The sequence below is a fragment of the Castor canadensis genome, chromosome 5 (genome assembly GCF_047511655.1).
Source record: "Castor canadensis chromosome 5, mCasCan1.hap1v2, whole genome shotgun sequence".
Taxonomy (NCBI): domain Eukaryota; kingdom Metazoa; phylum Chordata; class Mammalia; order Rodentia; family Castoridae; genus Castor; species Castor canadensis.
Window position 1 is genome coordinate 3,052,154 of NC_133390.1, and position 69,855 is coordinate 3,122,008.

The window sequence follows — 69,855 nt, forward strand, 5'->3', positions numbered from 1 at the left end:
CAGAGCTCAGGAGGATCATGGTTCAAAGCCAGCCCAGGCAAATAGTTTGCAAGTCCCTGTCTTAAAAAATACCCAACACAGAAACAGGGCTGGCAGAGTAGTTCAAGTGGTAGAGAGTCTGCCTAGCAGGCATGAGGCCTTGAGTTCAAACCCTAGTACCGCAAAAAAAGAGAGGCAGACAGACAAACACAGGGATCAACAAGAGCTGGACTCGTGTTCTTGTCCTGGGTTTCCATGTGCCACAGTGTTATAGCTCTGCTCTGAGCGAGCAGGCGGATCTCTGACTCCCTTTCTCCTGGTCTTTGTCGGGGTTTATGTCAGCTCCATTCTGTCATACAACAATGATGTCTCCCCTTGTTTCGTTTGATTCCTACCTGCAAAGGGGCTCTAGGGCCTCTCCTTTACTGTTACCCATGAAGTCTTGAGTTTTTGGTGTGAACTTTCCTCTCCAGAGCTCGATTTGTTCCCCACAAAGGGCTCCTAGGCGACATGTTCTCCGCTGAGGCAGACAGAAGATGTGTAAATGAAGAGTTGGAAAAATGGTTCCACTGATGGCTAAATGTCCAAACAAATGCGAAGGAAACAAAGAAGGTGTATTTAGAGTTAAACCATAGGGTGTTTTTCTCCGAATGCAGGAAGAGTTGAAAGAGCAGTAATGGCAGAACAGTCACCCGAGGCCCTGGTGACTGTCTAAGTGGCTTGCTTTCTTGCCTCCTTCAGGTGGGGAAACCCTTGTCCATACTGGCAGCTGGACAGAGCTGCCTAGCAATTGAGCACCCTGCCGGCAAGAGTGTGAGGTCAAGATGGGCCTTTAGGCACAGCGGTTAGGGCTGTGACTGTCCAGGACTCTGAGGCCTCTGGCCACAGACCAGTCAGTACCTTGCCACCTGTTCCTGGGGCATCACAGTGCCTGTTCTTCACTGAATCCGGCTTCCTTATGCAGTCTATTCTCCATGTTTCTGGCACGGACTGAAAGTTATTTTCTGTGATGGACTTCAAACACTCAAAGACAGAACATATTCACCAGCCACATGCCATCATGGGCATCAGTGGCCATCAACATTTTCTGTTCTTTCCAACTCTGTCACTGTGCCTCCCACCACCTTTCCCCTCCCCCAGAGGTGTTTCAGATTACAGTTTGTTTTATAAGACATGGTAGCTTAAGTTCTGCTAGAGGCAAGAACCTAACCCTTATGGTTTGGCCCAGCCTGGGCCTCCTCAAACCAGACTCCAGCAGCACCACAGGTCCATGGTTTCCTGAAAACCCAGTCTGATGCTATGCCTCTGGCTGCACACACCTGAGGCCTTGGGAACCAGCCTCCAGGGCTCCCATCCCCAACTCCATGAGCTCCTGGTGACCTTTCAGCATTGGGGTAGCCTGACACCCAGAAGTCTTCATCTCTTCCCCACTATCTGCCCCTTGTTTGCCACTATTGTCCTGGCACACCCCTTCCCAATGGCTTCTCAAATGCCCCTTGCCCAGCTGTAAGGTATGCTGCTCTATTCATCTTTGGACCCATCGCCATAGTGCCTAGCAGATACGAGGCATTTAAAACAAGATAACAATTACTCTGCTCTAGCTGTTGCTAACTTTTATGTCTTGGTGCTTCTGATTCCATCTAGAAGGGCAGGCTGGGGAGTGGGAGAGTCAGTGAGAAGGCTAAGACTCTGATGGTGCCGAGCACCTGGGCCCTACCAGCCACAGCTTCACACAGGCCTCACTCACTGCCGCTTTTTATAAGCCAAGGGTGATCTTTACCCCTTTAAAGGGCTATGAAAAGAGAAGCCAGTGTAACAGAGACCATTTGTGGCCCGCAAAACCTTCATTTCCTAGCCTTACCGTTGTGTCTGCTGCCTCTGCTTCAGGGGAACAGTCTCACACACTTTGCCTCTCATGACTCTTTGCTGCAGGGTGCTGCTGAACTCAGCTCACAAATCTGTCCTTGCTTCCTGTGTGGGAGGCATGGCCTTGACAGAGGGAAGATGGAATCCAAGGCTGGCAGGCCAACAGAACAGAAACTACTCAGACACAAAGCAGGTGCTTGAAGCAGAATGAGAAAGGCTGTTTCTTGGCTTGTCAGTGGTCAGCGAGCTGCCTGGAGACAGGAGGGCAGGAATTTGTCATCTGCAGAGGCTGTGGAAGATTTGCACACAACCCCTCCAGTCTACAGGCATTTGCAGAAGGGCAAGAGGGCAATGTCTAGAAGATGCAGGGTTCGGGTGACAGGAAAAATATAGAATGTACAGAGGCACAATAATCACATTACTTAACCCTGTGTTAGACTGGTTTGAAAATCCAGCAGAGTGAAAGCAATGCTAATGTTCGCACTGTCCCTCAGATCTGCTCTGGGAATTCATCTTCAGGAAGTAATGACTCCATCAGCACAGATGCTTCTGGCAGTGCTCTTTAAGAGCCTGGGGAATGGACTCTGTGGGTAACCATTGTATTGCCACCAGATGGAGTGCACAGGCGGCCTGAGCTGGGAGGGTTGCAAGTCACAGACCGTGCCTGGTACTGGCTGTCATTGTTTTGCAGCAGAGCTCCCCAGGAGGAAGGGTCCAGGCCTCATGCTTCACCTTCAGAATGTGCGCTCACATGGGTCAACCTCACAGCTTCATGGCCCCAGTGCACTGCTGTACATTGCAGGGATGTAATGGACCTTGGCTCGAGAAGTGAGAAAACACAAAAACAAAAACCCAAGCAGAACCGAAAACTGCCTGTACGTTAAATGATTACACCCTTCTCACATCACCACCAACAGGGAGATATGAAAAGCGCTAATCCCAGCTGAGTAAGCATGGCAGATTTTAGGAAATCTTACTATTTCCCATTTTCTTTCTTCTTGGTAATGTGGCTTTATTACTTTTATAATAAAAATGTGACTAGAAGATCTTGCTGAATTGCTAACATCATCTGAAGCAGATGATCACAATACTAGCTTTCGGTATTGTTTTCCCTTTTGGTCTTCTTGGACTAATTTTAAGCAATATAGGGCTATAGAAATATGAGCCCTACATTATACACTGTATTACAAATACACTATTTGCTGTGCCTGACTGGAAGCCAAGGACAGAATTCAAATGAAATAAAACCCTCAAGGGTGGGCCCAAAACAAGCCCACAAAAAGACGAAGCATGAGAAAGCATGACATCTGTGCACAGCACATGGTCATCCACTTCAGGCTCCACAAATGGCCTAGTGAGCAAAGGCAAGGGCGACTCTCAGCTGTCACCTCCATGAGTCAGCTTCTTGTCCCCCACATCCCTGGCGCTGAGGCACCATGGTGCACAGCAGAGCTTACAGTACCATGGAAGGCCTCCTGATCAACCCAGAACCCTGTACTGCTACACTAACTTATGTCTGCCATGGCTGCCTGGCAGCACAGCTGTCCTGGAAGGCATAAAACATTCACCTCACTGGACATGGTGGTGTATACCTAAAATCCCAATTCTTGGGAGGCTGAGGCAGGAAGATTGTTTGAGGCCAGCTTGGCTACACTGTGAAACCATGTCTAAAAAAAACAAAAAAGAACACACATACACACCCCTCTTTCACAACGCTCTAATTCACCATTGAAAACTCCCCAAGTTCACATCAAACACCTGACAAGAGGTGAATGAAAACGCTTTGCTCTTTTCCTGATAATAAAAAGCTACACTGTAATTTCTTTGCAATGCAGTAGTTAAAATAAGTAAAACTTCTATTTCTAATTTATCAAAAACAAGATCCATAGATTTAGAAGTCAATTCATCAACAGCCCATCATTAATCAGCTTAGCACTAAACTGACTGGGCTCAGCACAGAATTACACCACTTGAAAGCTCTCAGCATTCTCTAACCTTCTGATTTATCTGGCTGGCCACTGCCTCACAGTTACAGAAAAAGTCCTTGCACACAGTAGGTCTCCTAAGTATGTGCTATATCCAGATGAATAATCAGCAGGGTGTTGCTAGATGACCACTGCTGGAACGTGTGAGAGGGATTCCAGTGACACACAGCAGGCTTGGTGACTTGAGTGATTTTATTTGGTGGGCAAGAACACAGATGATGACACAGGGTTAACCTGAGCAGAATGCTCAGTGCCGAGGAGACTCTCGTCCAGAAGAGGGCTGAGGCAACCTGAACTTGGAGAGGTTGAGGTTCAGGTCCAAGAAGGTGTAGGTGTTGTAGTCATGGTGCTGGAGGTTCTTGTAGGTGGCACTGTCAGTCGGTGCCAGGGCCTGGTCAGGCTCTACCTGGGTGGGCTCTGCAGAGGAAGCACAGCACAGGTGAGACATGTCCTCATGCCCAGGTACCTATGCCAGTGGTCTCTACAAAGCCTGGGTGATGATGGGCTATCTAATGAGGAAATAAAAGCCCACAAGGCCATCATATCTTCAAAAGCATTAAAAATAAAAAAAGAACCCAGCCAAAAATTTATTCCAAAACATATACAGCCTTAGATTAAGAAATAGAAGGGCATGGCACATGGAGGCAAAGCTATTGCTGTACACTGTTAAACATCAGCCTCTCCCCAACCGTCACCACTGAAAACTTCCCTGAGTTTCCATCAAATGCTACTAGAGACTGTAATAAAATGGTAAAATCTTAACATTTTACTTCATATACTTCTAGGCCCTAGACCTCTCATAACTTTGAAAATACCTAGAACATTATCTAAGGACTTTCAAGTCATATAAAGATACATGGAAAAAAATTATCTTTTAGAAATCTGTCTATAATAGAAAGACCAATGTACAGAAGAAAATTTCCTAAAGCTGAAACTGGGCTGGGTACAGTAGCTCATGCCTGTAATCTCAACTACCTGGAAGATATAGGTGAGAGGACTGTGGTGAGGCCAGCCTGGGCAAATGCACAAAAATAACTGAAGCAAAAAGGGCTGGAGGCATGTACCAAGTGGTAAGTGCCAAGCTCTGGTACCCAGCACCACCAGGAGGAAGGAAGGAGGAAGGGAGGGGGGGACGGAAGAAGGCAGGAAGGCAGGAGAAATTAGACAAGCATCTAAATTTCCAAATGCAAGAAAACTCGATAAAATCTGAGTGCTACATAAAAACTAACAACATAGTTAGGGGACTAGAAATGAGTTGTATAGCTTTCAATTTAACTTTTTTGAAAAGAATTGTCGGCATCTTCAAATTCATAGACAAAAAAATACTAATTTTTTTTTTCCAAATAAAAGAAACATGTATCTAAACATTGGGTAATCTTAAACTGAAAGTGTGGAGTTGAGGCAATAGGAATCTTGCTCTATTGCAACATACCACACAACGTGGGTACGGAAATAAAGCCAGCGTGGGTGACAGGCTGAAGTCTGGGCTCTGTATTTCTGGAAATCAGGTCCTTAGGGCTGTCTCAACATCTGTTTATGCTGCACAAAAACGACTTAAACCCATTTCACTATTCCCATCTCACTGCTTAGTTATATTCAACAATAAGAGGTGTCTCAAGAGTGGACACCCTTCCAACCTCCACAGCTGCAGCTCTTCAAAGAAGGGTGTGTTGTTACAGTGACGCAGGGTAGGCAATGACTGCAGGGAGGCGTGGGGAATAAACTCTTATCAAAAATCAGTCCTCCAGCCAGGCAAGGAGCTGTTCCTTAGGGCAGAGACAGCTTAGTGAAAACCAGCTGCACTGCACAGGCAGCCCCACCATGGGAGCAGACGCCTTGAGTGTTCTTCAGCCTTGGGGAGCAAAGGAAATATTTGACAAAAAAAAAAAAAGTTGTTTTTTTCCTTTTTTTTGCAGTGCTGGAATTAAACTCAGGGCCTGGCTCAGGTTAAGCAAAAACCTTTACCACTAAGCTGTATCCTCAGCCCCGCAAGTTTCCTTTTTTTCAAAAAGGACTGCAGTCTGGAAATTCCAAATCCAGAGGGTTTTTGGCACCTCCCACCACTGGAGAGCAGAAGGACTGAAAACAGCAGCATCAGAAAGGCAGGTCCTGAGGTGAGCCTGGCAAGCACTGGCACTTTGCACATTAATGAAAGAGGGAGCAAACGGAAAGGGGAGAACACACACAAATCCTGTCGGCATCCTGCATCCAGTCACACAATGCATCAGGTGATGCAAACTAGGCAAGGCAGGCCTCTACATAAAGAATGAAAACCACAGACGCAGGAAAAAGGCTATGTTAGTTGTGATGCATTTTAAAGAAGTCTTAAGGAGCTGCAAGAATTCCTGTTACTGTTTCAATGTAACCCACCTAGAGGACGTCACATTGTATAAAGTTTGATGCTCAAGAAGATGTAACATGACAGAAATAGTGTTTTCTTTTTAAATCCCTTCATAAAAATTCATCATAGAAAAAAATGTGTTGTGTCTACTGAGAGTGAAAAGAACACTTAATACAGCCCACAGCTGCCTTTGAATCTCTGAATTTTCCCTTATGCATAAGGATACCAAGAGCAATTATCTAGCTGAGTTCACCTGGAGACTATCAGTCCAAGTGTAACTACAGCTCACGATCTATACAAGCTACGTAGGAGACTCCCCATTTTCACTCAGGGAGATGCTTGGCAAGTTGGTGAAATGAACTTGGAAGGTTAATGGAGGCAATGCTAAACTGCTAGTTTCCAAAAAGTATACTGGTTAAGAAAGTAGTCACGAGTGCCAAAGGCAGACTTTTTCAATTCAAAATAAATTCAGAATGTTTGGGAATTTTGTATATAAAGATGTGTATTAGCCACAATTAAGACAGACTTCTCTGCTTAGCTGGACAGTGTCACAGCCACATTTCTATTTCAGAATCTGCTTAACTGTAATGCTTCTTTCTAAACATATAGAAATTCAGTGTTCTTCAAAGAATAGCCACTCCTAAAGAATGAGAAGAGTCTGAACCCAGACAAGGTGTACCCTGTGTGTCGCCTTGGGCTTCAGCATGCTGGGCCGCGTCTTCCATATGCAGTGCTGCGCTGTCTTCCACGTGCAGTGCTGCGCCGTCTTCCATATGCAGTGCTGCGCCATCTTCCATGTGCAGTGCTGCGCTGACAGTCTCCTCAAGTCCCCCCTTCAGCGTCAGTCCTGCTGTCATTTCATCAAAGACACCCTTCTTCTCAACAGGAACCACCTTCAAGTTTCTCACTGGGACTGGATCTCCCAAGATCTCCTCCTTGGCCTTTGAGTGTCCTTCTGTTACCTGCTTCCCCACATTTTCTACTCTGATCAGGGGAGAAGCTGCCTCCCATCCTGGCTCTGGCACTTTGGGATCCCCAGGATCAGAGGCTGGCAGTTGCCCCCTGGCCCTGGTCGGTTCTGTCCATGGTATAGACACCTGGCCTCCACTGAACCCTGCAGACAATCCAGTTTTTGTGTGCTCAGGTGAGATTTCTTTGACTTCAAAGAGCTTTTGGCTTTCTTTCTCTATCTCACTCAACCTGAGTATTTTCTGCAATTGTTCTTCCTTTAGATTTTGCTTCAGAACCTCTTCATCAGCTTGTGATCTGGGTGTCAGGTGTTTGGGTTTGGCCTCTGTGCTATCCTCTAGTGGTTTGGTCAGAGTCCCTTTCTTCTTTGGCTGATGGGGCTTCTCTGGGTATGTGACATTGGTGTCTGGCTTCTGTGCCCTGTTTTTCTCTTTTGCAGATATTGCGCTTTGGGGGTGTCTTTTCTTAGAGGGGTGGGCAGTCTCTCCCTTGCCTCTACTTGTCATTCGGGGACCAACTTGTGTGACACTCCCCTCCTCGTCGGACTCAGAATCAGAGGAACTGGACGTGGATGAGGATGAGGATGAATCTGAGTCAGAAGCCTGTTCTGGGAATGGAGGTGGAATTTTTTGAGGAAATTCTACCAAAGTCTTTCTTGACAAAGATTTGGGGACCCCTTCATCTGTGAGCTGTTTGCTGCCACCAGGGTGAGGGCTGGCCACCGCCCCGCCTTTATCCCCCACCGATGGGCGAGACCCAGGGGGAGGAAAGTGTTTTGCCAGTGCGGCTGCCGTGTGGGTGGGTAGAAGCTTGCCCCTCTCCTTTGGTTGCACTACATCTAGGAAATGGCATAAAAAGGAATATTATTCTTAGTATTTAATAAGATAAATTAAACTCATTAAAGTCATAAACATGTCACTGCACATCAACACATTATTCACAGTGTTTTCAGTGTGCTCAAACTAAGGCGGCTCCACGGAAGCCGCTCTCCAGTGAGCTCCATGTGCCAGGCAGCAGTAAAGAACGGAGATAGTTTCCTTTGCTGTGGGAAGTTTTAAAGAGTAACAAATCTGTCTCCATTTTTCACACCAATGGCTTCTCTGATGACAACTATTTTTAAACTAAATCATCCAAATTTAAGATAAACTATAGTAAAGATGTTTTCAGATGAATATTGAAGTTTTTACAAATATGTAATTTCTTCTATCACTAAAACGGCCTAAGTATTTGGTGCTTTTCACATATTAAAAAAGTTCAGAACTCAAGTTTTCTGAACAAAACAGCAAAAGTATAGATGAAATTCTGGTTTGGGGTACACACATATGAGTGGGAGGGGCTAAAATAGTTCAAGTAAAGTTGCACTAAAAAAGAAGAAAAGTCCTTCAAAGTTATACAAGTTACTTGGGGGAATTCTTCAGCCAAGAAAACAAAAGTTTTACAATATCAAAAAGGTCAAAAATAATATACATATCACTAGAAACAGTTTTCAAACTGTAAAAACATAGAGTAAGTTCTAATATAAAGATTTTATAATTCATATGGTCATTTATGAAAAAAATGAAAGCAAATAATGTCAATCAGATCTAATTTCATTCAATTTCCTCAAATGGTAATACATCTTATTATAACAAATCAGGAGAAAAATATAACAAGTTTTTGTAAGTTAAATTACCTTTCAAACCTAAAGCAAAACTCTGAAAATACTACAGAAGTGCAGCCTCTACATCCTTGAAAGCAGGCATCCATTTTGTACAAAAATATCTCTATCCTACTGTCTCAGGGTTTGAAGTGTTATCTGGACTCAGAAATCCATGATTAACGGATAGAACGTGATCAAAGAAAAGTGAGAAGTAACAATAAATAAGAAATGGACCAGAGAGAGGGTGATAGGTGTACAGCCAGAGGAGTAGGTAACTGTTCAAACTACCTCCAGCAATCAGGAACTGCACTCAGGTCACCAGCGCAGGTGCTGATATAGGTGCCTCCCAGCAAGCACCCCCAGCTCCAGGTCATGTTGAACAGAAAAACCCAGGAAGGCAGCAATGCACAGTTCGTCTCTCTCTCTCTCTCCCTCTCTCAACTGCAGCTGCCCGCTCAGAAACTCCTAAGAGCCATGTTTAATATCTGCTGGCCTTTACATCCTGCTGGCCCACTCATCTGTATCACTGACCCACCTTTATTTTCCAAGTATGGAGAATTAATCTAAAAATAAAGCTTAGATGGCTGCTTTAATAAGAGAAACAAGGATTAAATCTTCTAAAATTTGTTTGTTTGCAATGCTGGAGTCCAAACCCAGTGCCACATGTATGCTATGGGAGCACTTTGTCACGGAGCTACATCTCCAGCCCCTTTAGACTTTTATAATCATAATAAGTTATTAAAATCACAGCTCGGTGGTAGAACATGTGCAAGGTCTTAGGTTTAATCACCAACACACACAAAACCAAAAAAAAAAAAAAAAAAGAGGGAGGAAAACCTACACTACAGATTGATTTATTACCTCCTGAAAATGGAAAGAACATCTCAGACAATGTCAAAAGTTGGAAATCTTGTTTGAAAAGGAAACTTTATCACGTGAGTATGCAGGTTTTAAAGTTTCCTTTGCCCATGCTAGTTATGGGAAGAATTCAAGGGAGAGGTAACAGATGACAGGAATATGTTTTCCTTTTGATGGAAAGCCAGTTTTTCCCCCTCTGAGGCCCAGGCCCAGCCTCCTCTTTGTGGCTCATGGGGAAGCCTGAAGTGCTGACCTGCAGCTGTCACCAATTGCCAGTACCACATCTAAGCCCAGCATTCACACCGAGTCTGCACTTAACAGTACAGGAATGATGTCACCTATAAGATAACACTATCATACAAAGGAAAGATAGCCCTCCTCTTAAAAGAAGCACTTCACTGGAGCTGATGGAGTAGCTCAAGTGATAAGAGCACCTGCCTAGCAAGTGTGAAGCCCTGAGTTCAAACCCCAGTACTGCCAAAAAAAAAAAAAGTGTACAACAGAAGCACTTCACCGAACCACTTGTCACTTAGTGTCTAGAGACAGACATGACATCCCCTGGCAGCGTTTTAACCTGATACTGGCTCTTCTTGGACCGACACTGCAGTAGAACACAAGCTGCCTAAATCAGACTCATGCAGGCCTGTCTCCCAGCACTCCCCTGTGGGACATTCATGGGTTTTCTACTCTCTGAGACCACAGCAGCCTATGTAAAATAAAGTTCTACACACCCTAGTAAACAGTGCAGAAAATTCTCCTTAGTGTCTCCGTCTCTCCTCTCAAAACAGAACTCAAATTTCTCAAATCTCTTTTCCGCTTGGCTGAAAAGTTAGGGCATGACCTCTGGTTTTCAGCAAAAACCAAGATGACTGTGGGTTTGAGATGGAGTAGCAACCTTAAATATAGCCTCTCAATAAGTCACAAAACTAATTCAGAGACAGTGCATTTAAACATGACAAGGAAGAATAAAGTCACTCAGATTTCATAGAGTAATTATACAGCATATGACTACAAAAGGTTTTTTTTAATGAGTACATGAGAATTGAGACTTTTTTAGAGGCAAGGCAGAACAGTGATTAAAATGTGGACTGTGGGCCAAAATGCCTGGGTTCCAACCCAGACTCCCTCACCACTGCCTGTGTGATACCTTGCTTCCTCGCCTGACATGTGGGATCAGCATCCTCTCGAAGGTTTGCCTGCTGGCGCATAAGATAATACGTGGAAAGCAATCAGAACAGCACTCTGCACTGCGGCTGCAATTAAAACAGATCTCTATTTTTAGAAATTCCTCCCTTTCAAACCCGAAATAGGACTTGAAGTGGATAATTAACTTTGGCTTGTCAGCATACTCTTTAAGAAGCTATGCAAAGGGCTGAGGGTGGTTTAAGTGGTAGAGTGTCTGCCTAGTAAGTGTGAAGCCCTGAGTTCCAACTCCAGTACAGCCACAAAGAAGAAAAAAGAAAAAAAGAAGAGGAAGAAGCAAAAATTACTCAATCAGGCAAAATTTAGCCTCGTGACTGGATTCAACAAACAACAAAGCTAGAGCCAGGTGGTTCTCCAAGAGCACCCACATGACAATGTGGTGGCAGCTTTCCTTGGGAAGGAAGTGGGAAACCTCTGAAGTGGGCAGAACATGGTTCTGGTTCCTGTGGTCAGAGATGTGACTCGGGCCTCTGATCTGCGTGCAGGAAGCTTCATCTAGAGCTTCCAAAGCCACTGCTGGTGGAGAGGGGTCAAGCTGGCAACAGGATGTGGCTGCACGAAAACATTTATAACCTTACACTTTCCAATCACTGACACTTCATGGGGAAACAAGGCCTACATGCATCCATTCAGAACCATTACCCTTCTTTGTACAGCAATTGTCAATTATGGCTGAAGACAGTTTACTTCCGAAAACTATCTCCCACTCAAAACCATTCTGCCATTTATGAAGTCCATACATATAACAAATCCCATGAGCCTCACAGAACCAAGGAAGGCAGCTCACTGGCTCTGCCATCGCTAAGGGCCCCAGGCTCAGATGCCTGCAAAGCCACCACAGCCAGAGGCAGAAGCGACATGGGAGGCCCAGGGCAACGCCCAACCCAGTTTTCTCTTCCCATGGTTGCACCCTGGGTTAACTGTCACAGGATAAAGCATGCCATTTCCATGCACAGAAAATCATGTTTCAGAAAATAGAGTTGTTGGGCTCTGCCATGATATTCTAAAATCCATTTAGTCCAAATCCATGAATCTATAAAGCAGGATTACAGATTCAAACTAAAATCCACCAAAGAAAAGGATATTGTTAGTAATGAAATTCAACAACCATTCATCATTGAACACTTAAAAGGATGCCAAAAACACGCAGGCTGCACAGCCCTGGGTGTGATTACCAGCATGCAACAAACAAAAAGCCACGCTGACATTCTTGTTGCCAGTGCTTCTTTGGTGTGATACTGGTACTGAGACAATGTTTTAAAGTGGATTCCTGGCTGGAGGTGTGGCTCAAGTAGTACAGCCTGAGTTCAAAACCCTGGTACCACTTAAAAAAAAAAAAAAAGAGTTCTTATGTTTAAGACACTTATTTTTAAAACGCATTAAGAAGAATTCCGTATTTACAAATGAGGCAGGTATATGACAGAATTAAATCATGTTCCTGTGAAATTCAGGCCTCAGACAACAGCAGAATACCACCACAATGGTGAGTTCTAAAGCCTAGAGGACAGTGTGAAAGGCTGGGAGGCTGCAAACAGTTTTAATATCTACTAATGTTTCTGCACAAGCCATGGAAAAAACAAGCAAAAGAATCTAAATAATTTCAAATATTCAACAGAGGAAATGGTACTTTAATGAAAATAAAAACAAACTCAATTATCAGCCTAAAATCCCATTTGGGAATCAAAGACCTGCAATGAGATAGTAAGTGCTTTATGATCTATCAAGGGTAAACCCGGGTTTCATCAATTAAGACTAAATTCAGTGGACCTCGTCCATAACCAACTATCAACAATGAGCCAGGAGGAGAACATGAGGTTATTCCCACAGGAGAAACATTTACGCTATCGTGTTGCAGCTCCTGCTTTCCTGTAAGGAGGGTGTGTTACCCTGGCACTCAGGGAGGAGGGAAAAATGAGAGCTAAATGTCAAAATGGTTATGTAAAGACCTGGACCCAGATCAGACATCATGCATCCGTAGAGCATCACAGCAAAGAACTGGACCTGCTCCTAACTCCCTCTCCACAGGCTTGACACAATGCCTGCAGTTCTGGGCTATGATGAGCAAAGCCAGGAATCCACAGCCAGTTTTTGAAGAGACAGAATCAGGAAGGAGCTGGGCCTGGTGGCTCATTCTTGTAATCCTAGCTACTTGAGAGGTAGAGGTCGGGAAGATCATGGGTTGAGGCCAGCTTGGGCAAAAAGTCAGTGAGATCTCCGTATCAATCAGTAAGTCAGGTATGGTGGTACACACCTATCTCACTGTCTGAGACCAGAGACCCTATCTAAAGCAAAAAAGGGGTTGGGGGCTAGCTCAAGCAAGTGCAAGGCCTTGAGTACAAACTCCAATATCACCAAAAAAAGTACAAAAGAAAAGGAAGTAAGGCAGGTCCCATGACCTCACAGAAAGGCAGGATCCCTGGCAGGCCATGGACATGTCACAGAACCAGTGCTCACCAACTTACTCCATGATGAGTTCAATATATACATATATATATATATTTATTTATTTATATTGATTGATTGCTGTACTGGGGCTTGAATTCAGGGCCTACACCTTGAGCCACTCCACCAGCCCTTTTTTATGTTAGGTATTTTCAAGATAAGGTCTCGTGTAATTAATTGCCCAGGGCTGGCTTCGAACCATGATCCTCCTGATCTCTGCCTCCTGAGTAGCTAGGATTACAGGTGTAAGCCACCAGGGCCCGGCTAGAGTTCGACATTTAGAAAGTACCATGGAGTCAGACTACAACAGTACTGATGTGCTTAAGTCTAATATCCGGCACCGATCTATGTCTGATTACAATGTGACCATGCAAAACTGAAGAACCATACGTTACCTAGCTAGTGAATTCATTTTCATACTTGGAAAGCTGACTGACTGATTTACCTTGTAGCCTCTGTCCCTCACAACTACCATTAAAACCTTACTTTTTGATGGGCTTTGCTTCTTGGGATTTGATGGCAGCCCCTTCTCATTCTTCCCCAACTCTGCCGAAAGAGGAACTGTAGAAGCAAGTCCTCGGAACACTCGTGCTTCCAGGAGTATAGCCTGGCAAGAGTTAACAGACATGAATATTTAGAGTTATACCATTTATTACGGCTACCACCGCATGTCTTACTACTCTGTATGAATGTTCACATGGTATACTGCCAGTGATTACAATTCTCAAAATACACACTATGAAACTTTTGTGAAATACAAAAAAAAAAAAAAAAAAAAAAAAAGCTGCAAGAAAAAAATCCAAGTTCAAGGACAAGCACCATTAACATCTGGGCTAATGGAAGGACATTTTCCTATTCCTATGTACTCTTTTTTAGTCTTCAATTTTGTTAACCTACAAAATACTGTTTATTTTTGCAGACGACCTTCCTTACTTACAAAACCATGTAGCAGAAATGCTACCTGCCATTAAAATTGATGTAGGTAACCAACTGCTTCAGAAGAGTTTACAGTGTAAGTGAAAACACACTCATTCACTCAGCAGGTAACCACTAAGGCCTACATGTAGCTTGGCCAGTGCCATACTCAGGAGGCAGGGACTCTGACCAAGAATGGGAAAGCAAGCCTGGGGCTGTGGCTCAGTGGTAGAGCACCTGCCTACAAAGTGTGAGGCCCTGAGTGCAAATCCCAGTTCAAATGCCATCAAAAAGAAAGAAAGTGGTAAGAATGTGAGAGCACTGGTTTATGTTTATGACTGTAAGCACGTGTAATACTGCATGCATGCTAAAAGTCGCTGGGGACAGACAAGGAGTAAGTAGCCAGCATCTGCAGTGTGTTTTCTGGCTGGCCTGTACTTGGGCTCATCTCGCAGTGCATGTTTGCTGCTTTCGGGGTTGGGGTGCAGCTCTGCGGAGGCACGCTTGCCTAGCACATATCCACGGCCTTGGCTGTGATCAAAAAGTAAAAAACGGAACAAAAACTCTGCCTTTGCAACAGCAGCCATGCCCAATTTCTAAAACAGCAAGGTGTCCTTCGCTTTTTGCAAGATGAGACAGCAGGCCCTTCCCTCAGGTCAGGCGACCTAAGTTGGCGTCGGTGGCTGATTAAGTCATCGGGTCAACCCTAAAAGTTCCTTCGTTTAACCTCTGTGTGCAACCCGTGAACATGGCCTCTGGTGCTAGCGTCTGGTTCTCGGTGAACTAAGGACTAAAGGCGATGGCCTTAAAGACGCCGTGCGGTTGGCAGAGTCCCGGACGGCACTTCGCACCCCGGGGCGCGGCGCGTCACCTAGGGGAACGAACACCCCGGGACGCTGGGCCGGTGACCCGGGGCCGGCGCAGGTGCGGCCTAGGCCCGGGCGGCGGGCGGGTGCGGGGACCGCCCTCCGGCCTGGCCTCCGTCCCCGCGGCCCCCGCACGGCGGGAGGAGGCGCCCTCACCCCGGCCCTCCGCGGGCTCCGCGCCCGCAGGCCCCTCCTTTACCTGCAGCGCCCCAGCTCGTCCACGCTGCAGCAAGAGCGAAGCCGCCATGGCGCAGACGCCACAGGCAGAGGTCGCAGGCGGGAACGTGAGCCCTGCGGCCTTGCGCCGCCCGAGGACCCGCCCCCGAGGTCGTGCTGGCCAATCACAAGCCAGAAGGGGCGGGGCGAGAGCCGAGGACCTGCGCGCACTTCCTCACTCGCCTCCCGGCTTCCCGCGGCTCCCCGAGGCCACGCCCCAGAGGCGGCACCACCAATCCCAGGCAAGGTCTCCGGGGGGCCCGCCCCCAGCAGGTGCAGATCTCGGGGGTGTGGGTCCTGCCGCGTTGCAAGGCGGCCAGCGGAGAGCCCGGGTGTGACTGGCGTTTGCACCCCTCTTCTCAGTGTCAGCGGACGGCGGCTTTGCACTTCCACCTGCCCACTTCCTCTTTGACCCTTGTCGTCTCAGCGGCACGGCCTCACAAGTCATGCCCTTGGCATTTTCACCTTACTGGATAGTTGTGTTTTATGGGTTTTTAAAGCTCCTCTGCACCGTACCTGAGTCCACACCAACCCCCTGCCTCCCTTCCCAGCTACAGCTACGTGTCGTCAGCGTGGTCTCCGCTACTCACTGCCCATCCTGCATGCCTGGGCTTTATCTGTGGCCTATGAGAACGTTAATACGAGAGTTAAGTTCAAAGTGGAAGCTGTATTTTACCTGAATGTTTATCAGGACAAACATTTTCCCTCTAAATTAGGCATTGTGGGAGATTTTCATTGCTGTGACAAAATGCCCAAGAAAACAATTTAGGAAGGAAGATTCATGTTGGCTCATGGTTTCAGAAGTTGCAGTCTATGGTTAGCGGGCTCCATTATTTTGGGTCTGAAGTGAGCTACGGCATCATGGTGGGGCGGGGGGAGCACGTGGAAGACGATGTTGCTCACCTCTTGACAGCCAGGAAGGGACAGGGGACAAACTACACCTTTCAAAGGCACACCTCCAGTGACCTATTTCCTCCTAGTAGGCCTGTCTCCTGGTAGTCAATTCAACTATGAGTTCATCAACAGATCAATTGATGCAGTTAAGAGTCTTTGTGATCCAATCACTTCTCAATAGTGCCACCAGCTGGGGACCAAGCTTTTGGCACATGAGCCTTTTGGGGGAGCACTTCATGTCCAAAGTATAACAGGCAGTTGTGGAGTAGGCATTGTCATCAGTTTCCTTCTTATCATATTGATTACTGCTGCCCTGTCCCCTCTTCCCCACCCATGCCCAGTGCCACACAAGTATTTCACAGGAAATGAATGTGCCTCACCTCCAACTTCCACAGGCAGAGACCCTTCTAACAATTTAAGTTGATTGAAAAGGGCTGGGCCCGTGCCTATAATTTCAGAAGTGCTGCCAAAAAGAAAGAAAAGGAAGAAAGGAAGGAAGAAAGGAGGAGGGGAAGAAGGGAAGGGGAGGGAGGGAAGAAGGAACGAAGGAAAGAAGGAAGGAAAAAAGGAAGGGCAAAAAAACCTGGACATGATAGTGTATGTCTGTAATCCCAGCTACACAGGAGGTGTAAATAGGAGGATGGAGGCCAGGCCAGCCTAGCAAAAAATGTGAGACCTTCACTGAGAAAGAACTAAAGCAAAAAGTGCCAGCAGCAGGGCTCAAGTGGTAGAGTGCCTGTCTAGCAAGTGCAAGGCCCTGAGTTCAAACCCAAGTACCACCAAAAAAAAAAAAAAAATCAAAAAGGAATCACTGCCTAAGCTGGAGATTCTCTCAGGTCTCAAGATAAACTGGCAGAAATAGTGCCCCAGAACCTTGTCAAGCAGAATCTAGAATGGAGAAAGTGCAACAGAACCCATCCGAGAAACCAAAGGGAACAAACTGAGATCTCAGGAGGCAGAGATCAGGAGGACCACGGTTTGAAGCCAGCCTGGGGAAACAGTTCATGAAACCCTATCTTGGAAAAACCCATCACAAAAAAAGGGCTGGTGGAGTGGCTCAAGGTGTAGGCCCTGAGTTCAAACCCAGTATCACAAACAAAACAAAACAAAACAACTAACAGAATTATCCCTTCCTCAAGACTAGACCAACTCTCTTGTCTCCAGGGTAAAGTATTTGTGAGGCATGCTGACTTTACAGGTAAAGAACAGTACTGAAGGATGAGTCATATCTGTCACTTGGGGAACATGATCCCGAATTAGAAGATCCCCACTGCCATCTTTCATGGGACCTGGAACTTCTATGTTCCACACTACCACCCTGGGCACAGCCAGCCAAAGTTAGACATCTTGTTGGAGTTGCCAGACTCCATGGGTGAGCAAAAAGAAAAGGTCTTCCCCAGTGGGGTGGTGTGATAGTGGGTATGTGCTTTGTCCAGGCAATGTGGGAGGCGATGGACCCTTTAAGAGGTGGGGCCGAGCGGGAAGTAATTAGGCTATTGGGGTGCTACCCTTGGAAGGAATTCTGCAGTTCTCATCGGAGCTTGCTTATTTTCTTGAAAGGGTTGCTTTTATGCTTTTTTCTTTTTTAAAAATCTGAGACAGGGTTTAGCTATCTCTAGCCCAGGCTGGCCTTTGAACTCAAAATTCTCCTGCCTCTGCCTCCCAGGTGCTGGGATTACAGGCATGAGCCACATTGTCCAGCTTGAAAGGGTTTCTGTAAAGAGAGTAGGCCTGGCTCCTCCTGCTATCTGGCTTCTTGTCTTACCAGATGGCACTCCTCTTCTACCATGACACCATCCACCATGAGGTAAAACAAGAAAGGGGCCCTTGCAAGAACCTGCACCAAGCTGTTTGGGTTTGGGGACTAAAATCTGAGCTAAACAAACTCACTTTCTTTATAAGTTACCTAGCCACAAGTGTTTTGTTATAGCTACAGAAAATGGTAGGGATTGCGTATAGTTGAGAGGGAAACCTGGGAGTAGTCAACAGAGCAAGCAGTGAGAGGCTGTTTGGATAGTGTTTGAAGAGGGAACAGCATTGTGACAGAGAAGGTAACTATGACAACAGTGTGTAAGACCAAAGACTAGCAGGAGTAGGACACACCAGAAAGCCAGTGCAGCACTGTGGGGAGGCCAGAGTGGGGCCTAAACAGCATTTGTCCAAAGACCAAAGAAGGGACAGCGCCAAGTGGTGCAAGGGGCAAATTTAAAGTGCTGCTGCCAAAAAAAAAAAGAGGCCAGAGAATGGGCGCGTAGATTCTTGAGTACTTGTGGAAAGGAGATGATGTCATGTGTTCCAGCCAGCAAAAAGCTTTAGACCAGAGTGTGCTGGCAGCAGAGGCAGCTCCTGCGATCGTTAGCTCTCCACCCAAGGCTCCTGCAGACCCCAACCTGTCTCCTTGGAACCCGAGTAAGCAGTGACCCGGCATTTAAACAACAACAACAAAAATCGTGTTCTTTCCTTCATAAATCACATAGTTCTGTGTAAACACCAGAAGTCATTCTAGTGTGAGTTAAATGTCTTTGTGGATAACTGGATAAGTGGGATATCACTTGGGGCCACACCCTAAACATTTAATTGTAAGGGTTTGGGCCAACGAGGAACGTGAAAACCTCAGGTGTCCTGTGTCTGAGCACGCCCTACCTCTTCTGCACTCTGCTCGCAAACATGCATTTGATTTAAGCCCAATGTATTATGTAAAATAAAATTTAACTGTACATCTTAAATTAAGGGGTGTGTGTGTGTGTGTGTGTGTGTGTGGTACCAGGGCTTAGGCTCAGAACCTACACCTTGAGCCACCAACCAGCCCTTTTTTTGTGGTGGGTATTTCAAGATAGGCTTTGAATTGTGATCCTCCTGATCTCTGCCTCCTGAGTAGCTAGGATTACAGGCGTGAGCCACCAGCGCCAGCATAAATTAAGATCTTTTAAAAGCTTCTGATGATACCGTGGCTTTAAGATATCACCTAGGATGACCATATGTAGTATGCCTAACTAGATTCATAAGATATATTTTTAAATAAAGGAGAATAAAAATGGGTGATTCATCAAACTGGGGAAGTAAATTTAAATGATTTTTTTTTGGCCAAGATAAAATAAAGAAAGTTAACATCAATGTTCCTAAAACTGTGATTTAAAATACATATAATAATGTCTGCTTCTGGCATTATTTGATCATCAAATATATGGGAAACCTTTGGGCTCCAAAACATGTAATAACTCTGGGTAAAATATTATTGGACATAGGTCATACTACCTTGCAAGAAAGTAGACCATATCGCAGGAACCCCAAAACAGAGAAGAAGCAAGAAGTCACGGCCGCCCTGGGAGTGTCGTGTATCTCTGTAAGACAAAGCCTTGGTGTCACAGACCCCAGCAAAGCAGATGAGAGTCCTTGCATCTGGAAACACTTGGAAGTGAGCTGGGAACTGCAGGTAGCTGCAACCCTATGTGCTTTAGTGACAGGTGACTCTGGGCAAAGGCACCTGCTAGCAAACAAGTGTGTATAGCTCAGCCTGTGTGTAGAAAATGTCTGAAGACCTGTTGTCACTTAATTTTGAGGTTACACACACACACACACACACACACACACACACACAGTGGTCCCAAACTATGAAAAAAAAGATCAGACTAGAACTAAAGAGTCACACTCAGAAATGCCCTGCAGACATGAATGGAAAAATCCACCTTCAATTCAGGCCTTGGAATTTCCACAGATAAGAACCCAGGAAATACATGAATTTTAAGTGCAACGTTTCCTAGCACACAGGAGAGAGGCAACCATGACCAAGAGCCAGAAGAAGTCTCAGAAACATAAATGGGCCTATCAAAATAGCCAGTAAAGAATGTAAAGTAAGTTTGTTTAAAGTGATTAAATATGTGGAAATAAAAAGCACAAATATTGAGGGACTATTAAAAAATCAGAGAGATCTGGGAAAAAGCCAAGGAGATACTACTCTAGAAATGAAAAATGTGCCATTGAAATGCACAAATCCTAGGACGATTAAAGGACAACCTGACACAGTGGGAGAGAGGTGCATCTGATGCACCTGGATGCATCAGGAGGAAGTCACTGGACAGAAGCACAGAGTTGCAACCAGGTTCAGTGTGATAGAAACCTTTATACACCTTATTTACCATGATGATCAAGTTTTCCATGATTTGACCCATGTAACGCAGTTCTGCAGAGAAGCAGGACAATGAGATGGGTGCACAGATAACATACATATAAGACAAGAGGGGATTCATCCTAGGAATTGACTCACGCAGTCATGAGGTCAAGTCCCACCATCTGCCATCTGCAGGCTGGAGAACCAGGAAAGCTGGTGGTGTGACTCAGTCTGAGAATCGCAGGGAGAATCCAGTGTAAGTTTAAGTTTGGGTCCAAAAGGCAGAGAACCAGGAGCCCCAATTGTCACTGAGGGAAAACCTAAATAAGCTCTGTAGCCTCACTTACCTTTAGTTGATGAGCTTTAGGAAGTTTTGATGGTACTGGGGGTTGAACCTAGGGCCTTGTGCATGCTAGACAAACACTAAATCACTGAGCTACATGCCTGGCCCAGTTGACAGACTTTAACGATCACTAATCTTGGAGGCCATGCAGCCAAGCAGCATTTATTAACCTGCCACTGGCTTTGCTGTAGATAACAGCTTGGATGTGTGGGTTATGATGATGATGGTGGCCTAGGTTACTTTTAGGAGCTTGAGGCCACTTTTATCAAAACCACAGACTCTTTACTTGGGCCTGTTCAAGTGGGTGACTGAAACAGGACTGATGACACAAGATATCTTAGTTTCAAGATTTATGGGCATGGTGGTACACACCTGTAATCCCAGCTATGTGGGAAGTAGAGGTTGGGAAGATTGTGGTTGAAGAAAAAGTTTTTGAAATCCCATCTTAACAAACAAGCCAGGTATGGTGTTAAACATCTATAATCCCAACTATTTGTGAGTTGTGGGTAGGAGGTTCAGGCTGGCACCAGACAAAACCATAAATCATTATCTGAAAAATAACTAATGCAAAAAAAAGAGCTGAGGGCATGGCTCAAGTGGTAAAGCACCTGCCCAACAAGTGGGAGGCCTTGACTTCACACCCCAGCACCACTAAAAATAACAACAAAAAAGATTTACAGGGGTACCACAATCTTGTGATTACCTGTGTACCAGATTTCACAATGTCCCAGTCCAGAACAAAAATCTCCAGTCATCAATCCTTTCTTAAGATAATCCCCACTTCATTCCCCTGCCTGAGGATAAAAGGAGCTTGAATCTTATGCCGAGTTAAATGGTCATTTCTGCCACCATCTTATTTCACTGGCATTCCAAGTGAATCTTTTTCCTTGCTCCAACAAATTGTCCTTGATTCATTGGACCTCTGTTCAAATGGTGAGTAAATGAACTTGGGCTTGAAGGTAGGAGAAGATGGGTGTCCCAGCTCAGAGAGAATTCTGCCTTCTTCTGCCCCTTTAAATCTCTTCCAGAAACATCTTCATGAGCACACTTGGAAACAATGTTTTACCTGGTATCTAGGTATCCCTTAGTCCAGACTGACACAAAATTTATCATAGCCAGTGAGATACTGGATTCTTTTTTGGGGATGTGGTAATACTGGGTTTGAATTCAGGACTTCAACAATTGCAAGGCAGGTGCTCTACCACTTGAGCCACTCCACCAGTCCATTTTTGTGTTGGATTTTTTCAAGATAGGGTCTGGCAAACCATTTGCCTGGGTTGGCTTCGAACTGCAATCCTTCTGATCTCTGCCTCCTACATAGCTAGGATTATAGGTGTGAGCCACCAGTGCCTGGCAGATGCTGGCTTCTTGCAGACAAGGATTTTAAGACTGATATTAAACTCAGTTAAAGGATGTACAGAAAATTTTGCTTACAATAACAAACATGAGAAGTCTCAGTAGATAAATAAAAACTTATTTTTTTAAAAAATGAGCAAATGGAAATTCTAGATCTGAAAAATACAGTGTCTAAAATAAGCTCACTGGTTGAGTTTAACAGGAACTTGGGAATGGCAGAAGAGTCAGTTAGCTTGAAGGCAGATTCAGAGAAACACAATTCCGAAGAACAGAGAGAAAGAGGATTGGAGGAAAAAGAGGTTTTCAGGCACCAGTGGGACAATGTTGAAAGGTCTAATACGTATTTATTTATAGTCCCAGAAGGAGAGGGGAAAGATGAGAGGAAAATACTTGAAAAAACAACGCCCCAAATTTGGTGAATGATAAGTTTGTGTTCATAGCTAATAAAAAAAAAAAGAAGACAAAGGAAAACAGGGAAGGAAAAGGTCACAAGGGAAGAAACAAAGCAGTTAATTCTGTGCAGTGCTGGGGTTTGAACTCAGGGCCTCACACTTGCTAGGCATATGCTCTTACTGCTTGAGCCTCTCCACCAGCCTGAAATTGGTGTTCTTTATCAGTGATTTTATCATAACTCGATGCACAGAGAATGTGTTTGGTATCAGGGAACAGAAAATAACGTACTGGGGTGGACAAGGAGGGCTCCTTTGTTCTACACTACAACCCCAAGAGCTGGCTGCCCAGGGCTGGTGTGTGATGACCCACTGGCTATTGATTTGGGCTCCTCCTATCTTTCTGCTCAGCTGTCATTAGCACATGGCTTTGTCCTCAACCCCCGCACTTTAGGGTGGTAGGCTGATGCTGCAGTCTCACGCTGGCACTTCAGGCAGGAAGAAAGAGTGGGAAAGGGCTCATGACACCTGAGTCTGTCTCTTTTTCCAAGGAAAGCAAAGTGTCAGATGTCTCATGCAAGCCAGGCACTGGTGGCTGTAGTCCTAGCTACTTGGGAGGCTCAGATAGGGAGAACTGAGGTTTGAGGCTAGCCCAAGCAAATAATTTGTGAGACCGCATCTCCAAATTAACCAGAACAAGTGGACTGGAGGTGTGGCTCAAGTGGTAGAGGACCTGCTTTGCAAGCATGAAGCCCTGAGTTCAAACCCCAGCACTGAAACCAGAGTTTTGGACCCAAGGCCCAAAACTCCTGGTATTCCACATGCCAGGTCCAGCCACTCGCCTCTAAATGCCAAATAAAGAGGTGTGGTGAAGGCAGAGAAAGGAGGTTTATTACACGGCTTGAGGCAGCCCATGAAAAGAGACAGAGTGAGCACTCAGCGCCTCTTCAGCCATCTTCAGGATGCAGACATGAATTATAGGTTTAAGTAGACAAAACAAGACAAACATTCAGTCACAGGTATGTTCTGGTTGACCATTATCTTAGTACAAGGGTTCGCAGGGGGGTTCCAGAGAAGGTGTCATCACTGTCATCACTTGAGGGGGGCAGTCTTGTTTCTGATGAGATGACTGCTCCTGCTCCAGGATGCAGCCTCTTCATTACCGGTCATTGTTCTCATTTGGAGGGTGGTCTGTCCTGCAGGGCTCCACTGTTCCTTATGGGAAGCTTCAGTCCCTTGTCATAAAGAGGTTATCAGTTCTGTCCTTTCTGGAATCTAAATTGATCACAAAATGACTGCAGAGAGAATGGCTTAGAGCAGAGACAGATACAAAATGGAGGCAGGGATGTCAAGCTTCTCCTGTTTTTAGTTAATTCATTGGCCTGAGTAAGGAGTCAGTGCTTTTCAGCAAAAGAAGTTTAAGCACCTCTGACACCATTAAAAAAAAAAAAAGTTCCATCCAGTGACCCCTGTTTTCATCTCATTGGAGAGGACTGTGTGCAGTGGCTTTGCTTTGAGGGAGAAGATTTTGGACAGGGTCTGGGTGGATGCAGCAGCCAGCTAGCTAGGAAAACAGAAGCCCTTGCCAGGTGTTCACAACAGGGAATTTAGTGCAAGGAATTGGTATTTTAGTTCACTATCTGTTGCTGTAACGGAGTTACACAGACTGGATAATTTATAAAGACTAAAGGTTCATTTTTGGCAGTGTGGGAAGTCTGAGGAGGAAAGGATGCATCTACTGACAGCCTGGTTGCTGGTGGGGACTCGGCAGAGTCCTAAGGCAGTGCATGGCAGCAAAGATGAGAGGGGCGACTCTGAGATGGAGCCAACCTGCCTTCCCTTGCGGCCCCATTAGTCGGTTAATTGCACGGATGCGTTAATCCCTCGTGACTGCCTTCACTCTTAGTTGTCCCATGCCCCAATGTCTTATACCTCATAATTGGGATTAAATTTCCATATGAGTTTTGGTGGCGACATTCAAACCAGAGCACACCATGATGGAGGAGTTGAGAAGCCAGAAGGCAGCAAGGCAACCCAGAGATTAGCAACGGCGGGAAGCCACCAGCCCCCTGGGGATGGAGAAAAAACCTATTTCTTTTCTTCCCCCGCTCGCCATGCCCCGCCCCCGCCCCGCCCCGCCCCAGACCTTCGCGTCCTATTGGCCAAACCCAGCCGGGCGGCCCCTGATTGGCTGCCTGGGAAACACCAGCATGGTGGCCCCTAAGAACAGTTAGAAACAGTACAGAATTCATTAAAGAATTCAACAAAACTGCTGGGTGTGCCATTTACAAAATAGAAACTGTACTTCTAGACACCAGGAACAAACAGAAAATGTAATTATCAAAGGATTCCATTAGATGAGTAAGCCCTCATATTTTTTGGTAAAAATACATTAAAAAAACTTGTGTATGCCTTTAAGGGACAAAATAATAAAATTTTATTGGAAGACAGGAAGGGGAAGATAGTAAATGAAGAGAAAAGGTGCTCCTAAATGAGGCAGGATAGGTCAGGGAAATTAAGGCATGGGAAACGGTAGCCAGGAATTCAGAGATAAACACTGTATTAATAGATAGCTTAATTAAAAGCATATAGGCACTATTGTCTTTGCTTTAAACTTCACACTCCCTCAACAAGCCGCAACATTTACTAAAAAAAAAAAAAAAAAGAAAAAGGGAAAAAAACCAGTTCTCTTCCTCTTACTTTGCCCGCTTGTTCCAAAATAATTAGTGCACTCTTGAGAACTGAGCAAGGATATCTTAAAGAATGATCCTGGGGAAAACACCTAGGAAAATAACTCCTCTGGGACAAAAAGTGTCTACAAAGAAAAATACCGCATGGATGGACACCTGTCTTGAAGTCAACATCTGGCAGGACGCACCCTTTGTTTAAAATGATGCTCAAACATCTGTCATACTGACAAATTTAATGAGCAGGTAAATCTTGAAATCTTGGGCCTAATTGATAAGACAGCATAACATCAAAAGCAACTGCTTATACCAGGTGTCAGAACAAAGGGGGGCACTTTTCCTAAGTGAATTCAAACAAACCCTCAACCCACTTTTTCACTATAAATACCCTGATGTTAGAGTACTCATTGCACCTGCTATCAGATGTGGCCGCACCATGTCGGGCTGGTTACTATCTTTCTATCTTTCCTTTGCTTCACCAACAAACTTCTTGGTCTCCACCTCGGTGTGTGCTAATATTCTTTTTTTTGCAACAACATCACGAATTCGGTATCTAAGGGCCTCCCTTTTGGAGACCTCCTCCCTGGAGCATCGTCCATTCCAGCAACACTAAATACTGTAACCGTGTTAATTTTCGTCACAAATAGCCTAATCATTCAGTTACATTCTAATCAATAACCCAGCAGGGTTCTTCTTTTTTTTTGGGAACCTGATAATCTTATTGCATAATGTTTACATGGAAGGGGAAAAAATGTCCATGAACAGTTCAGGCAGTGTGGGAAGTGGAGGATGGGAGGAAGTCTGGGAGAAGGAAGAAAAAGTCTTGAAGGAAAAGTCTTGCTCTAATAAATGCTAGAACTTGATATGCCGCGGGAGTGATTAGGTCTGGGTGGCATTTGCTCAAGGATGGATAATACGACCACAGGACAAGACAGATTCCAGGCAGAAAGCCACACCTACATGGAAACCTACGGTGGTGGGTGGACGGGTAAATATCTCCGGAAGTTCCGGCGTGTGCAAGGCTGGGTCCCAGCTCCTGGCGCTATTGGGCGGTAGTGCCGTGACGTCACTGCCCTGCGCCAACCGGAAGAGGCTCTGGGCGGCTCACGTGGATGGTTGCGCGGAGGGCGGGCACATGGCGAGCTCCGCTGGGCTGGCGTTGTGCGGACAGGCGCTGGTAGTGCGGGGCGGCAGCCGCTTCTTGGTCAGCTCCACTGCCAGCAGGTGAGAGGCATAGACTGGGGACGCAGCGGGAATCCTGGAGGCCGATCTCCGTCTCTAAGGGGAGACCGGAGGGCGGCCCCGCCCACGAGCCCGTGGCCCGTGGCCCGCCGCGGGTCCAGTGTGGCGCATGGGCCCTTTGCTACCTGCCCGTCCCTCGAGGCTATGGCGCCCTCCGGCTGTCAGGCTCCGGACTTCCGGACCGTGCAGCGTCTGCGCGGCGTCGGGCAGACCGGTCACGTGGGCGGCGCTGGCCGCCCCGCGGGTCTAGCGGCGCGGGTCCCCCTCCGCTGTTCCCCAGTGGTTCTATTCGCGGCCCTGCTTTTGCTTTCTGTAATTCCCTCTCCTTCCTTAGTGTGTCCCCAGTGATTGGACAAGACTCAGGATTTTTGTCAGTAAACGTTTGTTGACGGAATAGTCTTGATCAAGGAACCTGGGGACACGAGTCGTGGTCGGTTTTGGCCACTTGTTTCCTTGCCCAGATGGTTTTGTTTCGTTGATACTTAAAACAGATGACGTGTCTGTTAAGTGAACTTTATACAGCGTATTCAAGGTTAAATCTAGAGTGAACAGAGTTTTCATCCTCAGACTTGTATTGTGTTCCAGATTGTTTTGTTTGAGACTTACAGCCCTTAGTACTTGTAGTTGTGAGCCAAGGGTCTGTTAGACGTGATCTGCTTCCTGCAGTCTGTCTTTGGAGGAACTCTAGTGGTTGGCAGTTTCTGACGTGGAGGATGGCTTTTTTTTTCTGCAGTGTAGTGCTTGGTGGGAAGAGCCTTTGAGTGGTGTCCCTTTAAGGCTCTGTATGTACTGGGTACCTTCTAGTACCAGGGGTGGGTGGGATAATCTGAATAGGGCGTAGGGACTGATGGGGAGAATGGGTAATTCCCGTATGGGGTTTTTTCCAGGAGGTGAGATATTTTTCTGAACACCTAATGGCTGTTTTAAATTTGGGTGCAGTGTAGCAGAGTGGCTCAAGTGCACCTGCCTAGTAAGCATAAGGCCCTGAGTTCAAACCCCAGTACCACCCCCCCAAAAATAAATAAATAAATAAATAATTTAGGTGCAAAAATCCCAAATATCAGAAGGTAATTTCTTCTTATAATCGATGTGTTGGTTTTGTAGTGCCTGAATGGTATATTAATTTCTGTTGGGTTTTCTTTCATTTTGCTGTTTTGTGTGTGTGTAAAGAACCATGCTGGGTGTATATGGCATATCTGAATAGATTAAGCATATATGCAGGTACAGTATTAGAACAGCTCTTTAGCTTTCCTTTGAAATACTATACCAAAACATTTTTCTTTCTTGGCATGGATAAGACCTATAATTGAATTAGTGTACAAATATTTCTGTTCCAAAGGTAAAACAAACAGAGCTGCATTTTTGTTAACAAAGTGCTCCTTCTTGTTTTCTCCCTTAGTGATGATGACAGTCTCTTCACATATGATTGCAGCACTGCAGAGAAGAAGTCGCAAGAAAGTAAAGGGTAAGGGGACCGGGAGCCTGTGCAGGGGGAGGGCTTACAGTTAGAGTGATAGGACACCGGAGCCTGAAAATAATTGTCTTTCTGATTTCTTAATTTCTTTTACCCCTTTGTGTGGCTAAACTAAGTTCCTCCTCAGGAAAGAAACATGGAAGTAATTTTCAGTTCAGGTAGGAAGAGTATTTAGGACTTTTCCAAATACCTTCAGTTTCTGCCAGTAATTAACTGTCTTACTGTTTCCTTGAGATAATAGTGAACATTTAAAATGCACTGAAGGCAGGGATGGGAAATTCTTTTCAGCTAATTGAAAGACAAGGAAAGCAGAGTGTGTGATTGTTTTGTATAGTGCTGAGCGCTGTCTTTGGTATCATTGGTCTGTGGCTCAGTTTGTTCTGTTATTACTTTGAAATACGATTTGATCCCTGCCTCTTGCCTCACATTAGTCCATTCCATGAAGGCGTAGGCCACATGATCTTGGAGGGCCCTGACAGCCCAGCTCGTTGGATCTGGCATGGTCACTGAGAGACTCTGCTTAGTTAGGTTTAGTTAGGTTCTAATCTTGTAGAATTAGAACAGTTTTCTGAGCTTCCTCAAGTCACCTTAATTCTGGTATGTGAGATTAACTCTTAATATTTTCTGCCTTCCCTGGGTAGGTTAGGAATTGAAGAGGCTGGCAATGAGGAAAGCAGTCTCCCTCCCTCCCTTCCTTCTTTCCACAGGAAAGGCCTCATGGTTTCCCTCCTCTCTTTCAGGGAGAACGGACAGCCTGTGGACAAGGGGAGTGACATGATTCTGGCGTCCACCTTCTCCAAGTCTGGCAGCTATTTTGCTTTAACTGATGACAGTAAGCGTCTGATTCTTTTCCGTACAAAACCATGGCAATGTCTGAGTGTCAGGTATGAAATGCTAATGTTGAATCATTAAGATGTCATATGCACACCTTGTACTTGCATGTTGGTAGCAGTAGTGACAGTAATCATAGTAACAAGCCATTGACCTGGAGAGGACAGTTAGGTTAGTGATAAGCACTAACCCGACAGCCAGACACCGATTCCAGTACTTTTGTGTATTAGCTGACTCCCGACAGCCTGTGAGCGTGGTAGAGCCTTATTCTCCCCCATGTTCTCTGGTGCAGAGTTAGGTAGTCATTTCCAGGCCAGTAGGCTTGGAAAGGCGGTGGGCCCTGCGGTGGCTCTCTTAGCCGCAGTGTTGGTGCTATGGCCACAGAGTTGTCCATTTGCTACACAGTGCTCCTCCAGCCCAGGACCTGGCAGGAGCCAGGTGTGAGCCTGTAACCTGAGAGTGTCAGGGCTTTAGGTAAGGGGAGGTGTGTGTGTGGCATAGTTGAAAGCATGGAGGCCAGACAGGATATTGGGGGATAGTGACTCAGGCAGGGACGCAGTGTGTGGCCTCACTTTTCTCTCAGACAGCTGCTCAAGCTGTCTGTCACTTCTGGGGTGGACCCTACATTTTGTGCTGCTGCCTTTTCTCGGTGCCACCATGTCCTTGTGTGAGGAGGTGTGCTGGCAGTCCACAATACTTACTGGCTAGGGTGAGGGCTGAATCATTTTGGTTACTGTGGGACATAGATGTCAATAGCACAGGGATCAGGTCCAGCCTGGACCTGGGTTCTCCCCTTCCCTCGACACTCAGAGGCAGCTGGATCACAGCGTTTGAACACTGAGCTGGAGGAAGCTGATGGAAGCTGGCCATCAGCCTGGACTCGCATTCCTCTCTTCCTTTGACACTCAGGTGTAAACAGAGAGTACAAGGAAGCTGTAGCTGGCTCATGCCATATTGGGTTCACTGAGGTTAGAGTTTTCTTTTATTATGTTTTGTAAGAGAAGAGTAAAAAAGCCAAATCCAAATGAAAAGCAAGAATGCCCATTCTACTCCTTTCCAGTTGGGTTAAAAATGAAGTTACATCACATTGCTTCATCTGTGATAAGCATTGTGTGTGGTGTCATGTGTCAGCTAGGTCAGAGATGCACATGGTGTCGACACTTACTACAAAAATAAACAAGGATGTGCATTGAGCAGTGCACCAGGCTCTCCCAGCTACCTTCCCACGGACAGTGACAGTGACAGGTCATTACCAGAAAATGACTTCTTTTTTGGTGGTACTGAGGTTTGAAATTAGGTCCTTATCCTTGCTAGGCCAGCATTCTACCACTTGAGCCATGCTCCCAACCTGGAAAATGACTTAAAAATGTGTCCCCATGTGTCAAGTTGTAATACATTGTTGCTTCCAGCTGCCCACCTTGAATTGACATCACTTTTACTGTGAAAAGCCTCCTTTTGCCAAAATAGTCGAAGCTCTTGTGAATTATGAGGATGTAGGTGTGAAGTGTCTCTGGTTTTCAGGGTCAGTGCTGTCAGTTTGCTCTTGAATTTTAGGTTGGTATCAGCGAGATGAATCTGTATGGGAAACATCTGCACCAGGTGGTGTGGAAGACAGGTGATGTGATCAGGTGCAGTCAGGACATCAGAGGACACAACCCAGGCTCTGCAAGAGGGTGGGGGTGGAGGTGAGGGTGGGTGTGCAGTACTGCCTGGAATGGTGAGGCCTGTGCTGCTCTGGCTGCAGCTTTACTGCCTTTGAGCCACTGGGTAAAGGACTTGGTCACCTTTGTCATTTCGCTTTTTCCTCATGGTGACTCAACCCAGTGGAGAGCATGTTTCCTGTAGGATTTTGGGTTTGTAAAATTTTTAGCACTGGGTGAAAGTCCTCAGTCCTCTTTGTGTGAAGTCTAATGGGAGTGTATTCTGGGAACAAGAAAAAGGAGGGGAAGGAGCAAGGGTGGGGGTTGTGATGGGTGTTGATAGAACACCTAGAGGGGCGGTTGGCTGGCATGCCAGGGCTGGTGTGGTCACAGTGCAGGCTGCCATGCACATGGTGGCTCTTTACTGGTTGGGGACACAGACCCATTTTGGATCTGATGGAGCCTCTCTCCTGAAGAATCCCCATCCTTTATATGTCTACTGTGCAGCCCAGTATCGGGAGCTCTGTGCACTTGTGGCTGACGTCCATGTGACGGGTGGGGTCAGACCTTGCCTCTGTCCAGCAGTCATTTGGTTATGTGCTGCTTCCGGTCAAACAGTGGTGGTTGTAAGGCGCAGCCAAGATGGAATTGTTCCAGGTGGCAATTTAAAGAGACAGAGGATGGGATGGCCTGGGATCTGGGCAAGTCTGGAGACTGTCACCTGCCCTGGACCTGAGGCCAGGGTTCCCAATCCAAGATGAGGACATGGGTTGAGACTTGGTACCTTCGGTTTTGACATGCGTTTATAAACAGGAAATGTTCCACGTAAGATTGCACTATGTAGGAAATACGCACAGGACAGGAGCAGTGGCACTGGAAGGGCAGCACTAGAAGTCAGACCTGAGTTGCTCTGTGCTGGGCTTCTGGGAAGGTGAGTTTGGGGAGTGGGGGCTAGAGCAAGCATGGTACCTGGTCTCCTCAGTCCCTGCAGGGCCTGGCCTCCCAAGTCTCTGCAGGGTGGCTCTGGGGGCTGCCTCTAGTCTGGGAACTTTTAGGCTGGGTCATGTGACAATCTGGTAGACGGCAGAGGCAAGGCCAGCCTTGTGGGGCCCTGTGGAGCTGGATACTCACTCTGTTCTGCTGAGGTCTGGGCCATGAGATCTGGGACAGTCTTGAGGATTGGTGAGGCCACTGCCTCAGCTCCCCAGGGTGCCTTCAGCTGGGGGCGACTTGCGCACTGTCTTCTGTCTGATAAACCTGTCCCATTCTGTCTACTCCTTCAGACCCTAATCCCAAACCTCCCTACAGCTGAGTGGCAGCCTGTCATCACCATGGGAGCAAGTTGAACCTGAAAGTCTGAAAGCCCCAACTGGCAAGCAAAGGGCTGAGATAGGGCTGCTGTTTCTGTGTGCAGCTAGGTGGCATGGTGTGGTGTGGGAGTGCACACCCGTGCCTCACGTGGCTCTCCCTGGATCTGTTCCTGATGCTGGGTCTGTGCCCACGGCCCTTTGTTTAAATTACAACATTCAGGATTTGGATCAGTCTACCCAGAGCCTGTTCGCTTTCTTTTTTCTCACCCACTGAATGGGGGAGTGGGCCAGCTGCTAGGGGCAGGGACGAATGCAGTCACCCCAAAACTTCTGTTGCCCTTTGTCCTGTGTGGTGCATGTGTTGAGGGTACAGTTCCTCAGGCTTCAGGTTTCGCCTCAGGTTTGCATCTGGTAATCCAGAGGAAGCAAACCAGGCACTGTGTGTTCTGCTTGGGCAGAAGTTCTTCATTGAGAGTAGGCACTGCCTGCCCTCAGGTGGCAAAGGAAAGCAGGAGGCAGGTCAGTGTAGAGGGCGTGTGGGTCAGTGTTACAGCATACACGTGTAGGATGAAGCCTGTGCACTCCCTGCAGAGAGTAGAGCTGGCTCTTGCTACTTGGAAAGATACCTTGAGAGACGAGGCCCCAACCCCACCCCTGGGTAAGGGAGAGGAGCGAATGAGGCAGTCCCTTACTGAACCAACTTGCAGATGTGACACTGCATGTCACAGGAGGATTTTGTGACTGTGCTGAATTGAATGCAACCACTCTGCCCCATCCGCAGTGGTCCCTGTTGTTTCACAGTGACCTTCCTCTCCGCAGTGAAGTGCTGTCTTTCGTGCCGTCCTGTCCTCTGTGTGTGTGGCTCAGTGCTAAGTGTGGAAGAGAGTGGCACCATCCACCAGCAGGGCATGAGATTCCTGGTTCCGTGCGGCTGAACCAGCAGCTCTTGTCACTAAGGCTGTGGGCTCCAGCCAGGTGGCCCCGCTGGGTGGGGGGAGTCAAGGGCAGGGTTTCCTGGGTGGTGGCATGTACCCTTGTCCCCATCAGTGGCCTAGAACACAGGTAGTGTTCATGAAGCTTATCCTTGTCTCTCTCAAATACACAGCAGAGGTTCTGGCTGGGATCAAGGAACGGCTTACCCAGCATTTTATTCTGACAGTTTTCAAACACCTACTAGGAGCAGTTTTCTTTTTTTGAGACAGACCTGGAATTTGAGATACCTCTGCCTCAGCCTTATGAGTGCAGGGCTTACAGGTATGTGCCACCATGCCTGGCTTGGATCAGTTTTCTTAAAGAAAAAATTTATAGAAGTCAAACAGGTCCAAGGTTGCCTTTGTTTCAGTTCTTTGGGTGGCGTTATTTTTTGGCACCCTCTTCTGTAGCCAGAGAGAGAGCACTAGGCAGTACACGACTCAGGCCGGCAGAGCAGACACTCCTGGATCACGATGGGTCCATGGCCTGTTAAGTCTGTCGGAACTCAGAAGCGTTGTGGGGTGGAAGACACTCTACACCAAAGCAGTGGGCACCCTCTCTTCACCTCACCCTCCTTAACTTGGCCCAGAGCGTTGTCATTTGTGGCAGCTCGGCAAAATCACACGCCTGTTTGTAATAATGTTGATACTTCATGTCACTTGTTGAATGCTGGAGTAAAAGTGAAAAACGGTGGGTGTGTGCGATTTTTCGCCACTGAAAAGAGAATTTGAATTGTGAATCAAATCGTCTTAAGTTAGAGACCATCTGTATGTGGCCTGAGGGTCTGTGAGGACCCTGTGCTGGATCCTGGGCACTCACCAGGGCATCTCTCTGGCCATTCAGGACTGTGGTGAGGAGGTGCACAGCGCTGACCTTCACTGCTTCAGAGGAGCGGGTCCTGGTGGCTGACAAATCCGGAGATGTCTACTCCTTCTCGGTGCTGGAGCCCGAGGGATGCGGCAGGCTCGAGCTTGGGCACCTGTCCATGTTGCTAGATGTGGTACGTGGGGGATGCTCTGCCCCAGCCAAGACCCAGGCAGGGCAGAGGTGGGGTGGACCAGGGAGGAGTGTGGGAGACCTCAGGACAGAATTGAGGCAGGTAAGTAGGACAGCGAGGCAATGAAGACAGGAGAGTTGGAGGGCGATGTGTGATTCCAGACATGAGGGACAGCCTCATATGGACCCCGGTTGGTGATGCAGTTAGCAGAGGGGTGGGAAGAGCCCTGGGCCGGCGCTCCTGGCCGTGCTGTGCTGTGAGTTCCACCATGTGCCACCTGCTCTTTGGCCTTACCTGTTAATCCTCCCAACATCCAGGCCTGTAGTCCGCAGGTGGTAGAGCGGGGACAGACTGAGACAGGGTTGGGGCAGGGGCATAGGATGGGACCTCACCAGGACTTGGTGGTTGCTGGGTGTAAGAACTTGTCAGAGAGGTGGCCCAGTGGTATGGGAGGTCGAATAGGAGTTGGTTTGGATGTGCTAAGGTGTGGCTCTGGCCCAGAGAGGTCCCCTTCCTGCCCCCCAGCCAGTTTCCCGCCGAGAGAGGCAGGAGGTGCGTGGCACCAGGTGTGTCTGAGAAGCCAGTGAGTGAGTGGTTCTTTTTCTTTCATCCCTGCTAATGCAGGCCGTGAGTCCTGATGACCACTTCGTGCTCACTGCGGACAGGGATGAGAAGATTCGGGTCAGCTGGGCTGCAGCACCACACAGCATCGAGGCCTTCTGCCTGGGGCACACGGAGTGAGTGTGGTCCTCCTGTCCCCTTCCCAGCCCAGAGAACCCTGGGCTGAAGACCCTGAGGGTGGGTCCAGGGTGCCGGGAGCTGATGTTAGACTGGCAGGGGCACCAAGAGCCACGCTGAAGCCCTTTGCCCCAAGGAGCCGATTCTCCCCTGGTCAGCCCTCCTCTTTAGAGTGTGGTAGCCCTGGCCCTGCCCCTCAGAACCACAGACGCTCTGGCGGTGGAGTGTGTGTACCGTGAGCCGCCCTCTCTGGGTACTGCTCCTCACCCAGATTCCACGTTGTTTCTGGAGAATTTTGATGGCGTAGAGACATTCAGAGTCTTGGCTGTTAGCAAGCAGAAGGTGGCTTTGTTGGTGTACCGAGCATCCTTTGGGCATTACATGTGTCAGAATTAGATGCCCACCACCCAAGGCCAGGCCCCACCTTTGCTGTGCTCGCAGGAGTGAGACTTTGATCCACAGGTGGAGGCATTTCTGAAGAGAACAGCTCTTCCTGGGTTAGAGGCTAATGACAGTTTGCATAAGGGAAACACTTAGCTTACTTGCTTGGAGTGCTCTAAAACACTATTTCAGGCAGTGCAAACCGTTGAAGGGCTTTGACTCAATTGTGAGATTACTCCTTTCTTGAGAAGAATGCAAAAGTGGGCCTTTAAGAAGGTTGGTAGTCAGTTTGTGCCTAGGATAAGTGGGCAGTTTATTTTGACTCTTAATTGTCTGCTGATCCCAGCTGCAGTTTTAAAGGCCTGTGGTCCCTTAGCCCTGCCCCCATTGCTTGTGTCTCAGTGCCATCTTTGCTGCTCCTGGCCCCAACAGTCCTGCACTCCTACCTCAGGGCCTTTGCATGTGCTGGTTCTGCTAACAAGAATGATCTTCCTGAGACATTCCCTCAGCTTTCTGCTCAGTGCTCCTGCTTCCTCACGGCTCTCTCCAACCATCCCTCTCTGGAAAGCTGTCACTTGCTGAACATAACTGGGTTCAGTAAAACAGCATTAAAATTTGTCCCTTTTTTACTTGATTTGTTTTTTGCAGTATTGGAGATGGAGCCCAGAGCCTTGCTAATGTAAAAAGTAAAATTAGTTTTTTACCTGCTCTTCTGTACTGTTTACCATGGTGGCTAACATATTTAACTTGTTCCTATGGTTCACATGGGTGGGATGTAGTGGCTGGTGGGGACGAAAGGAGCCCATGCGTAGTGACAGTTCAAGGTCACTGTGTTAGAGCTGGGGGAAGCAGGGCACTGGTTGACTTGTTTGTGACCAGCAGGCCTGCCAAGGGGTTCCTGAGAGCATGCCACTCCTGATGCCTGCTTGGCCAGGACAGTGGCTGCCTCTGTGTCCTGTGCTGTCAGAGGCTGGGCCTGGCTGGGTTTGGCCAAGACAGATCTCTGATACGCAGGCGGGTCACATTGAGGACCCTTAGGGTTTGACTCAGCTGCTGGTCAGTGTAGCTGCCTTATTTCCCTGTGCTCTGTCCTTTGAGGTTCCCCGGGGCCCAGGTCAGCCTTCAATGTAGAGTGAAGGCAGGTGCATGGGAGCTGGTGGAGGTGCCACACACTCTGGGAACTTTATGGCAGGCAGGGCTGGGAGTTCAGCTGTGCCCAGTGCCTGTCCTCAAGATAAAGGTTGAAGTATGGGGGACCCAAGAGTGCTGCAGCCCCCGTCAGGAGGCCATCACCTTCTAATGATGATACTGTCCTCAGAGCCGGCTTCTCCTCCTGGATGGAAGGCTGCTCCCAGGACCAGTTGGTTCTGTGGGAGGTCACAGAAGCCTCCCTCTTGGGGTGGAAGGCTGCTCTCAGGGTCCAGGTGACTGACCGTCATCTCTCTCGCCCTAGGTTTGTGAGCCGCATCTTTGTGGTGCCTGGTCACCCCGAGCTCCTTCTGTCCTCCTCTGGGGTAAGTGCTGTGCTCTGCGTACTGCTGGAATCCTGCAGCAGCAAGGGGAAAGCCACGCAGAGGGCCTGTTGTCCCTGGTTGTGGTTCACTTCCTGTTCCTCAGTGGTGGCACCAAGTGGTGCTTGTGCCCTGAATCATAGAGCCACCACTTCATTTAGGGCTGTGTGTGTGTGTGTGCATGGTGCACGTGGTCTATGTGGTGTGTGGTGCATGTGGTGTGCATGTATGGTTTATGTGGTATGTGTGCTATGTGGTCTGTGCTGTGCTTATGCAGTATGTGTGTACGTGGTGCGTGTGGGGTGTGTGTGGGGGTGTGGTCTGGTATGTGCATGTGTGACGTGTGTGTGGTCTGGTGTGTGTGCACACCTGGGCCCAGCACAGCATGCATTGACTGACCTCCTAGCAGGTGACAGTCTTCCATTGTGCTCTGGAGTCATCTGTTTTTCTTGGTGACTTGTCTCTGTCTTCACAGAGAGTCTTAATTCCTAAGAATGAGCTTGACTATCAGCACGGGAATTTCCCTGTCCACACTGGCTGTGCTCATTGTCATGAGCTCCTCTACCCCTTGTGAGCCTTCTTGCTCCTGGGAGCCCTGTACTAACCCGTGTGTCATCTGTGTGTTTAGGACAGCACCCTGCGGCTATGGGAGTACAGGAGCGGTCGGCAACTGCACTGCTGCGACCTGGCCAGCCTGTTGGAACCAGTGGACCCTCAGGGCCACAAGGTAGCCACCTTGGGTATAGCCTGCTTGTCAGGGAGCCTCCATTCGCTGGGGTTGAGGGGGAGGCCACTTGACTGTCAGGAACACTTCTTTGTTGTTGGTGTGAGACTTCTCCGAACTTGGAGAAATCGTGTACTATATCTCCAGCTCTCAAGGTGCCTAGGCACACATGTGGGAAGTGCCTTCAAACAGCTAACATACAGAAAGGCCTGTAATCACACTTGTGAGGGGAAAATAGTGGCTCTGGGCAAAGAGCCTTGCTTTGGCTTCGTCAGTGGATGGGGCGGGGTCACCCCAGTGTTCCCCGCTGGCCCAGGCCTCAATTACGTCCTTGATGGGCAGCTGTGTTTCTTAGTAGGCCTCTGTCCTCTCCTGGGCTGACCCAGTTAGCAGTCTTTTTCTTCCAACTTCATGGGACTTCTGGAAGCTTCCTTTTTTATTTTTGAGACAGGATCTTCCTATGTAGCCCAGGCTGGCCTCAGACTTGCTCCTCCTGCCCCACTGTGGGCACACACACCACGCCTGGCTCTCCTTCATTGTTAGCACTTCCTGTCCAGGAAACACAGTCCTAGTGTTGTGATGGAGGCCCTCTCTTTCCCAAGCCTGCAGTTCCCCCTCCTTGTTTTTGCCATTTTGTGGCTTTGGAGGCATCGCACAGGCCAGGGCCACAAGCAGGATTCTGCCATCTGCCTCGGCCTGTCAGGGTTGTGAGGCTGGGGCGAGTCCTTCTCACTGATTTCCAGAACATCCTTGTTCCCTCCTTACCCTGCCTGGGGGCCGTGGGTGTGACGGGCAGGGTCTGGCCTCTGCCACAGCTGCTTTTCCTTACAGGGCCTTGCTGCGTCCAGGATCACTTTCTGGGGCCAGGAGAGCTGCTTGGCGCTTCTGTGTGATTGGTAAGCTGCAGTTGTCTCTCGCTTCCTTCCAGCCTGCAGGCCACGTCCTCTTTGTGTCCAGGGCATGAGTGGTACTGTGCAGCAGTACCTCTCACTCATTGCACGAGGGCTGGGTTCTTTCTGACCCAACTCTTTTACTTGACATAGCAGTGGCCTCCACGTGGGTTTTGTGCCTGACAGGCCAGTTGTGGGAGGACCTGCTTCAGTCAGTTCCACCCAGAACGGATCTTGACGCATCCTGCCTGACCACTGTGCCCATCAAGTGAGCATTTGCTCTGTGCCACGCACTGTCTGGGGCTCTCTGTGCTCCGCATTTTGTCCTCGTTGGCCTGGCAGGCAGTCGTGGCTGACTTAAAGCTGAGGGCACGGGTTCGCAGAGGAGAGAAGATGCCTAGAGCTCTGTTTTCTGCACATGGCCTAGCAGGTGGCATGGCCACCCTCTCACCCTTTGCCTGTGCTGGTCAGCTCTGGCTGTGTAAAAGTTGCCCTGGAACTCGGGCACTCAGACAGCAAATGTGCTATTTCATGGGTTGGGCACCTCAGGCCCTCTGACTCGGTGTCTCGGTCGGTGTGGACAGAGGCTGAGCGCTGACACTCAGCGTATGTGGCATGTCACTGCAAACCTATGGTCGTGGTAGTGACTGTCCCCTCTCTCCTGAAAAGTGTTCCTGTGGTCTTCGTCTTCCACCTTCATGCCAGCAGACAGGAGCTAGTGTTCAGACAGCAGCTGACCTTCTCGCACCGGGTATGGGACATTGCATTTGAGGACACCCAGGGGCTGTGGGTTCTGCAGGACTGCCGTGACACCCCCTTGGTGCTGTGGAAGCCTGTGGGCAGCCAGTGGCAGGTGAGACTCTGCAGCATCTTGGTGCTTGGGGCCTGCTATCTTATCAGCCTGGCAGGGCAAGTTGTGGTTTTCTCACTGTCCAGAGCCACCTTCAGCTGGGCTGTGTCTGAGTCCCAGGGCTGTGTCCTGTGGGGCCGTGGCTGGAGGTCTGGCATGGTGAAGGGAGCCAGGTGCCACCAACCTGTCCCTGCTAGGGTACAGGCAGCTTCTTGTGGGCAGGGGATTGCCATCAGTGATGTGTCTTTTCTGGGACCCTCGTCCCATGCCCCACGTCTCTTCAGTGGTGAAGGTGAAGCTGGTACCAGGCCTGGCATGGATGTCCTTCCCATGCGGAGGCCCAGCTGACAGACCTTGTGCTGGGAGCACATGGAGCCCCTGACCAGGACTAGGGAAGGCGTGGTGCTGTGGGCCAGCAGCCTCCTTGCTGGGCGGGGGATGAGGTGGGTTGCTGGCCCTCAGTGAGCTCCCACTCTCCTGTCCTCCCCTGACCAAGAACTTTGAACTCTTTGGGCTTTATCTGAACAGTGGTGTGGCCTGCCAGGCCTGAGAGGCTGCTGAGGTGATGGGCATGTCCTTGAGGCCTCTGCTTCTGTCAGGACAAGACCTTTGGCCTTTGCCTCCCTGGGCCTCCCACAGCACCTGTGGGTGTGTGTTGCAGCTGGCTTCAGTCCTGATCCAGGCTTCTTTGTTGTTTGCAGCCTGTTCCTGAAAGTGTTGTGTCCCAGAGGCTCTCCAGTCATCTCCGTGGGAACTGGGCCATGTTGGAAGGTGAGAGCAGGAGCACAGGGTGCTTGCAGGGATTTAGCTTACAGCAGGAGGCTGCAGTGGAGGTGCAGAGCTTCCTGGCTAGAGCAGGTGCCTGTCAAAGGGAAAGAGCTCTTCTCGGCAGGCAATCACTTGGCTGCTGTGGTTAGAGAGAAGGGGAGGCCATGAGAGCCATGTGTCCTGATTAGCCTGAGGCCCTGGGCACCGACACAGTGCCTGCTGAGTGGAGGTACAGGCTCTGGTGTCCATTGGTGCTTTGGGCAGAAATGGGAGGCAGTAATGTTCACAGGACTACACCCAGCCTCCACTGAGGTGAGAAAGTGTTCAGGAGAAACCCTGCAAAGTCAACTCCCTTGAGCAGTGGGGCTCCTTGGAGTCTAGAAGGATCTGAACGAGACTCGGTTTCAGAGCTGTGGTCTGAGTGTCCTCTGTGAGGGTGCGCCCACTCCCCAGCTGCTTCCCAGTGTCTTTGTCAAGCTCTTGTGGTTGAAGGTTGAGCTGGGGACAAGGCCATGCCTCCACAGCCTGGTCTGGATCTGCTTTAGCAGCACTTCAAGGTGGGTCTGCAGCTGGCTGCGCCAGAGACCTCCAGGTACCACTCCGGAAGCCTGGACTGTGCTGTCCTCTTGGCCATTGTTCTGGGGCCTCTTGGCATGGTCCTGCTGAGGTCCTCACCTCACACAGTCTCAGGCCAAAGTCTGGCTTTGCTTCTGAGATGTTCTGCATAGGAGGTGGACTGTTTGCTTGCAGATGTGGGGGGGTGAGAGAGGGCATGGGGGACAGCACCACAGCTTGAATATTGGATCAGTGACTGCTTCAGGGGCTGGGAGGAGTCTGTGGTCAGTGTCAGCACTGGTTGCTGGTGGACTGAGGGCCTAGCTTCGGTGTTGGTGATTGGCCTGAGGCTGCTGCCCTAGTTTCCTGCTGGGTGGGCCTCCCCCAGGACAGCTCACAACCTGCAACCAGTCTCACTCTTGTGAGTGAGCAAGAGGGTGCTGACTGGGTGGCAGCCCAGCCCTTGTCCCCACTTCCCATGTCTGCCCCTTCCCTTTGGCTACATTCTGTTGAAGCAAGTCCCCAGGCCCAGCCAGGCATGGATCTGGGAGGTGGCAGCATGGGAGTGGTCCCGAGTGCAATCTGGATTGTCACCAAGTTCCTTCCCCCTCTCAGGAGAGCCTTGTGGGAATTCTTGAGTTCTGGGCTGGTGGGATTTGGCTGCTAGAGGCCAAGTCTCAAGTCACTGTCCTACCTGGCATCTGTTCTCCTCCTTGTCACAGGCTCTGTGGGGGCAGAGGATGGCTTCCGTAGCCTCTACAAGGCCACCTTCGACAACATGGCCTCTTACTTGAAGAAGAAGGAGGAGAGGCTGCAGCAGCGGCTGGAGAGGCAGCAGCGGCAGAGGAGCCCCCCATCAGACCTGCCTGGCCAGGCCAAAAGAGCGCGGGAGGCCCTGAGCTGCTGACTTCGGCTCATGACGGCCCCACCGTGAGACACGGCTGCTTTTGCTCATCTTCCTTGTCACTGCTGCCCAAGAAGAAAGAGGGCATAAGCTAGGTCCCCACCAGCTCAGCATGCCGTCTCTGCTTTCCAGGCTCTAGGATGATTTGCATCGCTGAGTGCAGGCTCTTGCCTGGTGTCCTTGTCCTCTCTGGCTGAAGGGAGACCATGCGGTGCATTAGCCTCGCTCGTGAGTGTGCATGGAAAGGGGAGCCATCTTTGAGCAACTTCAGCTTCTGGGAAGAGATGCCCTGGCCCATACATTAGAACTCAGCTGCCCCTGGGCCGTCTGCAAATGTTTTCATGTCCTTACTGTGCGCCGTCCAGGTGGTGCGCTGAAACACGGGTGTGGCTGCGTGTTCCATTTCTCTGCAGCCTGGTCATGGTTCACATGCTTAGTAGCCTGTGTGGCGAGTGTCTGCCCAGTGTAGAAGTGACGTGCATTTTCAGAAACCTGGGATGGAGGGAGGGGACCTTGCTTCGGGGCAAGGTGAGAGGATGTGGTCCTGGCTGGACCCTCATTTTACAGGAAGATGATTGGTGACATTGCAAGTCTTTGTCCTGATGGGAACTCTACACATGCTGCAGGGCAGCAACGGTGTCAGCTGGATTTGCAGCTTTCCGGAACATTTGCAGCAACCGTGGAGCTGGTCTCTGTCCTTGGTGCGTGTGCTGCTCGGGAGGGAGGTGCAGCTGCTGTCTGGAGGCATGTTTCTTGGTGGTTAGACTGGCTGTGCCAGGCAAGTTGCTGGGCCAAGCTTTTGCCTGCTGTCTGTGATTCTGTCCTAAGCACAAAAGCACAAGTGTAGCTGCCTGTGTTGGCGATGACTTGGCCACAGAGAAGCAAAGTTCCGCTGCCATCAGCACCACACAGCCTCAGTGTTCATAGTCCTTACTATTCTAACATTGGTCTGCAAGCAGCGCTGTTTGTGGCGTGACCAGCCGCTCACCTTTGTGGGACAGCAGTGGCTCAGTGGCTCCAGCGCCCCTTACGGGACCCTGTACGCCCCTGTTGCTTGACCTTATTCACAGTGCGAGAGCCTGCCTCAGAAAACCAGAACCAAAACAACTTGGACAAAAAAAAAAAAAAAATGAACTGGTTAATTTCTTTAGCAAAATCTGTTCTTCCTGTGTTCACTTTGCCCCTTTCTCCTCAGTCATCTGTCCTGTGTTGCCTGTGGGCCAGTCTGAGTCCTCAGTCTAGGCCATCCCTACCAGTGGTGCAGGTTGTGGGGGAGCCCCTATGTGGCTGTGCACCCCTGAACTCAGTGTAGGGCTTTGCTCAGAGGCATGCAAGGCCACTTGGTGTCTGGCTAGGAGGCTTACTGACAAGGCCACATGGTGGTGCCAGAGAGCCACTTTCCTAATGTCAGAGGAGAGGCTGGAGGTGAGGGACCATGATGACCACCCATCTTTCCAGTTGTTGCTTGAAATTACTTTTATGTGACAGAGGCCAAACAGCGTTGACCAAGCTGATGGCTCCCCTGGCCCACTCTGTCCAGCTCCCACCGATCCCATCTCCACTTCTCTCCCCAGAGGCCATGGCTTTCCGTGATATCTCCCCACAGTGACTATACCCTCGTCACTAACAGAAGTCACCATGACACTTGAGTGGGTGACTTCACTAGCTCATACTGTCCCCTTGCTGGCTTTTGCCCCTGGACATGCTAACCTGGGTGCCAGATGGGTTTGGCCAGTGCAGTAGAGAAGGGTGTTGCTGCCTTGCTCTGGTTCTGAGCCTGCCACAGTTCCTGTAAGAATGCATCTTCTGACCAGGCAGCCAGCCCTCCTCTGACCTCCTCTCTGTGGCTCTGGCTCATCTGGCCCCAGGGCCAGGAGTGGCCTCCTGCTCAGCCAGAGTCCTGTCTGGTCCTGCAGTTGGTCCCTCCACACCTCTAGGCCATGTATCCAGCTTTGTCCCCTTGATGGACTAGTCCATGTTCATACCCCTTGGTGTCCCAGAAATTGACTTGGATCCTGACACTATCATATTTGATGAGTTTTGTATCTCAAACCCTTTGCCTCAAACAACAGCAAATCCTCCCCCTCTCCCTACACACACACATACTCTTCCCTCCACAGTGCCTTGTTGCTAGGGCCGTTTTCCTATCACAGAGCAGTTTCTTCCCTTGGCAGTTTCATTCATTGGCCTGTTGTGGAAAGATTTGTTTTTCTTATATCCCTTCAAGTTTTATCTTTCCTTTTTTTTTAGTTTCTGTATGTTCTACTTTTGGGGATAGCCCTTGGACTCTTTTATTGATTAAAAAAACCTGGTTACCATATTCAGTTGTATGTACTTCTTTGTTTTCATTTTGATTGGAGTATGCATAGGGTCCAAATAAAAAATGCACATCTGTAATCCCAGCTACTCAGAAGGTGGAGGCAGAAGGATCACAAGTTCAAGGCCAGCCCAGGCAAAGTTAGCAAGACCCAAAACATACAACAAAAGGCGTGAGGCTGTGGCTCAAGAGGTAGCATGTGCAAGGCCCTGGGTTCAATCCCCACTACTGTTTAAAAAAAAAAATGCATGAAATACACAAGCTGGAATTTTACCAACTGAGTACATGTGTGTAATGGTACTAACAAGAAATAGGACATTTCCAACTGCTGAGAACCCCTCATGTTCCTTCTAGCCACTGCCTCTCCCCCCACGTTGATGGGCAGCCTGATGTCTCTTACCTTCTGTCACTTTGGCTTCTCTTCCTCAACCTGCTTGTGAGAGCCATCCACGTGGTTGCAAGTTGTTCCTTCTCACTGCTTCATTGCTCATTGTGTGAAAGTGCTACAGGTGTCCATTCTGTTGGTGGGTGTGGAACACCTACTCATTCCTAGTGGGAGATAGTGCCAGCATCCCCAGATGTGCAGCCCAGAGTCCTTGACTGACATACTGGGTTTTCTAATTTCCCTTGTAATCTCTTTGATCCCTTACCCAGAGATGTGCTTTAACATGTCATGTGGGGCTTTTCCCCAGACTTTTGTTGTTAACTGGTTTAATTCCACTGCGGTTACCTTGCTATTTCATTTCCTTTCTATTTGCAGAGCCTTCCTGGGTACTGCATGCTGGGTGCTGCACAGTTGGTAATGTTGGAAACCGCTCAGTGGGTACTGCACCTTGGTAACGCTGGGTACCGCACTTGGGAAGAATGGGTGTCCCATTTGTCAGCTGGAGTGTCAGAAACAGGTGAGGTTGGGTTACCCATCTTCAGCTTGAAGAACACTATCAGCTTCTTAGTTTTTGTTTGCTTCTATCCATTCCTGAAAAGATACTTAACTGTCTAGCTGTAATTGTGGGTTTGAGTAATTGTCCATTGTCTTAGCAGTTTTTGTTTCATGCATTTAAAATTTTTTTTTAACTCTACTGGGAGTACGTTGTGACATTTACATAAGTGCTTAACGATATATCATAGTTAAATTCACACCCTCCATCATTCTCCTTTATCCCCTCCCCCGGCTTGCGTGTTTTTAAACCCTATTAGGTGCGTGCATGCTGGGGTATGTCACGTCTCCTTATTCACTATGACCCCCATCCCTTCTGAGGTGTATACTAATGAGTTCATGAAACCACTCCATCTTTTCTTTGATTAATTAGTGTGCAGTTTCTTTTTTGGTTGCCTTACTTTTGTATGTAGTTATACTTGTAGTGGATCGTTCCTTTTTTTGGTAGACAATGCATCTTTTATCCCGAAAATACTGGATTTCAGTGCAAGGACGACCTGAGCCACATATGTAATTATAAAAATCCCAGGAGTCACTTCAGCATTTAAAAAACATGTTAAATTCGTTGATTCATGAGCTGTTTTACTGGTTTTAGTCTTAATTGTTATAAAACCGGTGTACATTGTTAGAACCACATTTCTGGGATTCTGTCAGCCACGTTTCAAGTGCTCATAGCCACGTGTGGCTGGTGACATTGGTCTTGGGCTGTGAGGTTTGGACTGTTGTGTGTGTGAACGTGGCTTTTCCTTTCGCTGGGGTGAAGCCCCACAAGTAGTGGTGGTGTACTGAGCAGGGGTACTTTTGTGAGGAAGTACACTGTTTCCAGAGTAGCTGGCGCATCCTTGCCAGCATGGGTGGTGTCACTTTTTATCTGATAGGTGTGTTGTGTTCTTGTGGCGGTTTCGTTTCCCTGGTGGCGAGTGATGCCATGGTGGCCATCTATCTGTGCACCATTTCATCTGTTCATTCTCTGCAGAGAAATGCCTGTCGTGTCTTTTTTTTTTTTTTTTTGTGATACTGGGGCTTGAACTCGGCCTTCTCCTTGAGCCACTCCACCAGCCCTATTTTTATGATTACAGGCATGAGCCACTGGCGCCCAGCTCTTTTGCTGTCTCTAATTGAATTTTCACTCTTTTGAAAATTCTTCATTCAAGTTCTTTGTCAGATCTGTGCATTGCAAATATTTCCTCCCATATATAATTTTTCTGTTTTTCCTCTTAAACCAGGAACTTTTTTTAAGAGGAAACATTTAAACTTTTGATTTTGCCCAGTTACTCATTTCCCTTTAATGGATATGCTTTTGATGTAAGAGTAAGAACTCTTTGCCTAGTCATAGCTCCCAAAGTTTTTGATGGGTTTTCTAAAAGTTTCATGGTTTTGTTTCCCATTGACATCCACAAGTCATCTGAGCTAATTTTTAGGAAAGTTCTGAGACTTTCTATTGCCTTTGACATCCATCAGTGCCATTTACTGACAAAACAAAACTGTCCATCATTGAATTGCTTTTGTGGTCTTCCTTTGGAAAGATATTTTCATGGATAGAGCTCTAGACAGACAGTTACAACCCCTGCCTTTCTTCAGTGCACAGAGTCTCACATCTCTCTGTGCACTGTGCCAGGCGTCAGCATCTTGCCTCTTAGCTTCCAGGTGCTTCTCTTACCCTGCTTGGTGACATGCAGCTCGGCCCCATGTTCTTCTCCACCTGTTGGGCCAGTGCTGAGTTCTGTCACTAGAATGAGTTGGAGGGACATTGAAGGAGGAAGGGCAGGTCCAAGGTGTCTTCTTAGTTTCTGACATGTGCCTGCCAGCTGCATGGGGATGTCCTGTGACACCCTCCTGACTTAGTGGCATCTTGCAGGTTGCTTCTCAGGCATCTCTCCAGCACTCAGAAGGGACGGTCCCTGGCACATCTGGTGCTCTCTGGTTCCCAGTGAGGCTTGCTGGTGCTTGCAGAACTTTCCACTTGCCAGCCTTGGCTGTGGCCCCTTAGCCATCCCATCATCCCGCACAGCACGACCATGCTCCTTCAAAAAGCCTGCATTTTGACCACTTCAAGATGCCCGGATGCACCAAGACAGACATTCAGTGCCTCTCCAGTCTGTTGCCCGCATCCTGCATTGGTGGCTGCCCCTGAGGCCTCCTGGGCCTCTGCTCCAGAAGGAAGCCATTGCACACAAGTGGGAGGCCCTTGTTACTGTTGAGTTGTGCTTTATACTAACTCCAAACTGGGTGTGGTTTCCATCTCCTGACTGCAGGGTATCTCCTTTCCACTGTTCAGTGTCTCTTCCTGGGCTGCTTTTCACATTTTCCTCTTCACTGCTGTCTGCAATTTGTGTGTGTGTGTGTGGTGTGTGTGTGGTGTGTGTGTGTGTGGTGTGTGTGTGTGGTGTGTGTGGTGTGTGTGTGTGTGTGGTGGGTGTGTGTGTGGTGTGTGTGTGTGTGTGTGGTGTGTGTGTGTGTGGTGTGTGTGTGTGGTGTGTGTGTGGTGTGTGTGTGTGTGTGGTGTGTGTGTGGTGTGTGTGTGGTGTGTGTATAGTGTGTGGTGTGTGTGTATGTGTGGTGTGTGGTGTGTGTATAGTGTGTGGTGTGTGTGTGTGGTGTGTGTGTGTGTGGTGTGTGTGTGTGTGGTGTGTGTGTGTGTGTGTGTGTGTGTGTGTGTGTATGTGTGCACGTGTGTGGCGCCCACGCCTGTTCTATTTGGGGTTTCTTGGTTCTTGTTGGATTTATCATTTTTGTAGAATTTGAAAAATTCCAGCTTTTCAAACCTGTTCCCTGCTCCCCAGCAGTTGTGACTCCTGTTTAGACGGCTTGATCCACTGTGACTCTGGATCAGGACGTCATAGTCAGGCTTCTTTCCTGTCTGCTCTAAAGTTATGTGGACTAATCTGTCATGTCTAAACTGCTGTTACCTAAAGGCTGAGGCTTTTCCACATGAGTTTCACTTGGGTCTTCCTTTTCTTCTGAGATTTTAATTACTTTTTGTGTGTGTGTGTGGTGCTGGGGTTTGAATTCAGGGCCTACACCTCAAGCCACTCCACTCCACCAAGCTCTTTTTTGTAATGGGTTTTTTTTTAAAGGGTCTTGCGAAGTATTTGCTGGGGGCTGGCTTCAAACCGTGATTCTTCTGATTTCTGCCTCCTGAGTAGATAGGATTACAGGCATGAGCCACTCGCCTGGCTATAATGTTTTAAAAAATGTATCTGTGAGCAATGGAGCAGATATAAAGTAACTTGTTTCTTTTCTGCTCATTCTATCATCTGGGTCATTTCTAGGTCTATTTCTGCTGACTGGTTCCTCCCTGGCTTATAGGACACATTTTCTGCTATGAAAATACTGCAGATGGGGTGCCTGACACCAAAGGTCCCCATTGCTGGGTGCTGATTATATTACATCCTCTTCAGCAGATATCACACTTTGTGGCAGGCAAGTCAGTGGGCAGTAGCTTTTTCCCAGGGCGAGCCAGGCTCCTGCTCATGGGGGCTGAGCTGGTCCCTGTTGAGGGTGTCTGTGTGGGCTGGAGGGACCAGAACAGCTCCTGGACCTGGGCAACTTCTGAGAGTTGTACATCTTAAGTCCCTGGAAATTGTTCTTTGTCGAAAGCTGCTCTTCTGGCCTCAGGGTTTAGTTGAGGCTAGTGTTCTGCTACAGACCTGGGGGACCCTATGCACATCTCCTGTCTTCTGGTGCTCTGCCCCATTCCAGTGGCCTTGACCTGTGCAGTTGGTTGTGGATTCTCCTCTGTGGGCTGTAGTCCGAGAACTGCCTCCAGATGTGGAGCATGGAGGACGCAGCTCACTGTGTTTAAGAACACAAAACTGCATGCTGGTTTTCCAGGGGGATGATGGGAGGTGATTCCAGACCACGCCACCCCCTTGAGGTCTTCATTCATCCCAGAAGTGTTTTCTTTGAGTCCCATGAACCTCTTCTGCCCAACTGCTCATCTGTGGTTCTTGCAGAGCCCGGGGCTGATTGAAGCCAGCCTCTCTCTCTCTCTGTATATATAAATAAATATATTTTATTTGTGTATATAAATAAATACAAATATATTTATATATACACAGATCCCACATTTATTTATCTACAAATATATATTTATAAATTGATAAATTACCTATTTTTTTAATATTTCTGCCTATTGATACAGATATTGTGGCACACTGGACTTTGAACTCGGGGCATCATGCTTGCTAGGCAGGCAGTCTACCACCTGTGCCATTCTGCCAGCCCTTGACCTTTCCATAAATTGCAAATGTTTCCCATTTTGCTGAGGTTGGAGCCCAGGGCCTTGGGCATGCTAGGCAAGCACTGTACCACTGAGCTACATCCCCAGCTCCAGTTTTTTTTCCATTTGGACCTTAGATTTTAAATGTTTTCTTTTTAATATGTTTATGGTCAACACTTGATTAGTGTCCTTGTTTTTGATTTCTCAGTGTGGCATTTAGGAAGCTCTCTCTGTTCTAGTCACCTTTCAAATGGTCTATTCAGGGAGGAGTGACAGAAATGTGGAAGTGAGGGCAGGACCAGGAAGTCCTGCCAGGGATGGCAACAGAGGAGATAGGGAGCAGAGGGGTGAGGAGACTATGATTTTCAACGGCAAAAGCCCTTGAGCTCTGTGTGTGTGTGTGTGTAACTCTTTTTTGTGCCTGTCCTCTCACCCTTGTCATGGAAGCACAGTGTGGAAGGTTCACAGGACGCTTTGCCAATTTTTGAAGCAGAGAATTGCAAGCCCTGCACTCCTTATTAAGTTTTGCTGGTTCCAATTCTATGACAAGGAAGTGAAAGAACTAAAATAACAAAGCAGTCTTCATGTTTCCTCGGAGGGAACTGTTGGAGGCAGAGGAGCCGGGAGCTGAGTGGTTCTCCAACGAGCTCTCCAATGATACATGATGGTCGGTGTGAACAAGGAGGACAACGGAGGTGCTAAGAGCTCTGTAGACCTACAAGGCTGGGTATTAATCATCTAGGTCAGTCCTTTGAGATCGCTGGTTCATACAGACTATTAGTTAGATAACTGAGTTGCTTATGAAACACCTGTTGCAGCAGCTGACTTAGGTTTGCTCCTTTTATGAAGTACTCTTTCCTTTTTGAGACAGGGTCACCTGTGTCACAGCCCAGCCTGACCTAGAACTCCCGATCCTCCTGCCGTTGCCTCCTGAGTGCTGGCATTACAGGTTTGCGGCACCACACCCACCTTTGTTTGATGAAGTATTCTATTGAGAGACAATTGAGGCTGGGGCAGGTGGTGTGTGTCTGTAATCTCAGCTACTCGGGAGCTGGAGATTGAGAGGATTGCAGTTCAAGACCATTGAGCAACGAGTTAGGCAGACCCCACATCAGCCAACAAGTGGGATGTGTACTGTGCGATCCCAGCTGTGTGGGAGGCATAAGTAGGGTGGATTCCAGTTCAAGGCTGGTCCAAGGCAAAAACTTGAGACCCTATCTGAAAAATAACTGAAGCATAAAGGGCTGCGGTATGGCTCAAGTGGTAGAGTGGCTGCCTGGCAAGCCCAAGGCCTTGAGTTCAAATTCCATTACTACCAAGAAAAAAAAAAAAACAGACAAGAAAGGGGAGTGAATGGATTGTATGGTCATTGCGAATATCTATTCATGTCCCATACTTTTTTGGCACACGTGGATTTTTCCATGAGGCAAATAAGGCTGACATTGCCCTGGTCTTAAGATCACAGAATAGGTGGATGTCCTGATGTACACCTGTAATCCCAGTTACTTGGGAGGCAGAGGTCGGAGGATCGTGGTTGGAGGCAAAGTTTCTTTCTCCTTGGAATCTACCAGGAAGGCGCACCAGTAACAGGCATTGTTTGAAATCACAGAATGTTGGAAACATACATAGGAGGTGGCTAAGGAAATGATGGACTGTCCACAGGATGGAATGCTGCACAGCTGTATCCATGGAGACCTGTGTGAGCTGGTGTCACCAGGACATCTGTTAAGTCTCACGGTACAGTGCTGAAGGACGGCTCAGAGACTGAGAGGGCACCAGAGCTTTCAGGAAGAAAGTTTATTAAGCAAGCTGGCTGCGACTCAGCAGACCCGAGTCCAAAGGCTGAGCCCCGAGAACAAACGGGCTTTCCTTGTATACCACTGAGAGCAGGTTACAGAAATGGGGTGGGGGGAGAGGGGTACGGCTTGTGCCACACATAGTCACATGTTACTTCATTGGCTGCTTTAACCTCTGGAGACCCTTCTCTGGTCTCCAGGTAACATTCCCCAATTCCAGTTTTCCTTTGTTTCACTGTAGCTCTCATTAATCTCCCTTCCCCCTCCCTGCCTTCCTGCCATATTCTCCCCTTTGATGCTCAGACCCACTTCTGGGCCAAAGAGCATCATCTTGATAAAGACCACAGGGTAATATCAGGCATGCTGCTAAGATAGGGAACATTGCCTTACTAAGGTCCTGAACCCACCCACGGTTGAGAACTAGCCCCCGAATAGATAATTGGGACTCCATTCCCCCAGGTCTGCACAGCGACATGGACAAGCTCTTTCATCTTGTCAGTAATCTGGAAACAGCAGCCACTCACACTGAGATTATTCCAGGCTATCGTAGGGAAGTTGACCCCCAGATGAGGTTGGGGCTCCGTGTGATCAGGAGCCCCCACCACTGCATCTCCTGAGTGGCGTCATTGTAAAACTTTTGTCCTAAGCAGATCAAGTCCCCTACCGGAGTGGAGAATTGGCCTATTGGACGGGAGATACAGTAATTCCCAATAATAAAGGTTTTTAGGAGCCAAATGCTTTCCTTGTGGTTGGGGGAGTGGCTCTTTTGGGTTTAGCTTTTTTGCCTCCCATGGCCAGTGGTCTCTCATATTTGTTCCTCTACAAACATAGCATGAAGTTTCATTCAGAGTTTGTGCTATGGACTCGGCTAGTGTTAGGAACAGGCTTTTGGTTGTAACGGAGATGGGAAACTCACTTTGTGTCTCCTCATAAGAGGAGTGAAAGGCCTGGGATGTGGAGTTCTCAGTCGTGATCATGATGAGTTGGAAATGCAGCAAAGTACTGGGGTCTGTTTCCTTTTTATAGATTAAAATGCCAAACTTTTTCCCAATTTCCCAGCCTGTTTCATTGAGGTTGGAAATAGTGAAATTTGCACTATTTCAGGCACCAAGAGTGCAGTCAGGGGTTGTCACGGTCTCCTGGGAAGCAGGGTCCCGCGGGGAAAGGGTGCGGGAGTTGTATGGCAAGGCTGGATCAGGGATGCACTCCCACTCAAGGGAAGCTGGCTTCACTCGGCTATGGTGGATCCAGGGAACAATCTCTGCTACCTTAACTGCAGTGGGGGTGGAGGAAACAACAACAAAGGGCCGCTCGAGTGGGGCTTTAGCATTGAACATTTCTTTCCTTTACCCAAACAGCATCCGCTGGCTTATAAGGGTGCATGGGAGTTGTCAGGCTAACGGGGAGTTTCTCTCTTACCCAGTCATTGATGAGCCTGAAGGCCTGCATCTGCTGTCTCAGAGTGAGGTCACCCATTTCCTTAAGGTCCCCTGGTAGGCCCTTGACTAAAGGGAGGGGGGTGTCCCAAAAGAATTTCAAAAGAGGTGGGGCTAGACCTAATCCCAAGCAAGGCTGTGAGCAGTAACTGATCCCATTGTAGGTGGGTCTCCTGGCATAGTTTTCCCAATTGTACTTTTAGAGTCCTGCTCATACATTCTACTTTCTCTGAACTCTGGGGGTGTAGGCCATGTGTAGCTTCCAAGTTATTCCTAAGCCCTTAGCCACCAACTGTACCACCTCAGCCATGAAGGCTGGCCCATTGGCTGATTCAATAGCACACATATTCCAAATTGAGGGATGATTTCCTTTAACAGGCACCTGGCCACTTCCCAGTCTTTCTCAGTCCAAGTGGGGAAGGCTTCCATCCAGCCTGAGAAGGTATAGACAAATACCAGCAAATATTTACTTCTTGGCAAATATTTACTTCTGGCACATAGACTGCACCTCTCACAGACTGTCTTACTTATGTTGAAGAGCTTGGGGACATAAAAATGCTGGGCCAAGGTTGTCTTGAGAGCTATTTGTCCTGAGTGAGTTCCTTCATGGAACTGCTTGACAAATGTGGGAGTCAGTGACTCAGGTATGGCAATGCAGCCATCAGTAAACTTCTACCATCCATGCAGTAGAAAATTTCCTCCTTCAGTCTCAAACCAAGCCTGTTCTTGTGAAGTATGCCATGGATCCCATTCAGATAAGGGGCATAGGAACAAGGCAGCTGCCAGTGAGGCTGAGGTTTGTCCTCCTGTGAGGGCTGCTTGCTTGGCTTCCCTATCAGCCTTTCAGTTTCCCGGAACAGCTGTCATCTCCCCCATCTGCTGCCCTCAGCAGTACTTGACCACTACTCACTTAGGGGTCCATACAGCTTTTCGTAATTCCAGAATTTCTCGTCCATATTTAACACTTTTTCCTCCCGAGTTAACGAGCCCCCTTTCTTTATATAGGGCTCCATGGACATGAATGGTAGTGAAGACATATTTAGAGTCTGTCTATCCAGCAAAATGTGTGCCATCCTGGACAAAGCTGTTGCAATCTGTGAAATATTCAATGACGGATGACTAATGGGCTGGTCACTCAAGGCTGGCTGGCTGGAGAACACCTCACCCATAATCTCTAAACAATCACGCTCCAGTGGGCCTCAATCAACCAGTAATAGGGTGGCTGGGTTGGGAGTCTTAACAACCTGTAGCAGGACATGTGGGTTTTCACAGAACATGCTTTGATATTTGACTATTTGGGAGTTTGCTAACCAATAATTTTCTTTGTATTTCATGAGAGTCAAAAGAGTAGGGAACTCGGACTGTGAGTTTTTGTCCCAAAGTAAGCTTGTCTTCTTCAGTCATCAGGATGGCAGTAGCTGCCAGTGCACACAGGCAGGGCAGTCAGCCTCAGGAAACTGCATCAAGTTGCTTTGATAAATAGGTCACTGGGCAGAGCCAGGAACCTAGAAGCTGGGTCAAGACTCCCACAGCTGTCCCCAGTTTTTTATGTACATAAAGAAAGAAGGGCTTTATCACATCTGGCAAGCCTAGAGCAGAGGTGTTTGTGAGTGCCCTCTTAATTTTTAAAAGGCCTTTTTGTTTGTTTTTCTTCTCATGCCAAGGGTTTTTATCCTCCTCCCCATGTGACTTCATAAGGGGGTTTTGCCAAGAGAGAATAATTGGGGATCCAGATCTGGCAGAAACCTGCAGCTCCTAGAAATTCTCTTATCAGTACAGTAGCACATAAGGGGGGTTGGGGCTCCTCAGGGTCCCCCAGTAATATGGGCTTTTCTAGCTTTTACATTTTTTCTGAACTTGGAAGCTGCTGCCACTCTGGCATAACCTACCTGCTTTCTCTGGGTGGGGCTTTAGCCATGTGGGCTGACTGAGGACTGCATCCTGCCAGCAATCAATATAAGGAAACATCTGGGTGTTTCAGGTTCCCCTACAACCACTTTAAAAAAACTCTATTGACTATGACCTTATCTAATGACCCCTCTGAGGGCCATCCTACACCAAAAGCAGGGCCATCTATTTCACAGAAGGTCATAAGCTTGCCAGGAGTCAGCTTAACCCCATAATCTCCATTAAATCCTCTTTTAAAGTTGTAGGGGGGATTCTTACTCTGACCTCCTCCCATTCCTCCCGTTTGCTACACATCTAGACAGAGACAAAGACAAGGGATGAGGGCTGTGGAGGGGAGGAAGGGGTCCTCCTCTCTGGCACATGGGGGAAAACAAATAACACCACTTGCTTCATCTGTCTCTGGCTGCTCCCCTCACGGGGATTTAGTCATCTCTTGGCCACAGTGAGTCTGTATAAGCCCCGGACCACAGTCCCTGTTAAGGCTCACCCTAGACCATATGAGTTCACCATGGACCCACAGATCAGGACTCTACACTCGCTTCGTAACCAGGCTACGTCTCAGGCTTGCACTTTCACACACTCACACAGCACAGTACATCCATCCCGTTCCCTGAACCTAAAAGACACAGTTTCACGCCAAAACGGGCAGTTACTAGGGTACCTTTTGAGAGTTGATCAGACTCCCCTTCTGCGTCCTGAGACAGGCCTGATTTTCAACCCAGATTCTTACCAGTCTGATAAGCGGGGCTCCCAGGTTGGTTCCTGAGACTTTCCAGGTTCCTTTGTGCAATCGTAACTTGCCTCCTCAGCTCACCAGGAGAGAGGCTTCCTCCCCAGGTCAACATAGTCCGGTGGCCCTCTTAGCGGGCTAGGGATGCTCAGCTGGAAACAAGGAGTTGAAAACACCACCCTCCAAATCCCAGACAAGTCCCAGAAATGTTGCAGGACTGGGAGGAACCAAAGCTTTCTGGAAGCAAGTTTATTAAGCAAGCCAGCAGCAACTGAGCAGGCTCAAGTCCAAAGGCTGGGCACCAAGAACAAAGGGGGTTTTTCTTATATACCATTTAGAGCAGGTTACAGAAATGGGGGGGCGATGCAGCTTGTCCCATACATAATCACATGTTATTTCATTGGCTGCTTTAACCTCTGGGGCAAGGTGACCCTCCTCTGGTCTCTAGGTAACATTCTTCAACTCTGGTTTTTCTTTGTTTCACTGTAGCAGTCATCACCTCCCTTCCTCCTCCCTGCCTTCCTGCCATGACAGTACAGAAGCCTGCCTGTAGAAGTTCCTTCATGTAGGAAACATGGGGACAGAAAAAACACGGGTATCTTCTCATTTGTGCAAAATAAAAGGATGAAGCAGAAATAGAAGAGATGGTTAGCTTGCAGGGGTGCATGGGGATGAGGCAGGTAGAAGGGGAAGATGGGGGCATTTTTCCAATGCTACTTTTGTGTGTGTGTGTGTGTGAAATTCCCATCCTTAGAATCATAGCATTTCATAGACCCCCCAAAATAAACGGGGAGTCACTTGTTCCACACAGAAGTCCAGGTTAGCAGTTCTGAAACTCAGGCGCTTTTTAGGGTTGGATGGATAAGTAAACACAGTGTAGAGAATGAGGGCCAGGTTTCACTGCTTCAGAGAGGGATGCTGGGAACCCAGGAGGCGGATGGCTGAAAGGAACCTGGTGGTGGGTTGAAGTGGACAGTGCCCATGTAGTCCCATGCTCTAAACCCAAAGTGCCTACGAGCAATAACATCCCAGCTGTAAGGACCACACCTGTCACTCACATCCTGCTTTTTAAGCACTTTTCTCCAATGAGAGAAGCCAGGGGTCATTGGAGAACTGCACAGGGAAATTGTAGCTGAGCCTGGAGCACACAGAGGAACCAGGACAGGGGAAGGGCTCAAAAAGGAGGGGCATGTCATACTCACACAGGAACCAACTTTTTAGGTGCTCCACTGACCAGTGCTGGGACAATTTGAGCAACAAGGTAAATGAGAGACTTGGATTAAAACGCACAGTGTAAGACAGATCCACAAGTGCACACTGGGCTCTGTACTCAGTACATAATTGGATCAATGAATGAGTGGTGGAGGAGACAGCTCTTGTTTACAGAAATGTGCCAGTCCATATGCGTAAGAGGCAGGTGGTTATCACAGGTGAGACAAAAGAGAGTATGTGGCTGGCTGTGGCGTTTCAAGGCACCTCCTCCAAAGTAGTTATCGATTACCAAGGGAAAGTCACTTTGCAGTGGAAGAACTGTGGACACCACTCCAGCCTAGCGATCATGGTCAGTGTCCCCAGTGACAAGACCCAGGGCCCACCAGAACCCACAGGGACAGTGTGTACAGAAGGACTCAGCCTCGCCATATCCCACAGACTCTCCTTGCTTGCCCTCAGGATGGGGACTCTGCCACAGGCCACTGTGGGGCAGATGTCATGGGTGCCTGGTCTTGCTAGGAGCTGGCACCGTGGGATGTCTGCAGACCTCTCCGTGTTGCAGACTGTGCACGTGGTCATAGCAAAGGACCAGATGTCACAGCTCAGACACCAGTTGTTCATGGGCTCAGTTCTGGATGCAGGGCGTCTATAATCAGGATACAACTTGAGTGCTCCTTTCTGGCTGGTGGGTGGCTGCTGTTTTGCTGGGTCTTCAGGTGGACTTTCCTCCTGTAAGAACGCCAGTGCTATTGGACCAATGTCCTCCCTTTGTGACCTCTCTTAACCTTATCTCCCTAAAATCTTGTCTCCAAACACAGCCACATTTAGGTCTTTGGGGGCCAGGGCTTTGGTGTTTGAATTTGGGAGGACATGATTCAGTTTGTATCACCCCAGTTGGTCTGCTGATCTCAGTGCCCTACCTGCAACCAGCTGTCATATTAGTGGGTGCTCTTGCACCAGGTCCATCTAGGGGCTTTTAAACTAGATTGATAGGGAGGCGAGGTGGCAGGAGAGGAAGAGAAGGTGGAGGTTTGGGAGTGTCATCTCATATTTTAAAAGTATTACCTGATGGGTCCTGAGTTCAAGGTTCATCTTCCTAAGGAACTTCAATTACTGGGAAGTGGGGTCCCCACCATGACTGGTCCTGTTTCTTTCCTGGGTCAATTCCACTGGGTATCAGATTTGTGGCAAGGGCCCTCTGGCTCCTTTCTGGTCTGTAGTCTCGGCCTTTTCCTGGATGCTCTGCCTTGCAGGGTGGGGTTTGGGTGTCTCCTGTCTTCATGGAGCGGGGTTTGGATGCATCTCTGTCCTCACTGGGGGTTTGACTGTGTCTGCAGCCTCGCAGGCTGGCCTGTGTCTCCTGTAAATAGGTGGCCGGCTTTGTTTTTCTACGCCAGGCGATCTCTCTCTTAGTGCACAAGTCTAGAATGTCAACAGGCAATGTAATTATTGGTGCACTCGGACTCCTTCTCGCCATTTTAGTTTGTTTTTACCACGTCCACTTTTTTCCCCTTGCTCTGGATTTAGAATTTTCATCTCACCTCGGCCCTCTGTGCCCCACTGCTGCAAGACACCCAGGGTCTTTCTTTCAGTGCCACACTGATAAACAGGGATATTTCTCACAGAGGAAAAACCGTGGTGGGATAATCGCCACTTCCTGGCGATGAGCCATCCCCAGTGCCATGTTCTCAGCTGCAGGGCCGCGCAAAGGAGATGATGGGGGTAGGGGGTTGGTCAGCATCAGCGTCACCGGAAGTGTCCCTTTTCCTTCCTTACGGTCAGCCTTGGGAGTGGAGCTGTGGCCCACGTTTGGCCTGGTGGGGAGTCAGAGGGAGCGCATGGCCATGGGAACAACTGACCCAATGGTTGTTTCCTTGGCACAATCTCTGTAGGGAAAGAAAATGACTGGGGAGGTGTGAGCCCAAGAAAATGAACATGGGGATTTGTTGTTGAGGAAACCCATATTTAGTGAGATGACTTCCCAGCAGTATGGAGTAAATTTATGATTCTCCTCCATGTGGAGCCCTGGTTTTAGCTGGCACACTGCTGCCCAGCTGGAGACAGTGTTTCTCAGAGATGAGGGGAGATGTTGTGCCCTGTCATTCCTGTCATGCAGTCATGATAGCTGGTGCTCCAGCAGCCACTTTGGCTGCAGGGCACTGCATTCCACTCAGCACTGCTGGCCGAGCAGGAAGATGTGTCCATAACAAACACAGGGAGAGATGTGTGCTTATTTTGTCCTCAGCAACCACATAAGCTGACAAGGTCTGTTTTTCTCAAGGCCACCCCAGCCCTCAAAGCTCACTGAACCACAGGTAAGGAATGTGGCAGGTGAAGCAGTGCTTGGTCATCCCTCCCCTTGTCCTGCTGGCCCTCCATCCATGCCACCCTGACTGCTGCCTTTTTCTGTACCCTGGGTCATGTCCAGCTGTGATGTTGGAGTCCTTCTCAGATCTTCCTGCCTGCTCTGGTCTCATTCCCTGCTTGTGCTTCCCCACTCCTCACACTTACCAGCTGGGAGTCAAACGCTCCTAAACACATGCGCAGACAAGCTGAGCCACCCAAATGCAGCTGTGGATTAACTGCTGCTCTCTCCGTGACAAAGGCAGCTGGAAGGTGGTGGGATAACCCGAGTCCAGAGGAAAACAGCTGCCAGCCTGGAACCAGAAACCTGGCAGAATTGCCTTTCCCAGATGAATGTAGGGTTTTAGTCTATTTTCTGTGGCTGTGACAAAACACCCAAAGCCAGGTAGTGTATAACGAAAACAGGTTTATTTAGTTCACAGTTTTGGTGGCTGAAGGTCCTGGATCAGGTGACTCCATGTGCTTGGCCTCTGGCAAGGACCCTTGGCTGTGTCGTGGCATGGTTGAAAAATGGGAAGGGACACAACCGTGTGCAGAAGGGGCCACGGCCTGGCCTTGATGTCACACTCATAGAGACAGAAAGAATGAGGTGCTGGGGCTAGGGAGGGAAAAAAGGAGAGCTTATGTTTAATGGGGACACAGCTCCAGTGAGGGAAGATGGAAGGTTCTGGACACAGATGGCAGGGCTGGCTGCATGACGACACGAGCGAGTATACTTAATGTTACTAAACGGGCCACAGTGGTGAACGTTGTGTGTGTGTGTGTTCTGGTGGAACTGTAGCAGGGAGGAGATCAGAAGAAAACAGAGTAGGCTGAGTCCTGATAAAGCAGCGGGGAGGCAGGGATGGCACAGCAGAGAGATAAAACCTGAGGAATCTGAACGTGGAGAGGGTCAGGTGGAACTGGGGAGGGGGACGTCACATAGCCTGTGGAATTAATATAACCATATGTGGATTAGACCTTGCTTTTTGCTTCTGTAACCTGCTTGCAGGGTACATAAGGCGAGACCCCTTTGTTCTCGGGGCTCAGCCTTTGGACACGAGTCCCCTGAGTCTGTGTCAGCACAATGAAAAGTTGCTTCCTGCTAAACTGCCTCGGTGTCCCATATGTCAGTTTGAGATTCCCGCAGTAGTACTGGGGTTTGAACTTAGGAACTCACACTTGCTGGTCAGTCACTCTCCTGCTTGAGCCACTTGGCTGCCCATGGTAAGTGTGTTTTGCCACACACGACACATTCTTGTGAAGGACTGAACCTCCGGCCTGCTGTGGCATTCCCAGAGGGCTATACCGCAGCAGGCATGCCAACGGCATGTGGCCTTCAGGAAGCCATCCTTGTCCTAAGCCATAGCGCCATCGGGTCTCCTCCCACCACGTGACAAGCAAAAGCCAGGCATCTGAGAGCCCCACATGGTAGGAGCTGACGCCTGGTCCTGCTCGGTCCCCACCGAGGCCATGTGTCTCACTGGCTGCTGCGGGGGCAGTGGAGGGCAGCGGCTGAGTGGATCTGGCTGTGTTTTGGGGGAAATGAGGCCCAAGCACGAGTTCAGGAGCCCCACGCTCTGCTGCCACGTGGGGAGCGCCTTTCTCAGCTTCGTGGCGCTTTAAGGGACAGACAGCACAAAGGACAGACAGGCGCATGAGCCCCGCGGTCACCACCGCCACCCACTTGCCGGGCCGGGATGGGGCAGCCCCTGCCGGAAGCCACTTCTAATTACAGCCGGGCAGAGTCCTCTGAGGCTGAAGTGACGGGCACGGCGGAGGTCCTGGAGGACACATGGGTCCCTCAGAGCGGCCCAGCGGTGCCCATGTTGGCGGGAGGCTTCCTCGCGCGGGCTGCTCCTATCTTAGGTTCACAGGCCTGATGAGCTGAGCCCAGTAGTGAGGTGCGTGGCTCACCGCATGCTCTGATGAGGTGTGTGACATTCCCAGGGGAAAGGGACTTCAGTCCAGGTTCTTGTCGCAGTAAAACCCATGTCACTCAGGTAGCAAACTGTGCAGTGTAATGATCCCCACATGGCTCCAGCCCGTTGGTGGCAGAGGCAGAGCCTGTGTGTCCCTGGCCCAGAGGAGTGACTGCGTCATGGGCAGGCCTGGGGCAGTAGGAAGTGTGGCCAGGGCCTCAGAGTCCCCACTGCCACCTTTCATTCAAGCATCCCTCCTCACCCACGAGGCACCTTCCCACTGGGTGTCACCTCAAGGGCACATGCAGAAACCCAGATTCTGGCCTCTCCTCCCCAAACCCTCAGCTGCCAGTCGCGGTCAGCAGCGATCAGAGCAGCCAGTTCACCAAACTTCAGCGATTCAGAAGCTCATCAGTGCTGGCTGTTTGTTGAGACAAGTTCTCACTATGTAGCCCAGGCTAGCCTCAAACTCACAACCTTCCTGCCTCTGCCTCCTAGGTGCTGGGGTTGCGGGCGTGTACCCCACCCCTGGCTCCATGCTAGCTTTTTGGCTCTCTTCTTAAACCATCAGTAAACATCCTTTCCAGTAATGTCTTTTTTTTAAAAAAAAATTCTTGCTTCCAGCTGTTCGATGAATGCCAGAACAGGCAGAACCTTCCATTCTTTCCCTGGGGTTTTCAGTTTCCTGGAAGGGGTTTAGAGGCGCCTGCAAGTCTTTCTCTGTAGATTGGAAGTCACTCAGTCTCTGCCCTCCTCCTGCTTTGCATTTTAATAACAGACGGTTCCTTAATGGAGGGAAGTTAACCTCTGTCATGGAGAATTCGCTCTGTTTTGTTTATTTTTGAGCCAGGTCTGGCTATGAAGCCCAGGCTGGCCTGGAACTTGCCATCCTCCTGCCTCAGCCTGCTGTGATTACAGATGTGCACCATCATACTGGTTTGAGAATCCTCTTTTGTAATGGAGGAATTGCAAAAACTCTTTTCTCCTGTGGGGAGCCTTTTCGTAGCAGGAGGCCCGTGTCCAGTGTCCAGTGTCCAGTGTGTCTGTAGCATCTCACTCAGGGAGGCAAGCTGCACTTCTGGGTCTCCTCCCCAGGCCATTGCAGTGGGGCAGTGGGGCAGGAAGGTGGGGCAGGAAGGCAGGACACAGACTCTGCAAAGCAACGGGGACAGCACCTTTGGAGCCAAACCATGAGGCGAGTGGAGTCATACGTGCGTGTGGTGCGTGTGCTTGGGTGTCCCCTTGTGTGTGGCTGTGCAGCCTTTGTCTTGCTGGGAAGGCAATCAGTGCACCCCAGTGGCTCTTGTTTCCTAAGTGCATTTGGGGCCCTGGACCACACGCTGCCACCCAGGGTGCCCCAGAGGGCCCCATGTTCTGGCCCCTCCACTCTCCAGGGTCCTGGCAAGGCTCCCGCTTCTGCTTCTTAAAGGTCTGCAAATGCTCAAAGCATCCATGCTTCCTCTGCGCCCCCATGGGACGTGGGCTCCTGAGCCCCGTGATGTCCAGCCTGGGTCTCGGCATCGCCACGGGACACAGACACAGACTCTGGAGGGCGAGGGCTTGCAGTGGACTCCATGCTTCTGTCCCCAAGCTCGGCGGGACCCTATCCTTTAGCATGGTCCCCCTCCCTCCATCCTGCGCAGGCGCTGTAACTCCTAGCCTTGCTCTGGACATTGCTAAGTGTCTGTTTTCTCAAGAGCCTGTTTGCCAAGCGGCTGACCCCCCAGTTTATTGTCTCTTTGAACTAATGTGTTTCAGCTGAGTGGTTTTCAATGTGTGTTCATTGCAGCAAATTCAGACTGTTCGTCTTGTGTTGGTCTCAGTGCCCAAGGATGAGGCAGGGGCACAGGGACCAGGAGCTGAGAAGTGGGAGGACGATATAGTTTAGCATATAAACTTGACCATGGAGATTTCTGACTAACCAGTTCTTTTATTTATTTGATAAAGAAATATGTAGCCCAGGCTGACCTTGAACTCTGGCTCTTCCTGGTTCTGCCTCCCCAGCACTGGGATTACAGGTGTGTGCCACCATGCCCAAGCGCAACCAATTCTTTATTACAGTAGTGGTCACAGAACAAGTATTTCATATTGAAGATAGATTCAAGACTATCTTCAAGGTGACGGGGTATTTCGGTTGGTAGAGCGGGGCTCGGTTGAGCAGGGGCCTGTGTTTGATCTCCAGAAACCATTCAGTGAGGTGTGCCTCACAAGCGTGCTTTTTTCCTTCGTGGGTATGTCTTCCCACTTTTTCAGTCTAATGGTATGAAAAATGGTACCGAATGTCTACACGATACCTAGTCTCCCTTGATCCTTTAACCAAAGCCTTTCTTTTTAGGGCCATCATGGTGCCCAGTAGACAAATCACATTGTCCTGCCTCTCTGAAGGTACAGAGGGCTGGAGCGTTAGAAGCAAATGTATTGGGGTGAAACCACAGCTTAGAAAGTCATCGAAGAGACTCACGTGGGATGCGCAGCCCTGGCTTTCTCTTTACTTTCTTCTTCCTGCATGGAACAGTCACAGTGGAGGGATTTTTGTGGCCACATTGGGTCCTTGAGCTGGTGGTGATGACAAATGCTAAGACAATGAATACATAAATGGACAAGGGCCAGACAAGATTGTCCAACAACAGACAAAATGAGTGCTCTGCTGGATGGAGTGGCATGTGGTCATGGTCCTAGCTACTTGAGACACTGAAGTGAGAGGAACTCTTGAGCCGGGAATTTTACAACAAACTGAGCAAATTGTGAGACTTTGACTCAAAAACCTCCACAAAAAAACACAATCACAAAAAAAACACAACCACAAAAACACATCAACAATAACAAAGCCAAGCCAATGACAACACCACAGATGATAAAAGCAAAAGAAAACAAAACAACAAACCCTGAACCACAACCTGCAGCAACCAGCCAAGGAATAGAACCACTTATCCACAGTGACCTGCCCAGGAGACCAGCTGTCACCCACAGTGACCAGCCAGGAGACAAGCTGTCACCCGCAATGACTGGCTGAGGGAAGCAAGCTGCTACCTGCAAATCACACTTGCAGCGTCAGGCTGGTGTCTGTCGTTACTGCTTCATAAAGCCAGACAATGACCCTTGTAGCAATTGACCCCAGACACCCGGGACTGGATCGATCACTTTCAATCTCCTTGACTTTGGACCTTGCTTCCATTTTGTGCTTAATAGGAAAAGCCACCTCCTTTCCCCCCAGCCAGTCACATAAGGGACTCTCTTCCAGTGTTTTGCTTGCAGCCTCCCTGCCCCAGCCTCCTGTTCTCCACCGTGAAGCTTCCTCTCCCGACTGCCTCAGCCTTTGCCAGGGGCAATGATGGCGCTGCCCCATGGCTTCCACCAGCTGTGGTCAGCTTTGTTCTCCCTTGAATGGTCTTTGTTTCCTCCCACAGTGCCACAGTGGGGAAGCAGAAGCACCTGGGGCCTGGATCTCCAAAAAAGGAGGACTTGGCTCTCCTGGCCAAGGATTGTGTTACAAAGATGGAACTGTGACAGCCATCCCTCCTACCCAGAGCACCTCTCCATCCAGGTAGAAAAGAAAGAAGGAACATTTAACTGGAACCTGCCTTGTGTCCCAGCACACCACCGAGGGGCCACCCCTCGGGGTGGTGGGGATGGTGGGGAGCCTGCTCTCCTGTAACTAGGCACATCCACCTCAAGGCCTTCACATCTTCGTGTTAAACTGGCTCAGTTTCCTCTATCTTTATGAATGCAGGAAGGGCTTGTGATGTGGAGCCATAGTCACTGAAATTAGGCCATCTCTTCCCAGGCCACTGCGAGACAGAGCGTCATGGTCTTCTAGAGATGACTCCAGGCCAGTGAGGAGCTGTGGCCAGCAAGAGGCTTACTTAGCATCTGAACCTATCAGTGCTCACACTAGATCTTTAGGCTAAATTTGTTGTAATTTTGTCTTCTGACAATCCTAAATGTGTATGCACCTAACGGCAGAGCTTCAACTCAGGGAGAAAGAACTAGGCACTAAAATAAGCAAGTTCCCAGCCTTGCCTGGGGCTGCCATCTGCTCTCAGAGGTTGGCAGAGCCTCCGGGGCCTGGAGCCTGGCCTGTCCACCTCTGTGGCCTGGCATGAGGGCAAAGCTGCCAGATGGGAGCTGGCTGTCTGGGGCTCCCATCTCGATCATCTCAGCACAGCACTGACCCCTAGTTCCTCCAGCTGTGGGGTACAGCAGCCTTGGACGGAGGGGTGCCTGTGGGGTGGGGATCTCAGGGCTCCTGTCCCCACTCAGCTGTCAGCTGTCCCTCCATGTCTGTGCCACATGCTTTCCCATTCTCCTCCCTGCCTTCCCTTTCTTTCTTTCTTTCTTTTTTTTTTTTTTGTCTATGGTGAGTCTTGGGTTCAGGACTCACCCCTAATGTCACCCTAACTTCAGGCCTTAGGCCTTTGCCTTTGTCAAGGGGAGAGACATTTTACCCCTTCCTCGGAGCAGGTGGGTTTCATTCTTTCCTCTTTCCCTGAGAATCTGATCTTTGGTCTTACCCTGGGGACAAGAGATTACTGTCCCTCCCTCAGTGGGAGCTTTTCCTTGTGGAAAGAAGGGTCCAGCTTGTGAGGTTGTACCTGGCTCTGATCACTTCCAACACACCTGTGTCACCTGCAAGGTCTCTCTGGTCTCCAGTCCTGTTCCCAGTGATCCTGGTTTGCCACTCCTGTTTGGACATAAGTGAGCCACAAACCCCCTACGAGTGGGGCCCCAGCAATTCCTACTGCCACCAACTGGCCTTTCAGAATTGCTAGACATTTAACAGAATATTCCCTGTCTATATGGTGGCCACCTCTTTTTGTGCCCGGTGACAAAGTGTCTTTGCTTGACCAAACTTTGATCAAACTTCTGACCCTCCTTCTAGTCCTGTGTGTGCACTTCCTTGTAAAATTCATTTTTAGCAAGAACTCTGTGAAGGCAATTTAGCAAGAAAACCACACCTTCCCTATCACTCTTGATAGGTGAGTGGGTTCCTTATTCTCCATCGCCCCTAGGGGACATCTGATCATCCTGGCTGATCTTAAGTAAGAATCCTGTTAGGTCAGTTTAACCAGAATCCCCTTCACCCCATGTCTCTTCCTGGTGAGTTTTCATCCACGGGGCCCACTCTGTACCTGGGCCGTAAATCCCCACCTGCCCAAGATGCATTTGGAGTCAAGTCAAATCTTCCCCACTCCACTGCAAAATACCATTGCCCGGATGCTGTATCCTCAGTGCTGCTGGATACAGTCCGCCCTTCTGCTCTTTGACAGGTGTCTTTTTTCTTTAATGCCTATGGACGAGGAAACAGTTTGTGCACTCACCCTGCTCTTGGGGGCCTGTTCCCTTTTAGAGTTCAGTTGACTTTGTTCCCTGTGACTCACCTCTCTAGGGTTTGAGGATTGCCTGACTTTCTTCATTGTGAGTAGGGAGCAGTGTTCATTCTACATTCTAAGTGGAGATGGACGTCTATGACACAGCCAGAGCTTAGAAAATTCCCTCTGCGAGCTCATTTGCAGTGTGACTTCCTCCGTAGGTGTCCTGGGTAACGGGGAGCCCCGTGGCTGTACACTGCATGATAAGACCCAAGCGGGACACAGATGGGCCACGGCAGACATGAGACGCTTTACTAAGCTGTGGGCAGGGTACAGAGGACCCAGTATTCCCGGATGAGGGGAGCAGGCAACTGTTGCTCCCTTTAGGCCCTAAAAGACAAAAGAGGAAATGAACTGAGGCCTGGAGCAGGTGTCCTGACGGAGAGGACCGTGCAGTGGGAGCTGCGGCCCCTGGTAAAAGACCACAGCCAATCTGCCAGGATGTAGCAGAACTCAGCAGCACTGTTGCCAACACGATCTTCATGGAAGAGGTCATCAGTGGCAGCACAATATACGCCTTTCAAGTGTCATGGAATGTACACATGGCTCTCACCATGGACCATAAACAAACTTAAAAGAATTGAAATCAGGTCTGGGGTAGAGCACTTAGTGCAAGGCTGAGTTCAAACTCCAGTACCTCAAACAAAGGAAAATAAAGCCAACACCAAACAACCTGATGACAAGAATTAAAATCATACAAAGTGTGCTAAAGCACAATGGAAATTAGATACCAATCACAGAAAGACAGCAGGAAACTCTCCAAACAATCGAGGCCTGAGTGACCTACTTTTAAATGACTCATGGGTAAGAGAGGGAGTCTCAAGGGAAATTAAAAAAAGATACTGAACTGAGTGAAAATGAAAATACGATATATCGAATTTAGCTGTGGGGCACAGCACAGGTAAAGTCGAGGAGGAAGCCGATAGCACTGAACGCTGTGTTAGAAGAGAGGAAAAGCTCATTAATAATCTAGGCTCCAATTTCAATAGAAACCAACAAAATCAACTCCATGTGAGTCAAAGGAAAGAAGTAATAAAGACAACAGGAGAAATTAGTGAAACTGAAAACAAAAGCAATGTAGAAAAGCAATGAAACAGAGTTGGTTCTTTGAAGTCAGCCTCTAGCAAGACCCATGAGACAAAACCCAATGTGAGTTACGGAGGAGGGGCATCACTACAGACCCTGGGGACTCACAGGGACACCCGGCAATACCACAAAACCTCTACACATGCAAATCTGACAACTCAGATGAAATAGACCAATAAGCGACTCACCCATTATGGGATGGATAATCTGAATAGCTCTAAGGCAACAGAGTTCATGATTAAAATGCACCCTGAAAGAGATTCCTATGCCCAACTTGTTTTACTGGAGAATTATCCCAGGTATTTAAAGGGGGAATTAACACCAATTCTAAATTTCTTGCAGAAAACAGAAGAGGAGGGAATTTTATGAAGCTAATTTTACTCTGATACTAAAGCCAGATAAACACAGTGTACAAAGGCAGACCACAGATGCAAGGATCCCTTTCCAAATATTAGCAAACAGAACCCAGTGATATGGTAAAAAGAATGAATTCTTATGACCAAGTGGAGGTTATTCCAGGGATGCACGACTGGCTCAGTAATCAAATACCAATTAATGAGCCAGGTGCCATAGCTCATGCCTATAATCCCTGCTACTCAGGAGGCAGAGATCAGGAGGATTGTGGTTCAAAGCCAGTCCAGGCAAATAGTTCTCGAGACCCTATTTTGAAAAAAAAGAATCACTATAAAAGGGATGGTGGAGTGGCTAAAGATGTAGACTCTGTGTTCAACAACAACAAAAAAAAAGACCAGTTAATATAATCCATTACTTTAACAGGCTAATATAGAAAAAGCACTTGACAATATGGAGTAGCCATTCTCAGAAAAATAGAATAGAGGGGAGCTTCTTTAATTGATAAAGAACACCTACAAAAAACACTCAGGGTGGAAAGCCTGAAATAAGGCAAGGAATTCTGCTCTCACCGCTCACTCAACATAGTACTGGACATCCTAGCACTGCAAGAAGGCAGGACAGGAAGCAAAAGCATGCAGATGCATGAGAGAAACTGTCCTCACCTGACAATGACGTGATTGTCTACACTGAAAATCCCAAAGAATCTACAACACGCTCCCAAACCTACCCATCCCACAGCGTACGTGAGTTCATGAAGGTCGTGGATACAAGGCAGACACCCCAAATCAATGGTAACTCTAGAGGCCAGCAAGGAACATGTGAAATTACAAATACGATCATAGGATCACTCCAAAAAGAAGTGTTTATGTGGAAATCAACAAAACAAGACTTGCATGCTAAAAGCTAGAAAATACCAAAGAAAGGAACAAGCAGAGATCTAAACAAATGGAAAGAAATACCATATCCATGGATCGGAAGACTCAAATTAGTAAGGATGGTAAAGAAGCAAGAACAGCTAAATTTTTTTGAAAAGAAAATAAAGGGGGAGGGATCAGGACACCCACTTTTCAGAGTTATTGTTTGGTTATAATAATTAAGACTGTGATACTGGTGGAGAGACAGACACAGGGACCAATGGGTCAGAAAAGAGAATTTGAACTACACCCTCCCAAATATGCCTGACTGATTTTTGACATAGATGTAAAAACAGGTCAGCAGAGGAAAGATAGCTTTTCCAAAAAGCTGTGCTGGAACAATTGGACATCTGGAGATAAAAACTGAGCCTGAACTCCAAACTCGCAGTTAATGCCAAAGTTGACCCTAAAAGAACCATGTATTAAATTGTAAAACTATAAAACTTTTAGAAAAATGCAGACGAAAATTTTCAGGGTCTAGGGCTAGGCAGAGCAATTTTAAACTTGACAACAAAAGCAAAATTGGTAAAAGAAAAAGTTGAGGGTAGGCACTGCCCAGCATGTGGGGCTCTGGGTGTGATCCCAGCACCACCCCTCCCCACCATGCAATAAATTCAGTTGATTAACTAGAGGATGAAAAGATAAGCTTGAGAGGAACAATTAGCAAACCGATGTCCAACAGAGGACTTTCCACAGTACACAGACTATGCAAAGAACTTTAAAACCAACAGTAAATACTAAAAATTAAAACAAAAAACCCCAAAACCATTACCTTAGAAAGTGAGCAAAAGACAGGAACACATGAGCCCACTGAGGACACTGAGCACCTCTGTCACATGTTCACCGCCTCAGCCATCACGGATAGGCACATCACAGCCACAGCCTGCCAACCCCGCACACCTGGCGGATTGGCTACAACACCAATCCTAATGCAGACATGGAGACACCGGGTCACTTGTGCGTTGTCGTGGGTTTGAAGGTAAATGACACACACACTCAGGACATTTCTTAGAAACCAAAATGTGATCACTGCATGATCTACCGACTGCCATGTCAGAACCTGAATAACAGAGGAAGATTCTCCGAAGACAGCGTAAGTTTATTTGGGGTTGGCATCAGTGTAACAATGGGCGAGGCTCACGAGTTTACGGACAGGACTGGATTTTAAAGGAAAAGACTGGGCAGTTACTTAACAAATCTGCTCAGTCACCACAAGCTGCACCCTTGCTTCCTCTGTTCAAGTGGCATGGTCAAGTCTGCCTAACTCAACACCTAGGTGTGTACCCCAATTGCAGACCTAATCAACGCCCTGGCACCCCCCCTTCCTAGTTCTAGTCTTATTCAGGTGGGACTCAGAGCATTAGACATCCCTGGTGGGGACTTCACTTCAGACTGAGGCTGGGGCTGCTGGATGACCCCCGAAGTGTGGCTACCCCTGCCATTATGGGGTGGAGCTCCTCCGATAATAAATACAGAGAAAAATAAGATAGGGCCGGAAGCGGCCCGCATTGCTCAGCTCTGCGTGCAGCCACTGTGCTGACACCTGTGACTTCTTATCCTGTGAGCCTCTGGCCATTGGTGTTCTGTCATGGCCATGTTTATCCAATCGCTCACAGCTGCCTTGTGATAAGCAGGGACACACGTTCACCGTAGAGGATGAGGGAGAAAAAGCAACTCGATCTCTCACCCAGAAATGACCTGCAGGGCTGTCTGCTGTTAATATTTTTCTTCAACAAAATTAGTACCAGCCTGGGCAAACCATTTTTTTAAATCCACTTTGCTCAATCTAACTTTATTTAATGAGCACTTTTCAGTAAGATTAAATGGTCTGGAGACACGACTGGTTTGACCACCCTGGACTGCAGTCTACTAACACTTCTGTTTTATTTGACATTTTTCCCATTCGTAAGATGCTGTTCTCCACCTCTGAGCAGCCTGAAAGCTCTGAATCTCCTTTAAGCTTCTGGGAACTTGGGTAATCCTGCTCCTGGGTGATCCTGCAAAGACCCAAAGTCACCTTCAGTCAGCACTGAGAGGATGGGATAAAACTTGCCATCATTTTTTACCAATCCCCAACCACCTGCTTTTGCTACAAATGTTTAAAAATGGGTCCCACACACCTTTTAGGTACCTCTGATGGCTTGCTACAATGAATGAGCATGCGCAATGAGGCAAAGTCCCACAAAGTGTGTGACACTCTCGGCCTGCCTGCTCATAGGTCTTGGTGAGGCTCCCTCTGACTTCCTTGGCTGGGGCCAACAGCTCTGGTCAGGACGGGTGACAGCTGGCCTTCAGCAGGAGCAGGACTTCGTGGAAGGTTGCAAGGGTCTGGAAGTTGAAGTCCTCTAATGGGGCCCCAGGGTGGCAGCATCTGAGTGTCATGGTATCTTTCTGCTGCTCTTTGTCCAGGGTCAGGGTGGCTCTCACACCCAAAACCAGCTTGCTCTGGGAGCGTGGGAGAAGCAG

At 48.5% G+C, this 69,855-nt stretch overlaps 2 protein-coding genes across 8 annotated transcripts; one reads left to right on the forward strand and one right to left on the reverse strand.

Moving 5' to 3' along the window:
• Positions 1-4,004: 4,004 nt before the first annotated feature.
• On the reverse strand, positions 4,005-15,418 carry Ndufv3 (NADH:ubiquinone oxidoreductase subunit V3). Of its 3 annotated transcripts, none has more exons than XM_074072579.1 (4): positions 15,263-15,418; positions 13,769-13,889; positions 6,851-7,747; positions 4,005-4,247 (listed from the first exon to the last, which is right to left on the reverse strand). In XM_074072579.1, the coding sequence occupies exons 1-4, from the start codon at positions 15,308-15,310 to the stop codon at positions 4,078-4,080; spliced, it is 1,236 nt and encodes a 411-aa protein (XP_073928680.1). In that variant the 5' UTR covers positions 15,311-15,418; the 3' UTR covers positions 4,005-4,077. The 3 variants fall into 3 exon arrangements, with proteins under 3 accessions (XP_073928680.1, XP_073928679.1, XP_020008173.2); XM_074072578.1 differs by having other exon boundaries at positions 6,851-7,978; XM_020152584.2 differs by lacking the exon at positions 6,851-7,747.
• A 10,709-nt stretch (positions 15,419-26,127) lies between these two features.
• Wdr4 (WDR4 tRNA N7-guanosine methyltransferase non-catalytic subunit) lies at positions 26,128-46,460 on the forward strand. Of its 5 annotated transcripts, none has more exons than XR_012447834.1 (12): positions 26,128-26,280; positions 27,698-27,763; positions 28,513-28,656; positions 33,369-33,525; positions 34,147-34,259; positions 36,095-36,155; positions 36,781-36,879; positions 37,708-37,772; positions 38,436-38,619; positions 39,318-39,387; positions 40,662-41,071; positions 43,921-46,460. XR_012447834.1 is itself a non-coding variant. In XM_020152552.2 (12 exons), the coding sequence occupies exons 1-11, from the start codon at positions 26,192-26,194 to the stop codon at positions 40,844-40,846; spliced, it is 1,233 nt and encodes a 410-aa protein (XP_020008141.1). In that variant the 5' UTR covers positions 26,128-26,191; the 3' UTR covers positions 40,847-40,869; positions 43,921-46,460. The 5 variants fall into 5 exon arrangements, 4 of the variants coding, with proteins under 4 accessions (XP_020008141.1, XP_020008152.1, XP_020008146.1 ...); XM_020152552.2 differs by having other exon boundaries at positions 40,662-40,869; XM_020152563.2 differs by lacking the exon at positions 43,921-46,460 and having other exon boundaries at positions 40,662-43,163.
• The last annotated feature ends 23,395 nt before the right edge of the window (positions 46,461-69,855 follow it).

Bases quoted from the DNA above. Each gene is read 5' to 3' on its own strand.
- Wdr4 (XM_020152552.2), top strand. From the start codon at position 26,192: ATGGCGAGCTCCGCTGGGCTGGCGTTGTGCGGACAGGCGCTGGTAGTG. The intron at 37,773-38,435 runs GTAAGCTGCAGT...TCTCCTGAAAAG, and splicing joins TTGGCGCTTCTGTGTGATTG to TGTTCCTGTGGTCTTCGTCT. The intron at 38,620-39,317 runs GTGAGACTCTGC...TGTTGTTTGCAG, and splicing joins CTGTGGGCAGCCAGTGGCAG to CCTGTTCCTGAAAGTGTTGT.
- Ndufv3 (XM_074072578.1), bottom strand. From the start codon at position 15,310: ATGGCGGCTTCGCTCTTGCTGCAGCGTGGACGAGCTGGGGCGCTGCAG. The intron at 13,890-15,262 runs GTAAAGGAGGGG...AACTCTTGCCAG, and splicing joins GACGAGCTGGGGCGCTGCAG to GCTATACTCCTGGAAGCACG. The intron at 4,248-6,850 runs GTACACCTTGTC...CTTCCTCTGCAG, and splicing joins AGCCCAAGGCGACACACAGG to AGCCCACCCAGGTAGAGCCT.